This window comes from Rhamphochromis sp. 'chilingali' (assembly GCF_963969265.1).
Source record: "Rhamphochromis sp. 'chilingali' genome assembly, chromosome: 21".
NCBI classification, from domain to species: domain Eukaryota; kingdom Metazoa; phylum Chordata; class Actinopteri; order Cichliformes; family Cichlidae; genus Rhamphochromis; species Rhamphochromis sp. 'chilingali'.
Window position 1 is genome coordinate 23,695,221 of NC_137949.1, and position 71,311 is coordinate 23,766,531.

The window sequence follows — 71,311 nt, forward strand, 5'->3', positions numbered from 1 at the left end:
GTATACACAAAATTACCACAGAAACTTAATTCAGTGTTTATTTTACTGCATATATTTATATATACATAGACATATGTATTTAAGTTACAACATTAATTTATCAAAGCAAACAGGATCATATATAACATTGTACAGTTTTGAAAAACAGCCTCATTGTCAATGTTTGAGTAGCTCTTTATCCCCCCCCCTCCCCCCCTAGTTAGTCCCATGAAAAAACATAACAAAGTTAAAATTCTGTGCCCTTCATCTGCCCCGAAGTCATCATCTTCTTCTTGTTCTTCCTGGCTTTGTAGGAGAAGAGGAGCCAGGTGACAGCTGAACCAATCAGAAGGCCAACAACCGCCAGCACAGCAGCGAGCCATGCTTGCACAGTGTTAGGACACTTTGGATTGCCCGAGGCTTGTGGTGTGATGTCAGTTATGGGTGGTGTGGCTGTGACTGCAGGAGCCACACTGTTTATCTTTGTGAAGATGTAAGGATGTTCCTGGAACATATAAATAGGATGTCAAAGTTCAATTCCATAAACCTGTAAGAAAGCTGCAATAAGAAGTGCTTCTGCAGCTGATTCCTTACCTCAGTGGGACACTTGATTCTGTCTCTGCCATTTGAAAAGGCGTTATACGTCTGTTTTTCCCCAACTGGTTCCATCTAGAGACAAAACCACAAATGCATGTCTGTTCAGCATAAATTGCAGGGAGATGTTGTAATTATAAAGGCAAACAGTTATCCCTTTACTACCCACATTAAAAGACTCACCATGTTATTCCACACAGCTACAGCCATGTCAGCATGTCCCCGTTCACTGAAGTGGAAACAGTCCTGGGAGAAGTATGTGACATCAGGTTGGCCTTCCTGCACGAGGGAAAACACACAATCATCCCTGTTTGTGGGTAAAATGCATCCTGAGCACTGACAGACGTGTTACTGTCCGCAAACTAAATGTTTACATATAAATACATGTAGAGCGTAGTGGAGGGTGATGCGCACACGGAAGACTTACAGCATTGAAAGGTAAGATGGTGCTTTTAAAAAAAGGCTGGAGAACCACAGCAAAATCCTCTTTGTCGTCATAGCGACCTCCATCCAACAATTTTTCGGTTTCAGTCTGGGAGTAACAGATGGCTGATGTTATTAAGGTAATGTAACAATCCTGATTCATCAACACTTGTTCAGAATCAAACATTTTACTATCAAGGCTCCAGCCTGCTAACCTGGTATTCCCGATTGATTCGTTTTGCTTCTGCCAGCTCTGGTGAATTCTCTCCCGGGTCCAAGAAGCATCGGCAGACAAACCTGGGGATACACAGGGAAAAATCACTGATTTGTTATTCATTCTGGTATGAGGCAGTTGTGTCATACAATACAAATTATATCTGATATTCTAGTTTTTCTCAATAGACAGTGCAATGAAGAGGAGGGGATCTACAGGAAAGGGCCTCAGGTCGGAGAACCTCGGCTGTTGTATTTAGCCTTACAGCATATAGTCGCTTGCTCAATCTATCACCTAGACCTGATGTCTTATGACAGATTCCCTAGATATAGACGAGAAGTGATTTAGACTGCCTTGTAATCAATGGTCTTATTCATGAAAAGTTGCTTAGATTGATGAACATACTGTTGCACCACACTGCACCCTAGGGTGTCCTTATTGATCTTGCGAAGACCTTCAATTTCCAGGATCCCCAGCACGTTCACAATCGTCCTGGGAACCTACAATTAAAAAAAAAATCATAGAAGAGTGGAGCTAAAAAACTGGATGAACCCAAATATTTTTTTGGTTCAGAATCTCTTAAAGGTATCTTCACTTATGAGCTTACTATATAATATTATTCTTTTTACGTCAATAAAAATAGTCTCACCTCATTGTACAGCATGTCCAAGCTTGTCATCATATGATAGCTGTAGTTCTTAGGTGAGTGCATGGCCTGTAGTTTGGAGAGATGCAATCAATAAGGCTATTTATTAACACATGAACTTAGTTCAGTTCAGCCACGACTTTTTGCCCCACCCACCACACCCCATTAGTGTTTTCTTTTCTTTTTGTTGTAGCCAGCAGCATAATTAAGGCAGATATGAGGGGAATGTGGCCAAGTTTGAATCCACCAAGAGAGAGCCATGCAACATGTAAGAGCGCACTAGCAACAACTAACCCTAAGCTGTCACTACAGTCTCAGAGCTCATCTTAAATTGATGCTGCACTTTGATATTCTGCTTCAAAGCACAAACATTAAAAGAGAGACTACCCTGACAGTGGAGCTTGAGGGGTGTAATGGGAGAGGGGGTGTGGGGTGGGTTTAAAATGAGAAAGGAAAAAGCGGGAGCGAGCAAGACAGAGACAAGAAGAAGAGAGTCTCGGTTGACTTCTGTGTTGTTTATGCCTCTTAGAGAACAAGGCCTGTCACTGTGTTCTGTGTGCTTGTTCAACGCAGACATAGGCCGGGGTAGATGAGGGAGGGGGTGATCTGTGTTGCAGGGCTAAAGCGACAGAATGTGCTTATTGAAAACAAACCATGTCTGCTCTCATCCCTGTCTGACACAATAAAACAATAAACGGGGGGGTGCTCACAAGGCTTAATTATTCTGCTCCAGTGCTTAGTTCCATTTGGGGAGTGATGATATCTCGAGAGGGCGTTTAACACCACTGGATGTTTAAGCACTACACTTGCAGAGGGAAATAATTTTTTCCCTTAGAAATGCCCTTCAAACCACATTTCCTGTGACGACTTAAAGCAACTCACCCGATCGTTGCAGTATTGACACAGGTCATTCCCTCCGATGAAGAGGGTCACAAGCTTCCAGGCGTTCTCAAAATCCACGGCCTAGTTTGATTGGTGGTGACAGATTCAGAGAGACAGGTTTAATTACATGTGTTTTCCCGCAGAAAACGTGGCAAGGCTTGAGACAAGGCTACATTAAAAATCACTTGGTAATGCATGTTAAACTCACTGGGTCCTCTTTCATGGCATCAATAAGGCTTCTGACCTGTGCAGGGATTTGTCTGCATGGAATTGCACATAATTAGCCCATGCAATGCTTCCAAGATAGCATAGTAATAAAGCCGTTTATATATCTGATAACACGTCAACGTCAGAACTCACGATATTTTAGCGCCCGATACGGCCACATTGAAACCAGCCTCCTTTTTTCCTGTCCCCTTTGACATTCCTTGGACATCAGGATTAAACTTCTTAAGGATATCTAAAGTATGTATTATAAAAAAGTTAGGGTACAGAGTTTACTCAGTTAAAGACAAAATACAATTTTTTGTCAGATTATTTCTGCCATCTAGTGGTGCTTATGTGCACTACAGTTCAACACAGGAGGTTTCTGACTTACTGGGTAATGTTGTGACAGTCTCAAGAGTATCATCACCTCCAATGCTAATAAAAAAAAATAGGCAAACAAAGAATGTGTGTTTAGAATGCAACGTTTATACTTTATAATGTGCAAAGTATTGTTTTGGTCTCTCACCTCCACGACACTCCTCTGTACTCAGTACTTAGCTCCACCAGACTTTGTGATTTAGCACCAAAGGCGGCCTACATTTGGGAAAAGGTGATTTTACAGCTGAATCATTAACAGAATTCCCCCGTTTCAACCACTCTCTCATTAAGTTGATATTACTCTATCTGTTTATACATTAACTGATTTATAGGTACCTAGAAAAGGTGTGATGTGTAACACTGTTATTACCATTATAAATTATTACAGATTAATCTACTCGCTATTGGTCCCAGAGACCAAAAAATGTGCCAGTGAGTATTTTTCAGCTCTTAAGTACTTGAAAACAAAGAAAATCCGTCCTTTAGACAGTAACTCTGTTACTTTGTCTATTAGTGACGTGATTTATGAAATATTACAGTATTAATGGGTTTTTCTGGCATTCAGTTTTTATTGTAGAAGCAAGTACGTTTGATTTATTTAGAAACTTTGAAATAAATTAGATTTGCAAGAACTGAGAACAAACAGAGAAGAAAAAACAAGACGCATAAACCACAGGCAGATAACTGCATAGCTGCCAAATAGTTGACTATGGCTGTGAGAGGCAAATGAAGGATTTGGATGAAAAACAGTGAGCGGAAAATTTTGGGAGTTATTTAGAGGATTTATTCAGTTATGACAAAATTTCAGTCACGCTCTTGAGCTTACCGTTAAAGAGTCTCCCAGAGCAGCCACTACCTTGATGTCTGCTGGTCGCACCTTGTGAGCTATTAAAAAAGTCAACATGAGTATATTTGACATGTAATCACTGTATTTCAGAACTGAATTATAACACAGGATGAGCACCTGAAGTGGGCACAGAGTTGGACGGTGCCGTGTTTGAACAGGAGAAGTCACTCCCCCAGTTCTGTAATATGATAAAGATATATTTCATAATTAAGACTCAATCATTTTCCATTGTGCATAATGTAAATAATAAATGTTTGCCACAAGTGTTTGGGGGGTATGAAACACCTAAATTATAACCTACCTGGACTGGAGCAGGAGTGGGTGGTGGGCCTGGAAAGGTGTAGCCGCTATTAACAGCCGTCCTAATGAATGGGACTGTCTGTATTTGGAAAGAAAAATGGAAATTAAAAAAAAAAAAAAAGCTAATGAAAGCATAAAAGTAATAACATAATAATGCAGAATGTTGAGATTTAGATTCATTTTTACCTCAGAGGGACAAATCAAATCAACACCAGCTGTGAAGTTTTGTGTAGAAGTCTTGCTGCCCAGTGGCTCAAGCTAAAAGAGCATGAAAGTCGGTTACTTAGTATCAGAGAAGTTAAATAACAAAACAAAACAAAAAAACCCGCATGGAGAAAATTTTGATGTCATAATGGCCGTAGAAACTCCTACCATATTGTTCCACAGACCACGGGCCATGAGTGTGTGAGCTTTCTGGCTGAGATGAAAACAGTCAGGGGCAAAGTAAGAGCGATCGGGCCGGCCGTCCTTTTATAAAGAAGCCAAAGAAAGGAAGACTTTTTTTTTTCAAGTTAAACAAATTCCTAAATGAAAACAAAAATATTGTAAAAGTGTGGTGTTTCACATTTGTAAGACATTACCTGTAACTTGGGAAGAGAAAGCCCTCTAAGGAAGGGCTGCAGTATCACAGTGAAGTTACCATGCGTGTCATACCGCCCAGAGTCAACGAGCTGTTGCATGCCAACCTGAGAGGACAGACAGTCATAAGATGACCTCACAAGAATAAAAAGCAAATAAAGTTTTTGACTTTGCAGTGACAGTTATATTCAGTGGACAATGACATCATAATATCGCCCTCTTTAGCCTTTAAAAAGTCCACTTATTTGTTGTAGCAAGCTTTTAAACCTCAAGATAAATTCATTATGACCTCATGAAATTGTTTAAAATACAGAGGTGTCTTTAATTTTTAGTCATAATTATTCAGTTACTATACAATGCAGCTATTAAACCAAAGAAACAAAGAATCTGTTATTATAATTGAAATCTACTTTCATTCCTTAATAGACTGACTGTAGAGTCAGTCTATTTATGCCTTTGAAAATGCTGCTGTCAGGTTTAGTAAGCTTGAGAAATGTGTAATGCACATAAGAAAGCACAGAGAATTGTAATTATTTAGTTTATTTATTTTCTTTCTGTATTCATCTCTTATTTTATCACTTTACTCCAGAGCCATTATTGTAAGCAGTGGAGGAGTAAATTTTGTTTTTTTTCTTCAATTTTTTAAAATTGTACAATGACAAATAAAGGAACCCTGAACCTTGACATGTGGAAATTATGGAAAATCCTTCTTTTTAACTTCTTTCTCTTTCACACCTGGTAGCCTGTGTTGTAGGTCTCAAGCATCTCGAGTTCAGCTGATCCGTCTTTAGGACTCAGGGCACAGGAGCAAAACATACTGGAACATAAATGCACAGAGTGTCAATTAGTGCTTTACGATTTTTGGTCAAACTGTTTGTCCAACACAAGAAAATATTGCTTACTTTGCAAGCCAAGTTGGACACCCCAAAGTCGAATCACTGTGCAGATCACGTAGCTGTTTGACGCTAAACAGCTCTACCAGATTAACAACGGCACGAGGCACCTGGAAAGATTTCGACATTGAAAACATTCAGGGATACTGAATGGCTGTGGCAGCAAGGTGCAAGAAGATGAGAACATACTTCACGGTGGAGTATGTCTAGACCTTCACTGATCCGACGGACCACGTTCCTGGGTGAGTAATAGATCTGTAGGGGGGAAACAAAATCTCTATTACAAAAGATCCCAAGCATAAATGTGAAAAACAAATATCTGGTAAATTATTGAATTAGTTATTCCACTGAAACGTACAATTAAACTATTTTGATTATAATTTGAATGCCGAATAATTTCTTCTAGCTTCACTAATGCAGGAGTTGGCTATGATTACTTGTCTTTAATGATTATTTTGGACTGTTAATCAAGTAAAGCAAGCAACTTTTGAGGCTTTTGTCTCTGAAAGATTGTTATGATAATGAGGATAATTTTAAGTTGTCATTAAAATAATAAAATATTTTGGATGAACAACATGAAAAATATCTCTAAATTTGATTTCGACCAAAAATTGACATTTGAAATTTAAACTATATTTCTAACAGCTTTTTTTCTTCTAATTCAGCAGTTTATGGCAGTTCAATGGTATGAAACCGCCTGATTATGATGGCAAAGTAAGTAAGTACAATATATAAAACAACAAAGACAACATGTGGAGCGCTTACAGTGTCCTTGCAGTAGTCGCATATGTCATTTCCACCAATGAACATGGTGATAACTTTCCAGTCATTGTTGAAATCGATACGCTGGAGGACATAAGAGGTAAAGTTCTGTGTTTAATTTGTTCATTATTAACTTAAAGCTGTGACAAAATACACATGACACTGTGTCTGAATGTACACCCACCGGCCACTCTATTAGGTACACCTGTTCAACTTCTTGTTAAGACAAATATGTAATCTGCCAATCACATGGCAACAAATCAACATGTGGCCAAGGTGATCTAACTGAGTGTCAGAATGAGAAAGAAAGGTGATTTAAGTGGCTTTGAATGTGGTATAGTTGTTGGTGCCAGTTGGGCTGGTATGAGTATTTCAGAAGCTGCTGATCTACAGAGATTTTTACACACATCCACTACTAGTGTTAACAGAGAATGGTCCAATGAAGAGAAAATATGCCATGTTGATGCCAGAGATCAGAGGATAATGGCCGGACTGCTTTGAGATGATAGAAAAAGGAACTATAGCCACTTGTTACAACCAAGGTCTGCAGAAGAGCATCTCTGAATATACAACAAATCAAACCATGAAGCAAAAAGGGCTACAGCAGCATCAAAAGATCTCACAAAGTGCCACTCTTGTCAGCTAAGAACAGGAAACGAATGCTAATGCTTTATGAAAACATGGATCCATTCTGCCTGGTATCGACAGTCTTGGCATTTTCTTGGGTCGGCTTGTGCTCCAATCCAATAAACCATCTTTGTGATGTGGTCGAGCAAGAGATCATGGATCATGGATGTAAACCAGACAACTCATGATGCTGTCACTATGGAGCAAAATCTCTGAGGAGTGTTTCCAGCATCTTGTTGAATTCATGCCACACAGAAATAAGGCAGCTCTGTTGGGAAAAAGAGGTCCAACCTGTACTAGGAAGGTGTACCTAATAAAGTCCCCAGTATGCATATTTCTCCTGCAGTTATTGCTGACTTACCGAATCGCTTTTCATTTTGTCCACTAGGATGCGCGCCTGTCCTGCCATGTCACTAGAAATAGCAACAAATGTTATCTTTAAAACTTGCTGATTATGTTTTTTTCGTATAGCATGCTGCAAATCCTGCTAAGGTTGAAAGTAAGTACAAATGTGACTTACTCGCTCTTTGCTCCTGGAACAGCCTGATTGAGAAAGGCTTTAGCATCGTTCTGTCCACTGATTCCTGTAGAGAATCCAGTCAGGGAGGGGGAAAACTCCCTCAGGATGTCTGAAAAAATGATTAGAAGTTAAAAAAAAAACAACCCTCAAATAATGATTTAATTGTTATACTCTTATATTGTAATTTAGTCATTGTGACAGCATTTAGATTTCTTAAGTATACAAAAGTGCCCTTTCATTTTAGCAACCAAACTCATTTTGTTGATTCAGGTCATTAGATTGCATAAAAGATAGGCCTGTTCAAGCCTATATTCTTTAGTGATGGTGATGAGAACCACAATTTAGTTTAATAAGTGAAATACAACTACCATTTTTTCAACTTCAAAAACATGAGTGCAAAATAGAGACATACTGGCCAGAGTTGTCACAGTGGCTATGTTTTGGTCACCACCAACGCTGAAAGTTGCAGAAATTTAGTTAGTTTTATAAAGTAACTCTTCCAAAATGTAAACAAATTTGTATTTTAACTTGTCTTACCTCCATGACAATCCTCTGTACTGATTAAGCAGTAACAACAAGTTATCTGATTTTGCACCTACGCCATTGGCCGCCTGCAGGAAACATCAGATGCAAGACAATAAAAAGCCGGGCTAATAAAACCCAAAGGAATGAATTGGTTGGTCCTGCAAGGTACTATACCATAGGTGTTAAACATATGGCTCCTGGGCCACAACTAGCCTGCCTTGCATCCTATTCTACCCCAAATGTATAAAGATTGCAGAGAAGTCATTAATAACTGCAATTTTTCAAGAAAATCCAACGTGATTACAAAAAATTGTAAAAGTATGACAGTAAAAAAGTTAAAAACATAAAATCATAAAATACTTTTATGATTGTTTACTTCTAAAATATTTTTTAATGAAGGTTTTATGCCTTTTTAGATCTAGTGGGTCTGTAAATTAAGTGCAAATGAGAGATAGAGTTAATTATTTTTCTTAAGAATCAGACTGCTCACCCTTTCCTACCTTTGAAATTATTTGTTTATTAAATTTTAATGTTTTTGAAAATTATTAGTATTATCATTATTATCATTACCAGTAGTAGTAGCAGTAGTATTATTGATTTTACTGTTTGGACTCCCATTAGATGAAATTGGGCTGTAGGAGAAGGGAAACACTCACTGTTAGAGAGTCACCAAGCGCTGCCACCACCTTGATGTCTCCAGGTTTGAGCTCATTAACTGTACAGTGGAAAGAACAATGTGACTGAGCATGACTGGACTGAGAAACATATCCCTCAGTGTAGTAGTGGAATTTAAAAATCATTTCTCACCCGATGTGGGTATGGTGTTAGACGGGTTACGGTCTGTGCAAGGTATCTCGGTACCCATCTCCTAAAAAAATATACTCAGGTCAGTTTATCTACAGATTTAAATTATCTTCTTTACTTTATTTCTTTCTTTTCTTTCTTCTTCTTCTTTTTTTTTTTACATATCTGACTCTTACTTGAACTGCTGCTTTGTTGTAAAATTCCCCCACTGTTTCAGGAGGGGAATTAATCTGTGTACGCAGGAAAGGACGCTCCTGGGATGAGAACAGAAAATTCACAGTTTTAACAGTTTAACATTGAATTTTATAACTTAAAAAGTCTACTCTATGAGATGAAAGCATAACACATTAACACTTCAAAGGCATTTTTCAATATACTGCAGTGACTCACCTGGTTAGGGCAAGGAAAAGTTATGGCATTTCTGTCTGTAATCTTGGGCTCACTTGTCAGTGGCTGAAGCTGGAGAAGAAAAGGTCAATGAGTGGTTAAGATTTGGGGTTATATGTGCAGCTATTTTGCATCCAGCAGCCTACAAAGTACAATCCACTCATCTGTGCATTCAGAGTGAACAACATTGAGAGTAATCATCGTGTAGATAATCCCGTGAAGTAAATCATTAAATCTTTTGTCAGGCATATTAACACTTTAATCTGTGTTTAATCTGACACTTGTTATTTCTGGCCTTTAAATTGAAGGGATGGTTTTAATGTCAGAATAAAATGAATTTCTAGAAGTCTGCTGCTCTTTCACACTGCCTATTTTCATTTTATACATTTTCCTTTTTGCATCTAAGTGTGGTTTAAGAACTTACCAGGTTTGTCCAGAGTTGAATAGTCAACTGGTCAAGGCTAGACTGTGTGGAAGCACATTACATATGCAAGGTACACATTAGTCAGCAATATTTGATGAGTTGTTAATAAAGGAAAGATTATGCAACGTAGCTGATAGGAACAATGTTACTTACAGAGTCTGATTGGGGCTCAAGGATAGTGGGGGCTGAATGCAACATAACAGTGAAGTCTGCACCGTTGTTATTCCACTTTGGATTTTTGAAGACATGGCTCAGAGTATCCTGAAAACAAATCCCAAATAAAATAGTCAGTTAGGCAGGAAAATATGTCAGAGAGAAAAAAAAAAGGATGCACAGAAAATGCATTTATTTACAAGTAGTTTACCTGCAGTGCTTTCAGGAGAGTTGCTTTATATAGGCGTTTGGCATTACACTCACACGTGCTACAAAATTAAAAACAATCCTATAACTGTACATGCATAACACAGAACAGACTTGAAACATGTTTTACATGAGTTTTTAACACGTTGCTTTTGGTAGATTTTTATGGGAAACACTCACTTATCTTGCTGATGATATCCACTCCAGGTGACCACATGAACTAAAGTACGATGCAGCTGTAAGCATACACCCAGAGTGTTATTTTTGATTGCCAATCCATATGTTCATGGAAAAACTGAATCCAAAAAAAGGACCATACCCGTTTCTGCAGTATCTGCAGAGCTGCTTCCACTTCTTGCACTGCAGCCTCAATATCTTCTTCAACCTGAAGAACAAAGAAATGGCAACATTTTGTATTTTTTCCTTTTCGTCACATGCGGCACCAAAAATAGAGCCTCAGCAGAAATTAAACAAGAGATCTTACATGTGACGAACAGGCACATATGAAATCTGCGGGCACAAACAGCAGCACAAGCTTCCAGTCTTCCACCTGAAAGGACATGCAGTATAATGTATGAGTGTCTAAGTTATTTCTTTTTCATGCACACTTTGTTAGATTTGATTTTCTTGGATAACACAGTGCGCCTCAGTTGGGCGAATGCTTGCAGTTTATGAACTTAACCTGTCATTGTTCACATCTACCCAGAGAAAACGTAACAGTTTCCATCAATCTCACGTTGACTTTCTGTTTCTGTTTGATGCTTTTGTTCATTCCTCTCGTTGTGCTTCATAGGATTTTATATATGACTGATTTTCACTCATGCGTTAAAATGTCTTAAATTAAAGTGGCCTCATTTATCAATACGTTTTTTATGCCTGTGAAGCTCTTTGAACCTCTGTATGTGATATTGGTTATAAAAATGAAACTTAAAATTAATTAATAACTGTGGCATTTCACCACCAGAGACATTCCTGAATAACCATGACTGGGGGATTTAAATTAGTTAGTGATTATGGGAGTACCCAAGCACACCATGTCTCCTTGTTGAGATATCAAGCTGAGATTGATGTTTTAGTGAAAGTATCCTGTCATCTGTTTCATTTGTATTTATGTATATGCCATTGTTTTAATAGTGGATAAGCTCATTCACTGTAAAGGTCACAGAAACATTCAGATGTTTAAAATGCATAAATTAATATGACAGGGGTTAATTCTACCTGATGTGAAAGGGAGAGTGAAAGATCCTCGGCTTCTTCCAGTAAACTCCTGCAAACACAGAAACTCTCATGTAAAGAACCCTGCATCTGTCTTCTTAAACAGTATTTATCTGTAAAATGGGCATAATGTGTTTTACCTGGACTGTGATGAGCTCTGAGCTGATTGTTGAGCAATCACCGTGGGGTTAAACATGGACAGCAACTCTATTCAAACCACAAAGACATTACAGTGAAGACTGTGGTAGGCGTTAACACACAATAATAATGTACAGACAATGTACATTATGACATAGATGATAACTGACGATAAAAAGAAAGCTTGCTTTCTTTTATGTTCATGTGAAATCAGGGTCACTAACCAATGTTTATGGCCCCTATCTTATCCTTACAGATAAAGGAAACTATTATGTTTATTAACCCTGACCTTGAACTGAACTATTAACTGTAAAAGTACATAAAACATAATCACAAAGGCCTTAATGATTTGATAAGCATTTTTAAAAAAAGCTTTAATCCACTTGAAGTTGGCAGTGAAAGGTGAAATGATAAAGCAGGTTTATAGTGGTTAACTAAAACAAGATTAATGGTCAAGTTCTAGGCCTGATAACATAATTGTCAGGTTCGACGGTGCCCCGACCGGCGACCTGTGTGTGTGTGTGTGTGTGTGTGTGTGTGTTTGTTCTCCCGCTCTGTTTTTGTCTCCGTTGTAGTTGTTACGCGGTTGCGTAGCAACGGGAGATGTCCGACCCGGAAGTTCCGCCACTCTGAGTGGTCCCACCTGCAACTGATTCCTCGCCAGCTGCTGCCAATCATCCACCATTGTGACAGAACTATTTAATGGTGTGGCTGAGTGACAGACAGCGCTGGAGTATTCCACCAAGCCGGGTAGTGACTCGAATTCAGCGAGTGTTAGACAAACGTTTGATAGCGGAGGGAGGCTAACCGCATCTGTTTGCCTTTTTTCCAGGCTACGAGTGAGACGGAGATACGAGAGGAGAGACGTCACTGTTTACGAAAGTCGTATGGACACACGAGGGGAGCACGGAAGGGACTTAGCACTATGGATTACTTTGGATTTGCTTCACTGTAAATAAAGACACTGTTCAATCTTAACGAGCGATCCGCGTCTGGGTTCTCTTACTCATCACTCCCGTAACAATAATAGGAGATTTAAATGATATAATAATAATTAGTTGGGAAATTATTAACTTTGAAACCATGAAACCGAAGTTCAGTCATAAAGTAACAAAGTATTTTGGGAAAACAGTTTTGTGATTACAAATACTACATGTAAAAGTAATTTCAAAGGTTAACAGTTGATAACCAATGTGATTATTTATATTAGATTGCATTGTACATTTTTCATTTTATACATTCATCTCTTGATATTTGAAAATAGTACAACTGGCTGTAAATGAGACTTACCAGCTAGTCTACTGATAATTCTGGAGGCTTCATCCCTAAAAATGAAGACATACACATTGTATAAGACGGTGGTTGTGTTCAGTTAGGTTTACTTTTAAAGCCACAGTACGTGCTGACCCATTCAGTGTTCATTCTTCAGTATTACTTAGATTTGTGCTTTTTTTGTTTTGCAATATACCTGTTTGAATCTGGTATTCCCAAGGTATAAACAGTGGTGATATCAGTAGGTGTCAGAGCATGAACTGGTGTTGGAAAAGCAAGGAAATGAAATGTCAGCAATCTCATAATGCAACACTAGAAAATATATTTAAAAGCAGACCTATTATAGAAGGATGAAAGTAGTGACTAAGCGCCTTCAGGCAACTGTTGTTGTGATTTGATGCTATAGAAATAAAATTGAATTTTAACTCAGTGCCGTCACTGATTATGTCTGCAGGGAGCATTACCTGAAGAAGATGGAGACAAGTGCGGTGGTAATGGTGAGCAAAGTATGGACATGTACATTTCCGTCTGAATCACATAAAAAAGTCTGTACATTAGTACATTACAAGAGCAATATACAGATGATAGTATAAAATATGAATGTGCAGACAAAAAGGTGTGATAACTGGCAAAAAGTACCTCTTCTGTTTTTACTTTTGTCTGGTCGCCACCTTCAACACCATCTAGATGGGACGTAAGTCAAAATTAACACGTTTAAATTTCTAAAATACTGAAATGAAACCAAACCCATGAAATTAATCAGTAGAAGTTAGGCGGTTTATAAAAGTTGAAAATCTTAAATTAAAAAGAGTTAATTAGGTTAAAAAATATTAGCAGGTAACAATAAAAAAGTTGCATTTTTCTTATTTTAATTTTGTAAAACTCTTTGAGATTTTTAGTGAATAATCAACTAAATTAATGTTTGCGCACTCCAAATCTAAGCCAGGTGGAGAGATGACTGATTGGCAAAAAAACTCATTATATTTATTTGAGTTCTACTTTATTTAAAACAGAAAGATAAAGTATTAGCTTTGCTGGGATAGCTAATACACTCTCTCTGAGTGCCCTCATAGATGCTTCTCAGATTTTAAAATTGCAACTTAACAAGACTTCTGTGTAATTTACTACATTTGCATTTTCAACCCAAACATTTTATACTCAGTGTATAAAGTGTACATCAGCAAACACGAGATAATTCTAGTATAAAACACAGCTTAAACACAAGGCACTCTGTAAAGGAAACAATGCTGTCAAACTGGTCAAATTAGGTAAATCATGCATGAGCCAGCAGTGACCGCTCAGTCAAAAGATCATTCTGATTTCAGCTCATGCTGTGCCTTCTTGCCCTTAAAATTCGCTACATAAGTGAGCACATTAAAGTAGTCCAACCTGTTCAGTACTTACCTGAATATGTCATGCATAATCCAACAAGGATAGCCACAATCAGGAGCGCAGCTCGAGCCATGATGTGGTCAGAGTGTTTTCCACGCTGGGGAATTTGTGCAGTTCTTCCTTATTTACCTTTGAGACTCAGAGAACGAAACTCTCACTCGCTGTAAAAGTGCAGCATATCAATAAAGAGTGTGGAAAAGACCGGGATTCCAGAGAGAGCAAAGTTTTAAAAGGCAAAGAAGGGAGCCAGAGAGGAAACCCTGTCAAACAGAAAAGAAAAGAGTCCTCCCTGCTATGTTTGTCCTTTACACATCTGCTCTTATTCTCTTTTATAACCCCTTCTTATCAGTTTATCCAAATGACAATCGATCACATCCCTTTCTCTATCTCTACAGCTATAATTGTGCTGTGTCACCTATTGGGACACATAAATCAAAGGACCATGAAATGAGTATCAGTTTTTGGACTTCTAAGTCAGAGATTAAATACCTTTATATAACAATGACTGGCATATTAGTGAATCAACTGAATGAATAAAATCCATATGTCATGATTTTAGGTAATTTTTTGTGTGTAATTTGCTTATTTTAAACCAAATAACTATTCTGAAGTTAAAATTTTACCAGTTTCTGTTCCATTATGTCATGGAAGGGGTTTGTGGACACAATGACACATCGTGAGGATCACATTAGTGATTCACAGTAAAACTCACGTGGGTGTAAAGACACAACTAAGAAAATTATTTGCAGGTTTATAGTTTTCTAGCTTTCAGGGATGATTTCTGTGTATTTTAAATATGCTGCCCCACAATTTATAGTTGGACTAATGCTTCACTTTGTCGGAAGACGGTTCTTAACCAATAATGATGAATGGGAGTTCCTGGTGTTGTATGTGTTTCACCCAGGTTATATAATTTTATGCTAACAACCAGCAAGTTCGCTTTTGGAGATGTTTTGAGATATGATTAGATTGCTAAATACTTTATGAGTTGTGTCCTTTGAGATGGCTGTGCAGATAGACCTGACCCTTGGAATCAGTGCATGATAATCAATCAAGATATCTTGATGTTTTCGAGTTGTCAGGAGTTTTCCATCAAGCAAAACATTTTAGGTTTATAATGTTATGACATGTTGTATCAAAACAGGCATAAACAGCCAGGTTATAAATAAGGACAAACTGAATAACTAAGCAGAAAAAGATAAGAAACAGCTTCACTAGAGATCGGGACTTTTTTGATCTATGAAAAATGGAGCTAGTCCAGTTGACTGATATCTTACTTACACACACTACATATGTGTTACAACTGCTGATTTAAGGATGTTGCATTTTGGAGAGCCTGAAGGTGTATTGGGAAGGAGCTGAAAGAGCTAAGGTCTACAACTTCAACACAACTGCCTTCTTTTTTCATGTTCACCCAGTTCTCTCGCTGCTGCAGCTTCTCATATTCCATATCAGTGGAATATGGTAGCTATTGGATCTGCAGAAAAGTGTGACAAAGAAGGTGCTTAAGAAGTACAGCCTTGGAAAGACTCACAGCTTTGGCCAGCCGCTTGAAGAGATACACCAGAGAGATTGAAGGTGTTACAGAGTATAGCATGGTGGAAAAGGATGGAGAGAATCCCCCACTAAGCTTTTGGGTTGGCATTTCTTTAGATTTTGTTTTGTATTAATTGCATGCTTTGGTGTTTGTTTGTGTTTGATGTGAGGTGTGGGCCACACCCATGTGGGAGTGGAGATTCTACTCTAGTCCAGCTGCCAGCTATTTGGAGTTGAATACAGGGAGCAGCTGATTGGGGAGGATTGGAGCCCTTCTCTATAAAGGGGAGAGGAAACAGGAAGTAGGGGTTGTCGTTGTTTTTTTTAGTAGGACATTAGTGTAGCAGGGAAGCCTTGAAGATCCAGGATGAAGTGTGCACATTTTAATGGAAAAGATTTTTAACCTGGCCTGGTTTTGCTTTTAAAATAAACTGAGGATGTTGGAGGGAGGACTCATTCTTATTGGGATGTGAGTGGATGTGCTGGAAGGCAGGAAAACAAACACTGGACTGGAGACTCTCTGTGCCCCTGACAAGGAAACTGGACCAGTTTTGGGGAAGTTCCAGCTCCCAGGATGTGATGTGGAGACCCAGCCTCGAACGAAGTCAGGCCTGAAAAGGCTAACAACCCTGACCGTGGTGGCTTTGGGCCTTGGATTCCTGGCCAGAGTTGTGTCTTCAGCCAGTAGTTTTACCCGGAGAAAGAACAAATAAATCTTGTGTAACCCATTACAGTGTGCGTGTGGTGGTTCGTTACTGGTCAATATTAGAGCTACTACTTTCTTGTACGGAGGCCATTTTGGGCCTTACGTAACAAAGGCATGAGAATAAACCAGCTGTTCTCCACAGAATACTAAAAGAGCATATGGGAGAAGGACACAACCCAATACTCAGTGGATGGTGGATCTGAGAGCAGACCACAGCAACCACCCTGAACAGGGTCCAGTAGCCATCACAGTGGCAGACATCCAAGAAAGGGTCTCCAGTATGAAGAGTTGGACAGCACCAGGCGCCGACGTGGTTCACGCCTACTGGCTGAAGAAGCTGACTGCACTCCATGAGCGTATGGGAGCACAAATGAACCAGCTGCTAATTGACGAGTAAATACGTAAGCGGGGCACAGAAAGGAATTGTCAAGAAAACCAGAGGCGCGAAACCTAGCAGTCAGCCAAGACTGCAAGACTAGGCTGACCAACCTGTGCACTGCCTGGATTGATTACAAGAAGGCCTATGACTCAATGCCCCACACCTGGATCCTGGAATGCCTACACCTATACAAGATCAACAGGACCCTAAGAGGCTTCATCAGGAACTGATGCACAATCCAGCACATAACAGCAGGGTGCAAGATGCAAGCAGGCAGGGCATACATTGAACGCCATTACCAAGTGGCCGGCATAGTGTACAGAAACATCTGTGCCGAATATAGCTTGGAAGTCCCGAGGTCAAAATGGGAGACGCCCCCAAGGGTGGTGGAGAATGGCCGAGCTAAGATCCTGTGGGACTTCCAGATACAGACGGACAAAATGGTGGTGGCTAACCAACCGGACATAGTGTGTCACGGTTCTGGGTCCGTTGGACCCAGTATTTTGAGTTTATTGTGTTTTGATTTAAGTTTGCATCAGGGATTGTGTTCTTGTTCTCTTGTCGTGTTATGGTGATGATTATGATGTCTATTATTAGAGTTCCATGTTTCTGTTTATCTGGGTTTAAGATGTGGGTTTAGTTTCATATGTCATTTCCTGTCTGTCTCTCGATGTCGAGCCTGCGTGTGATGTTTTATTGTGAAGGTCTGCGTCTCATGTGAGTGTTCAGTTTTACCTCTGTCTCATCTTACTGATTGTTCCCAGCTGTGTCCACCACCTGTGTGTAATTCCCGTGTTTCTCTGTGTGTATTTAAGTCGTGTCCTCCGTCATTGTAGTTGCTGGTCCGTCTGTGTAACCACCGTGTCTCACTCGTGTGTTCACCCTGCTGTCTACCATCGTCTGCCTCTGCTCGCCCTGCTTCATGTTCTGGTTTCTGCGCTATAGTTTAGTTGTTTCCCAGTATAGTTTAGTTCGAGCTCCATTTGCTGTTTGTCCTTATTTTGTGCTCAATAAACCACCCTCACTTCTCCACTACTGCCTGCGTTTGGATCCTCCTTCATTTCCTCCACATGGCTCATCCCACTCACCGTGACATAGTGGTGGTAGACAAATAGAAGAAGACAGCCATATTGATAGATGTAGCGATTCTGAGTGATAGAGACATCAGGAAGAAGGAGCACAAGAAGCCTGAGAAGTACCAAGTGCTCAGAGAAGAGCTCAAGAAGATGTGGAGGGTGAAGGTAACAGTGGTCCCCATGGTAATAGGAGCACTAGGTGTGGCGACTCCCAAGCTAGGCGAGCGCAGTCCTAGGTACAGCTAAGATACAGTGCATGACCCTCAACCTTCCAGGCCTCTGGTAGAGGAACCGAGCTTGAAGGATAGACTGCTGGGGGGCTGGGGCGACCGTGGCTCAGGGGGTTGGGAAGCGTATCTGTAACCGGAAGGTCGCCGGTTCGATCCCTGGGCTCTCTGTCCTGGTCGTTGTGTCCTTGGGCAAGACACTTCACCTACCGCCTACTGGTGGTGGCCAGAGGGGCCGATGGCGCGATATGGCAGCCTCGCTTCTGTCAGTCTGCCCCAGGGCAGCTGTGGCTATAACCGTAGCTTGCCTCCACCAGTGTGTGAATGTGAGAGTGAATGAATAGTGGCATTGTAAAGCGCTTTGGGTGCCTTGAAAAGCGCTATATAAATCCAATCCATTATTATTATATTATTACTGCCCGCAGATCAGAGTTACTGTAGTTTAGCTTTTCTTTATTTATTTGGTATATTAAAATTTTTGTTATATCCAGATATTATGTTTGTTTTTTTAAAAAAAATAAGCTTCAGTATTATTTTTTAACGATTTTAATGAGAACGGAGCATATTTTTCAGAAGTTGAGAATAGATGTTATATGCTGACACCTGGTGGAAAACCCGTATGTCGCTGCTGCAGAGGGAGCTACGTCACAAACCGGATGTTGATACTAGTTTGGAGCTCAGCTCAGAGGACAGGAACAGCTGAAAAAGAAAAACAAAGCCACGACGACGACGACAACGGTATAAAGAGCAGATGTGCGACTGAAATTTACTTTAAAAAGTCGGTGACACCATCGCTGGGCACGACATTTTGTGTCACCAGACCGAATTTGAAAAGGTAGGCAGCCGTCATTTGGAGTTTAGTAGAATTATCTGTTTTGTGGTCGCTTGTTGACTCTGTTAGCTGAATGGCTAACCTGGCGTTAGCTTCCATTCACACGCTGGCTCGGTGCATTTTTACGAAACCAGTCGGTTAGGTTATCTAAAATCCCAATGAAAATCCTCTGAAGTATTCTCTTTAGGTAGCTGGGAAAATCTCTGCTTCGTTTGTTTTCCATTATTCATAATTGCATCGACACCATGCAAAGCCCAGCTGCCATCTACAGCCAGTATTACTCATAACAAGGCATCCAGGAACAAGAAGTACTTCTGTGGTTGTAACGACTAAAGTGTTGAAACAGGGAGAAACTGTGCCAAGGCGACTGGAGTGCTCTTTGTTAAGATTATTTACACCTTAGTTTCCACATGTTCCACTGACAAACAAACAAAAGAAACCAAATTTTATACAAAATAATGGGAATTGATGAGCATTTTTCAGAGGGCTGGGATGATGTGCCACTGATCCCGGTTCTTACAAAGCCTGACCTGAGATGAGAATAGAAAAGACGAATGAAAAATTAATGAAATGAAAATGTTTTTATCCTATTTATAGGAATTTTTTAAAACATAGACGGATGTATTAAGCTTCTGTAAGCAGTTATATAAAGGACAGTATTTTTGATAATAAATTAGACAAATGGGCAAAGGCAGCTGTTTGTAATCAAAGTAACAATAAGCAAGTTGAAAAAGCCATTTGATTCTATTTTTTGTGGCTTTTTGTCTCTTTGCTCCTTCTTTTTGTTTATCTCGATTATTATTATTATTAAGGATTATATTTGTGTTTTAAGGGAACTGAGAAAACAGTACTTTTTCTCAGTATCAGTAGAAACATTCATGTTTTTACTGATACTCTTTCAGTGGCTGTGCTATCAATTTTACCAAAGTATTGTATTATGTGTACAATTCAAAACATAGTTAAGAATCCTAAGCTAGTGCATTCATCTTCCCCAGTCCATATAGAGAGAACGCATAATAGATTTTTGTGATAATAACAGAAACTGTTTTTTTGTTTGTTTGTTTGTTTGTTTTTCCATAATCATGCTTAAATTATGCTTATGCCTTAATATCTCTGAGAACAACCCTCTTTTTTATTTGGTACAATTATTTTGGATATTTCAAGTTTCTTTCTTTCTTAACTTGTAAAACAGCTATGATAAGTGAGTGACTGAGCTCAGATAGTTTTCCACATATTCCTAAACAAACAAATCTTTAAAAAACCCAAGTTTTAATGTATTTATTTTTATTTGATGAACAGAGATTGAATGACTCCTTTATATATGTGTATTCAACTTGTATTGTTAATGATTGATTAAAAAACAATTCTGTGTTGTGGAACATGCCAGAAAAAAGTTAGAGACTGATATGCATTATTACTTTGGCCAGCTAAAGGGTATTATTTTATAAGGGGTCACTTTCTTCATACTGTTTACAATCAGTCCAGAATACAGTCTTAGAATACATAGCGTACTATTTAATTTTCTCATGTTTTAGCCTTAATTTAGTCAATCCCGGTAAACAGACAATGGGGCGCATCTTCTTGGACCACATCGGCGGAACACGTCTCTTCTCTTGTGCCAACTGTGACACAATCCTGACTAATAGGTCTGAGCTAATCTCCACACGATTCACAGGAGCCACAGGCAGAGCTTTCCTCTTCAATAAGGTACAGTGAAATTAGCCATGAACACACCATCTGTGACATGTTTCTCTAAACCAAATGAAATACAGGCATTCATTAGTTATACTTTAACTTAAACTCCTCCCTATAGGTGGTGAACCTCCAGTACAGTGAGGTGCAGGACAGAGTGATGCTCACCGGCAGACACATGGTGAGGGACGTCAGCTGCAAGAATTGCAACAGCAAGCTGGGTTGGATCTATGAGTTTGCTACTGAGGACAGTCAGCGGTACAAGGAGGGCCGGGTCATCCTGGAGAGGGCATTGGTTAGGGAGAGTGAGGGCTTTGAAGAGCATGTCCCCTCAGATAACTCCTGAGTCCTTGAAGTGGTATTAGGTTGAGTGGGAAGGCTCAGTCCTGTGCCCTCCTTTCCTTCTCCTTTGCCCCCTTTGCCTCTGTGCTGCACACCACCACCTGCAGACTTAGTGGTCAGTGAAGTTCTGGCTTCACCCTCCCACTCCCCTTCTCTCTCTGGCCAATGATCTTAGATCTTTGCTGACTAAAAGATTGGTGTGCTTGATCTATTCTTGCTGAATAGACTTCCCCAAAATACCTTTTGATTGATGTATCACAGGGCAGTCAATTGAAACAGCTGGAAATGCTCTTAGAGAGTTCGCTAAAGCATTTAAGCACTGTCTCACACACAGTTGTCATCACTGATCCACAAGGCATGTGCCACACTTTCATGGTAATTAAAATACATTCATGATAATACGCAGATCAGTCACATTTTAAAGAATATTTGCTAGCTGTTTTATTTGTTTGTGTAACAGGAGCTAGTGGAGCTTAGTATGATCATTATCCAGGCATGGGCAAAGCGACCAGCCAGTGCTCCATACCGCTGTTAAATGAGCCGAACATACTGGTTTAGTGGTATTTGTGTTTCCGTATTGTGAATGTTGACCCAATGTATCTGTTACTGGTTGCACTGAATGCATTCAATATCATGATAGTTGATTATGTGTCAGTTACCTTTTCTTCGCTTGCAGTGTAGTGGATGTAATTGTGTTCTCATCCCACTGATACAGTGAGGACTGCACAGATTGATGTCATATTTAAGTATTCATTGTTGTGCCTGAACAGTAGTTTTCTTTAGATTAGGCTCATTATTTTAAACACATGACGTATTTCAAATGAACAGAGTAGACAACCTGTTTACTTCAGTTCCACCTGTGTTTAGCTTACCATGGATTCTGTGCCTCTGCGTGTGAAGAGCAGCATGCCACTTTAGTGACTTGTCAGGAGCATGTTCCTTTCAGCCGTTCGCCTTCAGTGTGACACAGTGCGTCTGAAAAATGATGGAGACATTCTCTGACTGCGTGGCAGCTTAAAGGAAAGGATTTTTAGAGAATAGGTCAAATTTGAAAGTCGCTCAGTGATTGTGTGGGACAAGTGTACAGGTTTTGAAGGAATAACTAAAAACACAATGCAGTGGGCATTCATCAAACAGCATTTTCTTGAATCTAAAAATATGTTCAGTACTGTATTTGACCATCGTACATGTATTTAAACCGTTAAACATATCAATGCAAATGCTGCTGAGCTACTTTCAGGTTTGTGACACATCCTCTTTATAATCCTAGGCTTGGGGCATGTTTGGTCATAAGATGAATCGCTTCTTAGAACACAAAGCCAGGCAAGCTTTGAGTATTTATCTTCAAAGTCAAGCCCTTGCTGTTGGAGTAGGCCAGAGCCTGCATTTTATATTGTCAAACTGTAAAATAAAATAATTTACTTGACATTTGAGGTTAATTTGGGACTGGGTTGGAGCACAGCCACCCAGCCCTGATGTTACCTTGTTTATGCTTTGGGCGTTACCAGAATGGTCCAGCCTTCACTAATGACACTTAATGTTTTGCTTGTTTTTTGCAAGGTCATGCTTGACGGTGCAAGTTTTAATTTCCAGAAGACAAAAAAAAATATCCAGGACACTGAAACCACTCATGTTCCAAAGTCAGTGCAGTGTACAGCTAGTGGCCACAATTGAATATCATCATTTTGTTGTTCACGTTTAGCATTTTATTGATAGCAATTGTTTTTACTTTATATTATCTGATTATTGTTTTATTGATCGATTATGTTTATGTTATGACATATTTTCTTGTTTGGGGGATTAATATGATACTTGTTTTCCTCTATGGCTATGGCTAGATTTTCTCTGATGTGATTTCTAAATAAAGATGTAGTACCTGGGTTTAAACCTTATGACAGTATTCACTGAATATTTTAATGTATTAATGCTCTTAATAGAAGGCAGGTGTGGTTGTAGTTGCTATCAATTGGCAAAACCTTCTTACGTTAACATTTCTGAAAATGAAAGACACATTGGGACATGAAAATACCAGGATTTGGTAGGTGCCATCATGATCAAAACCTAAGCATTTCTCCGCTAGGTGGCAGCAGAATACAGAGAACCAGGTTAAAGATGTTTTCCTTGGTAGGGTGATGCTGAATCCCTTGCCTGCCTCTGACGTAAACCTGCTTGGCAAGATCTGTAGAGCTTCACTGCAGTCTGGCAAGACATATTAGAGATGTTATTCCCTGAAGCAGATAAAAACAAATAAGAGAACTCAAAAATGATATATATTTGATTAGATGTCTGACACTTGAAAATATTTACTTAACCGTTAGAGAAAATGTCATTTAAAAAGGAAATCAAGAATGGACCACATCAAAACAAGTCCCATTTTAATCCCAGCTATTCACCACTCAGTATGAATCACCCACGATGTAAAATTTGACTGCATTTGCTTTATAAATAGGAAGTGACGACTAACTTCTGATCCACCCACTAATATTGCATCTCCGCTGTAGAGTTATTTATAGCTCAGCTCCTGTAGGAGGGCTTCTTTGTTGGTGTGTCTGTAATGGTCTGTGTCACTGTGGTGGAATCAACAACAGGTCTGCTTTTCTGCAGTCACTCCTGCAGGCACAATGCACTAAACCCAGCTCAAACAAATATTAAGTTAGCTGAACACAATATACTTTTCTGATCACGGCTATTTTCGTACCCATCGTAGTTGCTTGTTCTCCATTTTTTGATGGATGTGCGAGGCTTTATGGTTTCCACAGCTATTTACACCCATTTAAAAGCTGGATAGAACCAGAGGCAAAAGTGAGACTCCTAGCTCCAGAGAAGTCACAGTGCTACTTTATATTTGGGATACTGAGTTTCCTGAAAACTTTGACCCCAGATGCCTCCTACATATCCATCAAAGTACTGTTCTAATAAAAGAGTCCGACTTTTGGAAGCTAATCTAATTGAGAGAAAAAAGGTAGATGATAGCCTATGCGAATCATCCATCTTCCTTCCACCCACTGTCAAACCCATCAGGGCAATTTTGAAGTTATATTCAGATACAGACGAAGATACATTCAGATGAAGAGGTGGAAAAGCGAGGGGTGAGGGGGTGGGGCAAGAGAAAAAGTGGGTGGATAAATGCATCTGTAATTGTCCAATGATTCATCATCTGCGGACAGCTAATTTAGTATGTCCTCACTTTTTGTCTTTAATTCGACTGGATGTGTCTGCCCGCTCTCCCGTGCCCACAGGAGAGCAGATATGTATAATATAGAAATAAACTTTTCTTTCCAGCTCTCTCTTCACACACACAAAAGGAGTGACATCATTCTGTCACTGGGAGAAAATGGCATGCTTTCCACTGACATCACTCCACATACTGTTGCCAGGAGACAAGGGAGTCAACATTAGTTACTATGGCGACTGCACTTCACCTTCAAAGCTCCTGACCTTTTTGGTTGTCTATGGTAGACTAGAATGTGTGTGACATGTATATTTGTGACATGTATATGAGTGTTTGTGTATGCGCACAAAACACACAAGGCAGGACGGTCTTCCATCCTTAGTGTTGTGCAACATGAGCATTCAAGGTCTTGTTGAGTCATCCACTGCAATACAGTAGTTGTTACAGGACATGCAAGATTAAAGGACTGCAGTGGAAAAAAAATGCAATGAATGAAACTGCCGATCACATGACACTGGGGCACCAAAAGCGCCGTTACTACTTAAGTTGGGAGTCAACATTTCCTAAACTTAAAAAAACAAAAGATGACGGGAGACATCAGTGAGTCGATACAGCATATTTATTTAGATATATATCTCTTCATTTAAAAGACTGACTCATAACAGTGTCCACTGCGTTTACCTGAGGACAGTGATTTTTAAAGAGGTCCAGCATCGACAAGTAAATGTAAAAATGAGCAACACAAAACGGCACAGGTGAAAGAGACAGATTTCCAGCTGGTTTGGGAGTTTTAAGTGGTTTGAAAAAACAAAACATTTATATAGTACCATATTTGGTAAACAAACATGCTGATGATCAAGTTGTTAACAAAACTATATCACAGTGACTAGAAACAGCCCCTTTTGACATAAACTCGAGGAGCTTCGGATTTGCATAAACCAAACAAAACAAAAAAAGACCCCATTGTCGACTCTGTTGTGTGCCAGACAATTAGTACTTCAAAAGTGGATTGAAGTCGTCAGCTAGATCACACATTTCACAGTGTTACAGAAACTGCTGTAGACCTCCAAACACAAAAAGCTTCTTTACTCACTCAAGTAAAAATGTAATTGAGTTTGAACAGAGAGCAAAGGCAAAGAGAACAAGAGGTGAAACATGCAGCTGAAGAACTGCTTCAATCTTCTTTCAATTTCACTCCTTTTTTGGCACAACTGGAGTCGCTTTGTCAGCTGTCATTTGCTAATTGAGTTTAGCCGGCGCATCAATGCCAGTCCTCTGGAGAGGGATACCAGCAGTGGTGGGCATTACAGGGCTTTTTTGGATTAGGTTGAGTTCAGGGCCAGTTTTCCACTCCAAGTCTGGTTCTCTGTGCCACCCTGCACATTGAGGGGTAACGTTGTCCCAACAGGACATTCTTCCACCCCAGCACCACACACATCCCGTCTCTACAAGGTGTCTCTTCATCCCCAGAAAGGGCACAAAGCCCATCTGCTTCTACAGTAAGCCAGACTTATCAGTCAGATCTTTAATTTTGATAATAATACAAGTGCTGCCTCAATATAGCTACAGGCAACCCTGCCACTGACATGTAGATCTACCGCTTCCTCACATGACAGACTACTTGCTTTTGATTGCTTTTTGTTTTTAAAGTTGACATTTGCTTTTCTCACTGCTGGGTTTACATGGAAAAGCTGCATTGTCATATTGACTTGAGCAATTGAGACATATACAGTGAAACCACCATATAGGCTAAAAGGGTAATTATACCCACTAAACGTAAACAGTTTTACTCATATGTGCCTTAATAACTCTCTGGGAATTACATCTGTCCTTTTTTTCCCCTTGCTGAACACTTCTAACAGAAGCTGATTGATTTAAACAATCCAGCTTATACTGCTAATGTGAATATTAGCAGAAGTCAAATCATCATACATACACGTTCTGTACTATGGCTCTGCTCCATTCATGATTTAAAAAAATTATTACAGCATACAATAAAATACATTTCAAAAATATGAATATCTAACAAGTATGACAAATACCAACAGCAGTATTTTCTGACACAGGTCCATACCGAGGTCCCAAACAACAAACCATGATAAACACCTACTACATGAAACGGATAAAAATGGACAGACGGCAAGCTAAATAACAGTGATTACACAAGAAAAGTCACAGAAAGGGCAAGTGATACATCATTTATGATGAATTCCCTAAACCCAACACAGTTTAATATGGTTAACATTCCTTCCCCCCCCCCCAGAAAGCTCTTTCCACTGAAGCCATGCATACCATCGTGGGTGCACTTATTTTTGTCTTTCTAAGGCATGGAGCACTAGGTCCCACCATGGGATCCTTTAGCTCACTGGACTGAACAAGTGTAGACAAATGAGTCCTCAGTCTTTGCTGAGTACAGGTGGTAACACGTCATTGTTCATTCGCAACTGTATTTCCTCACTTCATTTTTCCATCTAGCAATTTATTGTTCTCACTGACGTCAGCAGACATCGACTTCCAGTATCGATGGCAGGCCATCTCCAGCATCTCAAGCCCTCCAAAGCGCTTGTGCTGAGCTATGTACACTCCAACCATGATCAGGAAGTAAAGCCTGAAAGGAGCCCAGAGCCACAGGCCAGTGAAACACAGAGCAATGAAGCTGCTCCAATACAGCAGCGAGGCCGCTTTGATCAGAGTAACTCGCAGCTCTGACTTACAGGGTGGTACTCGTGCAATGCCATCCCTGTCAAAGGCGCGGGGCTGCCCTGAGTAAAAGTCCCGTAACCGGACCTCCTTTTCAGCCCAGCGCTCCCGACACCAAGATTCTAAGTCAGAGGAAGAGGTGGGAAGTGCAGACACTGGATAGCGCCGGACATGGAAATGGATCTCACGTGGGAAATGGCCGGATATGAGGTGGCGTTCTGTCTGTGGGATGTTCTTAGGGTAGGCGACTGTAATGTCATGGACGGCATCCAAATTATCACCTAGGAAAAAAGTAAAAAACAAGTACAATTTAAAATGATGAATGGGAGAATAACACGACTTACTATTTTAAAAAGATGAAAGCAAATTCATTTAGAAGTGTGAAAAACTCTACTTCCGATCCAGAACCACAAACAGTAAATCTTTTAGACATGAAGACAAGCCACTGCAGGGAGAATTATTATCTCTCTTACAAAACCACACTAGTTCACTGGCCCCGTTACTCAGACACCTCCAATTATCCAGTAACTCGCCGTTTTAAAACTACCGTCATCACTGATCTACAGTGCCCTTGTATACAACAGGGGGAACAAAATAGATTACCAAAAGCACAGGATGACACCCGCAAGCGCCTGCTCTCACAGTAAAAATAGAGCTTAGAGGGGCATAGTGGATATGGACAGGGAGAACATGATCAGCATGAGTATGTCAGTCAGTGGCATAAAGAAAGGGAGATGAAAATTGGCTTAGTCTGACGATATCACAGTGTTTCACAACACCTGCTTGGAGAGTCTGTGTCACTGCTGAGCATGCAGGGTTGGTGGGGGGGGGGGGTGAGACAGCAGGACCAGAGATGGTATTTATTTAAGACCTTTGGAAGACTGCCAGGTTGAGCTCACACAGAAATATGATAATATCGGGTAGCTGTAATGACTGGCATTGGGATGAAAGCATATGTCTGAGACTCTGAAGAATAACAGGTATAATCCCTCCTTGTATGAACAGCGTCAGTGGAATAAGTACAGTCATCGTAGCAGCGTGTCATTTTCAGTTGGTTTTAGAGATAAAATATTTCCGTCCTCATGACAGGCTTTGTGTCCTGGTTATTTTCATGTGAACGCATTACACTGTCTGGCTGCCAACTATCCTTAACGTGTCTATTACAAGTAAATCGGTCACGTGTTTAATGTAGATGATTTCAGAAGCTGTTAATGTCCTTCAAAGCTGACCTTTTCGTAGTCGGTCCACAATGAAGGTGAATCCTGTGGTGCGGGGATGAAGAACATACTCAAACTTCGGCAGGCTGTTCTGTGCAGCAAACGCGTCGCTCTTTGCCCTTGTATTTTCTGCAGAAGACACACACCATAAAACTTGAGTAAAAACTCTGTAAAAACATATCATGTTACTCATTCTCTCCAGGATAAATGTTTTTACTGGGATGCAATCAAGACTCTAAGTTTGTATTATATGACTGCTTTAAGAAGAGTGCATAAACCTTTATGTAGGCACAAAAAATAAGGTAAATAAACCAAGAATTGTTTTAAGATGCTAGGAGTATTAGCTGTCTGTATTCATTTTGACTTTGTACTTTAAAACTATTAAACTTAGAGTACCTTTACGATGAAATTTATACTGTCAAACCAAAATACCATGGACAAGATTAACTGTTGCATATTAGATAGCCTTAATAATAACAACAGCCGAACTCATGGGGATACATAATCAAAAAATTCCAGTGTACTATTATAAAAATAGAAGTAACAATAACAACATGGGTTACGGGATATGATTAGATTCATTAATACACCCACTAAAGATAAACATTTATCCATTTATAAAAATCCATGGGGGGGCATAAACACAGGAAAGGTGACTATTTATTAGCCAAACATTCCTTGGGAACTTGTTGCTGGAACATGTAAACTATATCATGACTCATAAGTTATATTATGCAACAAGAAGCAAATTCAGACAGAGTACTCAGACAACAGACAGCTCTGTTGATCACACCTGTTCTCTTAAACAAAGCTGTTTGTCATTCCTACACAGTCTCTTATTCAATTCAGTTTTAAAAGCTTTATTAAAAAGTTTGCTCTGACCTTGATCCTTTAGTCTGTATGCCTCTAGGATAAGCAGTGTGGGACTAATGAACTTCCACGTAAGAAGTCAACATACCGTGTATATATCCCCTTGTTTCTTGCGTCAAATCAAGCCTTGAAGTCTAAGAGGCTTACTTGCAAACACACTCGCAAGGGTGCAAACATAACACCAACTGTAAAGTAATACTTAGACCCTACTGGCTAATTATGATGTAACTACATTCAGCTCAACATGACATCATGATATGTAAATGGGAGTTAAGCTTCTCCCAGTAATGCTACTCAGGACTTTGACTGGCTCAAATGGGATCTGAAGGGCCTTTAGGCACAAGTGTCACTCTTGCTTAGACCGAGAGATCAGAGCATTCTTGCAGAAATGGCAGTGACAAGAGATTTAGATATGTCTTATCACTCTGAAATTGTGTTTGCATAACAGTGTCGAGCGCAAAGGCATGCAACAGGTGGAGCGCTACGCTGAGCTCTGGAAGCCGACTGGTGGGTAACACATTTTCAGAGTAATAACTGAAATATGGACAGACTGCCCCATGAATGAATTAAACACTGCAAGGTTTACACTTCACCGGTAAGGTCGGTGCCTTCTGGGAAGAGCAGCAACTGTAAGGGCTCTCTGATGTCACAAAAGTAGTCCAGCATGTTCTCCAAATGCTTCTTGTCCTCCTCCCAACGACGCTGAATGAAGACAAAGCAGGCAACCTGCATTGCCCAACCTGCAAAGCAAATATTAAGTTGTCACATGTCTGCTTATCAAGGTAAACTGGCTAACATCTTAAAGTAGGAGCTGAACTTGTATAACACATTAGTGCTCTAACTTTACATCATAATGTTCCTCTTTTATATTTACATTCAGCCAAGTCAGTCTTAATGGTTTTATCTCCTCTTTCAGCATATATTACCTTATAGTTTGTGTAAGTGTACACGAGTGTCTTTGTGTGTAGGAAAGGGCAAGGCACCCACTGTATACCCACCAAAGCCAGGAACAGCCTTAAGCGCAGCCTTGAGGCAGATCTTTTCCAGACGAAGGTAGCTGTACCTGAGCAGACAACACCAAAGGAACATCCAGTCCAGGCGGGTACGGTGGTTCATGATGATCACGCTCCGCTCTCCGGGAATGAAACCATCACCTGTTATTACCACCTTCACTCCAAATACTAGCTCCAGCAAGGACTAGAAAAGAGAGACAAGGATGGAGGGAGCATAAAAGAACCGAAAGGGAAGCGAGGGTGACAGATAGGAAGGTGGTCAAGGATGATGACAGGAAAATCATAGAAAGGGAGGAGGCGGAACTAGGAAGAGGTAAAAGAGCCAAAAGAATGAGAAGATAATAAGATACTGGTACTGGTTGGATATTATTGCCATTGTTCATGGTCATATAACCAATCACAGGTGATTTTACATGGCACCACCTTGTGTTTCATCTGATAACGAGCAGGTATACGATCATCAATTGTTGCAGTCATGATACACAAGACCTTTGCCTTGTTCTCAGGCATAATTGGAATAAATGAAGTATAGTTTTGACAAATTAAGAGAAAAGGCATATTTTCATCAGCCTATGCACAGGTAACTTAAGACCATCTGTCGCACACAAGTAGGTTAAAAAAAGGGTAAGCTGGTGTACGCACCACAGGTAGGGTGAGCCAGGTAGCCACAATTCGATCACTGAGCCAGCGGTACCAAGCAGGAGACAACAACATGAGGGGTAAAACTGGCCCCAGCATGAAGACGCTCCCGAAGAAACTACCCAAAAACAGGGTCACCACAAAGTACAGGCCCCGCACTGACACAGCCATCTGCAAGAGATGAACAAGACAAGATTAGCTGAGTACAAGTCCATACAGAATAAACATAACTGTTTTAAAGAAACACTGTTTTATTAAGTGGGTGGATGATGACAGTCACTGTATTCCAGACTTGGATCTCTGCTATGGAAAGAAGCTAAGAAGAAGAACATTGATAATATGAAACAAATGTGGTTTTTAGCGGTCTTGCCAAAAGCAAAGATTGCAGTTCTGTTGCTCTTTTAATATATTTACCCACAAACAGTGGAAAATCCAGGGCAGACATTCCTAGGGTGGAATGTAAATGGGGGAACCTTTTGGTCTGTGGGTGACAGATTGTGGGTGCACAGTCACTAAATCACGTTTTGTTGTGGTTTTGGAATTATTCACTGAATGTACTGCTGGAGAAACTTTCTGTTATTCTTAATAAAATGGCTTTGTTGAATGAAGATCTTAAACTATCACTCAAGTATAATCAGGAACAGAACAGAAGAATTAAAATATTGTAACAGGAACTTGGATGCAATCAATATGGCAATATATGGAGTGTTAAGACACTGAAAGCAAAAAAGCCTGGAAAATGATACTCTTACATTGAAAGTCTCAACTGATTAGGAATGCTAGGTATGTTTTTACTGCATTGGGTGTGTGCTTAGGATCACTGTCATGCTTAATAATGAAGCTATTGCTAGTCAGATGCTTTCCAGATGGTACTGTATGATGGATGATGGAAAACCTGACAGTCCTTTTCAGTGTTCATAATCCCATCAGTTTTGTCAACATACCCAAATCATGACAAAGCCTCCACCATGTTTAACAGATTGCTGTAGCTGCTTGCTGTTGTACCTCTCTCCTTAACCTCCAAACTGATGACTATTTGAACGAAGGTGCTATAAGATTGATTGCCACCGATTTTTCCAGTGATTGCTAGTGATCTTTGGTTCAGTCCACTGAGACCATTTCTGATGGGGCAAACAGTGGATGGACTGGTTCATATATTGTACTTTTCTGCTCTTTTCTACTCTAGCATTCAAAACGCTTTATACAACATGCCTTATTCAATTCACACAAGCACTTTTTTTCTACAGCTATGTGCCTTTCTATCTAACATTCCTACTCCGATGGGGCAATTTAGGGTTCCGCATCTTGCCCAAGCGTACTTAAGCCCCTTTCACATAGAAAGCAACATGTGCTGCGCTGACCGCTAGCTGGAGAAAATGGCCCAAAAATTGTGTTACACTCCACTTTTACTTGTTTCTTCATCCCTTGCATTAGGGACCTTTTTTATGCTTGAATTATTTTATAAGTTAGTGTTAACTGGTCTACCAAGGAATAGAATGGAATGAAATGAGTGAAAAAGTAGCCAGTGTATAAAGTAAAGAACCTAAAGACTACTTTTAAAGGTTAGAAGTAATGAGTACAAATACTTACTTACTTAGAATTTTCTGTAATTGAGTAGTTATTTTTCTGACAACTTTTTACTTTTACTCCCTACATTTTTAAACAAATATCTTTACTTTCTACTCCTTACATTTTCAAAACAGGCTCCTGGTTTAACATTTAAGGGGAGTTATTATTTCACGTCACTGCAGGTCTTCAAACAGCAAACTGATTTGAGCCTAAACAACACATGAAAGCCAGTCCTATTTGTATATTAATCACCAGGCAACATTGCATAAAAAGGGATCAAAGAGGCAAAACGGTGTGCCATAGTTAGGGGTTAAAGTGGGCCTGGAACAAGTGCAGATGTCCATAATTTGCAGTTGTGGTACTTCAGTATTTAGCTAGCTCTAAGAAAGAGGAGTGAGTATAAAGGGAATACCTTTTTTTACGTGGCAGGTAAAAAAAAATGCAAAATTTCTATCACCTCAACAAACATCAGCAAACCCACAAATTGTTTCTGTGCAGTTTGTCACAATATGCCTTCTACCTTAAAAGCTACAGCTGCTATATTTCACAGGGGAGAGAATGAGAACTAAAACCACTCAAGATAGAGAAAGACGGGACCGGAGAGGAAGAAGAGAGAATTCTATTTAAAGGTAATAACTGCTCATGATAGTTGATCAACTGGAACTTGAAAGCTTACATGCAAGTCCTGATTTTTTTATGTCAGATGTTATCTGTATATGTGAAGCAATGACTTTTCATATTGTGAAGCGTTCTGCAAAACAAACTGAGGTATGCCAAGTTTGTGTTATTCAAAAGCGGCATGAAAATACTCTGCAGCTTAGTGCAGCATAAACAATTTAGATTTGCCGTACTGTGATGGATTTAAAGCAAAGAACGTTGGGTTACTTAACGTAATCCCTGGTTCTTTGATAACAGAGTGAGGTGTTTCACTATGGGAATCGCCTCGGCGTGACCAACTACGGAAGCTCCAATGACACCACGTCTGTCTATGACAGACCTGTCGAGCCGTGCTCAGGGCTCCGCCCCCTCGTACTAACACAGCCGACCAGCTCCTCCTAACTCATTCCAAGCAGATTTCTTTCCGTGCCTAAGCAAGGAGGGAAGTGTTGGTGAAACACCTCACTCTGTTATCAAAGAACCAGGGATTACGTTAAGTAACCCAACGTTCTTTTTCTAACTTCGCTCGGTGTATCACTATGGGAGATATGGCCCACTCCCGGATTGCGCCAGCTCCCGAAGCTACTCTCCAGTGCTACTCCAGGATCTCAGGTCGAACCTGAGGCACCAGAATCCAGCACCGTCTGAGCCAGGGATGACTGTGCAACATCCAGCCGATAAAACCGGACAAACGTGTGCGGCGTAGCCCAGCTTGCTGCCGCACAAATATCCTGGACTGATACATCTCTGAACAACGCCCAGGATGTGGCCACACCCCTAGTGGAGTGTGCTCGGAGTCCCGGGGGGGCCTGCAAGCCCTTACAGCTATAAGCCAGAGCTAAGGCCTCTACAATCCAATGAGCTAGTCTCTGGCGTGATACGGGCCTGCCCTTGTGAGGGGAGGCCCAGGAAACAAACAGCTGATCCGACTTCCTGAATCCAGCTGTTCTGTCAACATAAGTCCCCAAGGCCCGGACAGGGCACAAAGTGTTCAGCCTCTGCTCCCTCTCGGAAGAGAATGGAGGGGGGTGAAAAGCTAGGAGCTCTACTGTAGGGCACCTGTATGATGTTTCCAACACTTTAGGGACAAAGGCTGGGTTAGGCCTCAGGAGTGCTTTAGTGAGTCCCGGGGCCAACTGTAGACAAGAGGGGTGAATAGACAGAGCCTGTAATTCACTAACTCGCTTGGCTGTGGTTAGAGCCAACAGCAGAGTGGTTTTAAGAGAGAGAAACTTCAACCCCACTGCCCCAATAGGCTCAAAGGGGTGGTGGGAGAGGGCGTCTAAAACGACTGACAGATCCCATAAAGGGACCAGTGGTCTAGAAACTGGGAGCGTTCGACGCGCTCCTCTCATGAAGTGACCTACAAGGGGGTGCTGCCCAGCAGGTTTATCACCAAACCCCACGTGGCAGGCTGAAATAGCTGCTAAATAGACCTTTATAGTGGAAAAAGCTTTCCTTTTGTCCAGCAAGTCTTGAAGAAAACACAACAGCTCCACCACTGAACACTGAAAAGGGATAATCTGCTTTTCATGGCACCACTCTTCAAAAACACGCCATTTACTGCTGTAAATGGAACGGGTGGAGGAGGCTCTGGCATTCTGAATGGTTTCAATAACCTTCGGAGGCATGCCTGCTGCCTTCAAATTCCACCTTTCACGGGCCAGGCCCAGAGAGCAACCTGGTCTGGATGGGGATGGTATATCTCCCCACGCGCCTGAGACAGAAGGTCCCTGCGGATGGGGAGTGGCCATGGCTCGTCCACCAGAAGCTGGATGATTTCTGCTATCCAGTGTTTGGATGGCCACCGTGGAGCTATTAAAATCAGAGACAGCCCCTGATCCCTCACTCTGATCAGTGTTGGGGAGATCAGGCTGAGGGGAGGGAAAGCATACAGCAGAGTTTTTGGCCAAGGATGGGCCAGCGCATCCACGCCCAGTGGCGCGTGTGCGTCTGACAGGGAGAAAAACAGGGGGCACTGTGTGTTTTCTCGCGAGGCGAAGAGATCTACGGCAGCCCGGCCGCATCTCTGCCAAATCTGCTCCACCACCTGTGGGTGAAGCCTCCATTCTCCGAACAGTGGATTTCCTCTGGACAGGAGGTCCGCCCCCCTGTTCAGAATTCCTGGCACGTGAGTTGCCCGAAGGGAGAGGAGCCGAGTGCTGCTCCACATAATTATTTCCCTGGCTAACCTGTGTAGCTGCCGGGAACGGGTGCCGCCCTGGCGGTTGATATAAGCAACTACAGTGGAGTTGTCTGTTTTCACTAAAACATGTTGACCCCGGAGATACGGCAGAAAATGCCGTAAGGCTAGGAGCACCGCGCGGAGCTCCAGCACATTTATGTGATTCAGAGTGAGTCTCTGTGACCAAACGCCATTCACTGCTCTGCCCATCATAGTTGCACCCCAACCTGACAGGGATGCATCTGTGGTCAGCGTCACCCTGGATGATACTGCCCCGAGCGGTACCCCCGCCGCGAGAGCTGTCGGGCTCCTCCAGGGCCGGAGAGCCGCAATACACGGCTGTGTTATTTTTACACCACGACTGAGATGTCGGCGAGGGCACAGCTGCAGAGAAGCAACCCACCGCTGAAAATCTCTCATCATAAGCAGCCCCAAGTGTACCACCGATATCACCGAGGCCATGAGGCCGAGGAGGCGGAGACAGAGTCGGAACCGCACGACTTTCCCCAGCTGAAAACGGGAAAGACAGTGAGTGAAGGATGCGATCCTCCGCTCTGAAAGTGCGATACGATAAGAGATGGAGTCTATTCTGAGCCCCAGATACTCTGTAAACTGTGCGGGTTCCAAGTGGCTCTTTTCCAGGTTGATAGTGAACCCAAGCTCCGTGAGGTGATTCACCACCACCTCGGAGTCTTTGATCGCCTGCTCGCGCGATCGTGAGCATATTAGATAATCGTCTATGTAAGAAAATATTCTGATGCCGCTGTTCCTTAACGGAGACAGCGCTGCCTCCACACATTTGCTGAACACCCTCGGAGCTAAGGATAGCCCGAATGGGATAGTTTGAAACTCGTACGCTACGCTCTGATAAGCGAACCTGAGATATTTCCTGTGTGGAGGATAAATGGCGATGTAAAAATATGCGTCTGATAGGTCGATTGTAACAAACCAATCGCCTGTGTGAATTGAGCGACAAAGCATCTTGTGTGTGAGCATTCTGAACCTGTACTTTCTCAAATGCTTGTTTAACACACGCAGATCCAGAATAGGACGGAGCGACGTTCCGTCCTTTTTCGGGATGAGGAAATAGCGGGAGTAAAAGCCCTGCTGAGCTTCTTCGCTCGGAACCGCTCCGATCGCCTGTTTGTGTAACAGGGAGGATATTTCCTCCTCCAGCACATTCGCTGAATCGCGACTGGCCACAGAAGCTAACACTCCGCCGAATCTCGGTGGTTTTGCCGCAAACTGTAGTCTGTAACCATGGGAAATGGTTGACAAGACCCAGGGATGAACTGCGCATGCGCGCCACCGCTCCAGCCGCTCTGCGAGCGGGCCTCTGAAGAAGCGGTAGCGTGACGTCACCCCTGTCTCCCGGAAGGAGTTGGGGCTCTCCCCCTCGGGAAGAGCGTGAGCTCCCCCCGCTGGGAACAAAGACAAATTGCAGTGATTTTCTTTTGTTTTTATTTTGAAACTGGGGGGACATTCTGCCCTTGGCAAACTGCCTGGCTGCAGAAATGCACGTTTTATTTCTTTTGTTACCCCCAAACCACAGTGAAGTGTCTGGTGACTCTGGGCAGTGCTTGGTGACACAGACAGAGTGTTTAGAAGTGTTTGGTGACACTGCGCCATTTGTCCACAAGTCTGTCCTCCCTGAACTGGAGGAGGAGACTGAGAGGGTGCTCCTGGTGAACTGGAAACTTCCGGAGACCCTGAACTTTGGAGTGATTTGGTTACCCCTTCTAACACCTTCCTTCTCTTTGGGGAAGAAAAGAGGGGTGACACAGAATGCTGCAGGTGTGCTAGGCTGACCGCTTCTTTTTACCCTCTCCGGGGTGTGACGGCTTGTTCTTTGCAGCAACTGCTGCAAAGGAATGCTTGCCCCAAGGTCTTCGGTTCTCTACCTTGGCCTGGTGGGCACCCTGCTGGCCTCCTGCTCCTCTCTGCATTCTGACCCCACTCTGTCTCCCTCTCGCAGCTGCTGCTGTTGCTGCAAAGCCAGCTCTTGGCACCTGCTGGGGCTGAGAGTTAGGTTTTCTGGGTAAGCAGAGATTGAATGCTTCACCCTCCTGCTTTCTGCGGGTGCTTGTTTCTCTCATTCTCTCCAGGGCTGGGCCAAAGAGACCCTTGGTTGGGTCATAGGCTGCATCCATGACCTCAGCCTTCTGAGCATCACCCAGGCCTGACAGGTTTAGCCACAAGGCTCTCTCACCCGAGACTGCAAGGCCCATAACGCGACCACACCCTTGGACTGCTCCCCTGGAGGAGCGAAGAATGAGATCATTAACCACGCAGATTTCATCCCAGAGGGCTGGGTTCGGGGAACCCGAGTCAAGCTGACGGCCCATGTCTTCCAGAATTTCTGCCTGATATGCTGATAGCAGTGTGACTGCATTAAGCGAGCACACTGACTGTGCAGCATATTTGTATGTCCTTTGATAAATAGATGCCATGAGGCGATCTATCTTGTTGGGCAAAGAAATGCTAGAAGAAGCTGAGATTGCCCTGCGGTTAGGGTGAAGGTGATACGCCACTGAAGGCTCCACTGCTGGGGGTTCAGTCAGCCCCAGTTCACCCATCCCCTGGATCTCAAGCTTAGAGCAGCCCTTGGTCGGAAGCTTGCTTTTAAAAGGGCTTGACCAATAGCGACTCATTTCTTTCATGCAGGCTGGGACTGCTGGCAGAAGCTGCTTTGATGACGGCAAGGCTGGTGGGAGCCTCTTGCCGTCATACAAGTCACGTTCTGCCCCTTCGGCATCCTGGGCGGCTGGCCATGGGATGCCTAGCTTGGCAGCAGCCCGTTTACAGACCTCGTACAAATTGCTGTCCACCAGGGGTGCAACTTCAGCCCCACTCGGTGGCCTGGACTGCTGGGGAGGAAAGGTAGAGTCATCCTCCTGTTCCTCATCCATGTCCTCCAGGTCGAGGAGGTCGGAGTCGGCATCGCCCTCCGCGTCCTCGCCACCCGGCTCGCCCACGTTTTGATCGAGGAGGTCCTCGAACGATGGGGGCATGAGCGGGGACTCTTCTTCCATCATGTCCGCCCAGCTTGTGGAGGCTCGCGGATGACGGATATCGCTCGTAGCAGTAGCAGCCGACAGGCAGGGGTCCTGACTGTTCGTTACTGCTACTCTCAGCCTCCTTTCCAGGACTTTCTCTGGCACCAAAGCACAGTGTAGGCATCCCTGAGGGTCCGCCAGTGAAGCCTGAGCATGCTTGGCACCCATACAGACGATGCACATTGGATGAGGGTCCCTGCCCGAGATGGTGGCACCGCATGATGCGGGGCACGGGCGGGATGCAGCCTCTTTAGCCTTCGGCTCCGACCTTTTGGCGGGAGTAGGAGCCGTAGACATGGTTAGCGGAAAGGGGTGAGACTAGGCTACACCAGGCTCGTCTCGACACGTTAGCCCGTAAGTAGCTAGGACTAGCAGCGGGTGTTAAATCCGATCTAGTCGCGGCGGGAGTCAGCTCGTCGTGACACGTTGGCTGCACTCCGCTAGCCAATATCGTTAGCAACTTAATGCTAACCGAACCCTACGTCGACCAACAAGCTAATGCTAGTGAGACGCTAATGTGGTTCGTGGCCTGCTAACAAGTTAATGCTAGCCGGACACTGAACGAACAGCTCGCCGTAACGCGTTAGCCCGAGTCACACAACGTCGGCTACCTCGCTAACTAAAACCAGGAACCGCTGGGACAGCTCGCCTGACGCGGTTGCTGTTCCACAGTGCAACTCTAAGTACAGTTCTTTCGAAGGACTTACTCAGCACGATCCAAACTGGAACCGGAAAAACTGCGTTCGGCGACGTACTCCTACACGGGACGCCTGAGAACTGTTAAGCAGCTAATCAAGTTAGCCTGGATGCGCTGAGGGAGCTCAAAGTAGTTTCTCACGGGAAGAAAGCGAGAATGAGTTAGGAGGAGCTGGTCGGCCGTGTTAGTACGAGGGGGCGGAGCCCTGAGCACGGCTCGACAGGTCTGTCATAGACAGACGTGGTGTCATTGGAGCTTCCGTAGTTGGTCACGCCGAGGCGATTCCCATAGTGAAACACCGAGCGAAGTTAGAAAAAGAACTGTGTGTGACTAGTGCACAGTGGCTGTGGTGCTCAAGGTGAGAATTCGGTTACATCAAGTGTAGCACAGTTGAATTTGAAGTTAAGCTGATGAATCTTAGATTCATTCACTCAATTCCACCTTCATACCAACCTTATACAGCCTAGTATAAAAATAACATGCACAATATAGTGTCATCACAGAGGATGCCAAGACAACTCATGAGACATGTGCTTATATCTTGTTGAATTCAGTTGTGCAAATCCACAAAGACGAGTAAACCTCAGAGCTGCAGTGGCCCAGATCACCTAATCACAGCCTGTACCATTAAGAGTTATTACTCATTTCCCCACATTGAGCCACTACAACCCCACGCGTTGAATCCCACTTTAACCCCCAACTGTACTCATTTTTCAGTTTAAAGGTAAAGTCATCCTCTGTTCTGTAAGCAACAGAAAACAGAGGAATTTCTTTATTTTCTCCAATTGTTTGTTCATATTCTACATAACTGATTCAAACTGAGTGCATTCAGTAGAATTAAAATTTAGACTGAAATAAAGTTTCATCTACCAATATTATTTTATTATTGTATTAATATAGCACAAGGTTCAGTTAACTTTGCACAAAGATAGATGGTAGAATATCCTCCCAGAGAGCTACTTTTTACTTTCTTGCTTTGAGTACATTTCAGAACTTATACCTTTTCACTCGTTGAATAAGTACTTCAGCTTTTACTAGAGTATATTTTAATACTAATATCTGTATTTCCACATAAGTACAGAATGTCTGTACTTTTGCCACATCTGACTACTTTAGAAATTACAAGGAGGACTGGTTACTTGGAAACAAACTATCAAGAAATGACAAGTGGCTGCAAATTTTCCACAATACTGTACATGTACTTCCAAACTGGAAGAATGGATTCAGTATGGTGAAAGACTGGGACACAGAGACTTACTCATTTGTGTAATTTCCAGGTAGTGGTTATTATTCATGAGATATACACATTTTTTAAAATGTGCTTTTATGAAGCGGTAGTTAAAAAAAGCAAGACTAAAAACTTCACAATGGAAATGACAAAAACAACTACACCATAAACTTCGGCTGTTATTGAACCTTTGAGCCACTGACTGCACTAAAAACATCACAAGGTGATAAACTCGTGGAAAAATTGGTTGAACCACACTTAAACTTTATTGTATTGTAAAGTTTTTCCTCTGCTTATCAGATTCAGGGTCTCAGGTGTAGGTGGGGTCAGGAGTGTGGGTAGAACCTATCCTAGTTACCATAAGACAAGAGGTGGGGTACACCATAGATAGCTCTCCAGTCTGCTGCATGGCTTCCAAAGAAAGACACACAATCATTCACCATTGTCTTTGGATTGTCAGGGGAAGTTGGAGTACCCGGTGAGAGCCCATGCAGGCACGAGGAGAACATTTGTAGGCCGCTAATGAACCTTTGACCCACTAACCCTGCTACCAAGAAGCATTAAAACATTACATGATAATGAACCAATGGAAAATTTGATAAACCACACTTACATTTTATTGTGTTAGGAAAATTATCCTTTGAAGTCATTATAAGCCCACGTACAAACTGTCATTGACATGGTTGCAAACAAAACTGAAACCTGATGCTGTATGTACTTTGTAATGGTGTCAAATCACAACAAAACGCTCAAGAACAATCGCATCACTCTAACACAAGGTAAAAGGGACTTAATTCAGCCCTTGTCTTTTCAGAGATATGAGAGGTAAACATTTCAACTTCCAATGGTAATTGAAAGTTGAATGTTAATTTGTGCTTCGCAAACTTTCACACAGGTGTTTTCACTTAGTTTTCCTGATTACACCCCTTCTTATGCTGCATTAATGGCACATCAGAAGTGGAAGGTTGGAAAATCTAATCAGGAATCTCATTGGATTTAACTGATTTATGTAATTTCTTGGCTGCCTCCTGGTTTGCTTTTTAGCCATGTTATGAATAACAACCCCCATCACTTAACTGAAGAAACAGATGAGCTAATAAGGCTTGTTTGTTTGATTTTTTTCCCTGGGGAGAGATAAGAGTGGATTCCCCGTGTCCACTGAATGCAGCATTAGTACCAAGACTGGAGACCTCCATGTATTTCTTAGTATGGTTCCACCAAAGCCTGGGAAAAGGCTGAATTAGCCTGAAAAATGTTAAACACCTGTTATTGCACAAGGCATTGACATAAAAATTCAATATTTATGAAAAAAAAATCACCTTTCGAAAAAAACGACAAAGTGTAGACCAATGTCTTTTGATCAATCAAATACAAAATAGTTGGTTAATTTAAGATGAACTAAACCTGTCTTACAAAAGTTTCTAGGGTGATCTAGTCACACAGCCAGTGTGATCACGATGAAAGCAAGCATTATACCAGTTTGCTGCTAAAAATAAATGTCATGGCCAAGCTGGTACTATCCCTTCTGATACTAAACACAAAACAAGAGTTCATTATTGATCTGTCAGGCAGTCATAGTGGAGGAGCAACACTGTGTCATGCCATTCCTTAAGTATATAGTTTACATATTGTTGTGACTTGTGAGGCTCATTCTCCTTATCTTGCAGACAGAGATGCAGAGATTACATTTACAAAACAGCTGGGCTGAAAAGAAATTCTACACAGTGATCTAAGGTCTCTGCATTTTTTTTTTTTTTTCCAGGAGATAAACAACAAGATATCAAGCCTCAAAACTGTGCTTTCTATTTTTTCAGAGTAGCTGGCACTAGCTGTCTGCCTATTGTTTTGTTGTAAATGCATCAAAAAATGTAAAAAAAAAAAAAAAAAAAAAAAAAAAAAAAAAACACAAAACAAAACACCAGCAAAGTAGAAGCGATACAATCTTGTACAGTCTAGGGCTGTGCGATATGACCAAAATCTCATATCCTAATATAAGAAATTCTATCGTCCTGATAACGATATAAATCACAAAAATGTAACATTTTCTGTAAATTCTGTGAATCTCGGGCAGCTCGTCTTGCGGGAAGTGTTTCCAGCTGCGCGTCATGTGGCTGGAGTCGAGTGTTTTAACCGATGCATGAAACGATACATTTTTAGATATAAGTTGTAACGGCCGCCGTTTTCTTTGTATTTATTACACAGCGTGCTGCGGGGAAAAGCCCGTTCTAACGTTTGAGTCTAAGGTTTATTTTTTAGCACCTGGCGGCTCTTTTTTAATTCTCATCTGTAAATAATCTGCTCTTTCACGTTATTCCGTTTATTTTGAAAAGTCTCAACAGGATCTTGAGCTTTATTGTGAAAGGTTTATGTGGAACATATACAAGCGGACACGGGATGCTGTTACCGTCGTTGTTGCTAACCACAACGCATAAAAACAGGCGCTTATCCGTCCATAGTGTGGTTATATTAAATATAAGAGAAAGAGAGAACTTTAAGAAATTAATATAGCCACTACAGTGACCATCAAAACGATGAAAAAATATTGCCGTAAACAGTTTATTTTGCGACACCACGAAACAAACGATAGCGTAAAATGAAATGATAGACGTTTTTATATCGTCATCCGATATATATATCGTTATATCGAACAGCCCTAACACAGTCCATGCGTATCTTAACAGTAGGGCTGTGCAATTAATAAAATGTTAATCTCAATCATGATGCTGGCTTCTCACAATTAAAGGAACATGATTGAGTGCCACTGAAAATGTATGCTCTGCCAATAGAAAGTAAAAGCAAATCAAGTGGTCGCTAGATTAACATGCCTCCATGAGCCAATCACAGCTGTTCCCTGCACTGTGCAGCTTCAGGTTTCCTGGACTAGACGGGCTTAGTAAAAGTGCGTTAAAAGAGAGATACATAACCAAATTCAAATGTGTGGCACGGCAGGAGGTAAAGAGCTTTTCCCTTGAATTGAATCGTCATTTGCTGTTCGGAAATATTGCAAATTTAGGTCAAGTGATGTTAACCAGGAACAAATTATATGCAAAGAGTGCTGTAGAGTTGTGTCTGCACCGCAAAACCACACAGGTAACTTATTCAGCCACCTGAAAACAAAGCACAAACTGCAGGCAGGTCAAGAAAATCACTGTTCAGCTCGGACTTCCATAAAAGTGAGCAATGATGCAGTGAAATCACCAACGCAGTCGCATTTGGGCAAAGATGCAAGGGTCAACCAAACACGGAGCATAACGATGGCTTCAGGGAAAGGTTTAACATACTGGTCAAAAGATGCTGGCCATCTTTTGATTGAAAGTGTCTTGTGTAGCTGTGGGAAGACCATATACACTCCATGGCAGGGTGCACACAATTATTTTTCTAAAGTGGAAATACCAGTGCCGTATGTAAAACACTACTGGGGAAATACAGAGGGATCTCACAGCTGTCAAGCACTTTGCTATTAGTTTTATTCAGATCAGGTACAATGAATGAAGGGAAAGACTATTTTATGCACTTCACTTGGTGCAATTTTTAAAAAGATACATTTTTTCTTCTAACACATGTGCTGAATTTGGGTATATAAGGAAAAGCTATTTTACTTTACTGAAAAAAAGCTTTTGTGCCAATAAATAAAAAAATAATTACATTTATAATATTTATTCTGTAGACGAAAACTATCAGACTGCAAAGAAGATAACATAAACAAGTCTGACTAATTTAACGAAAGGAGTTAGAAATGTTTTTGTATTGCTGATCAGACGGAGCCTGTCATTTTCCACCACACCCCGAGGTTTTGGTGGAAAGCAATACAGGGTACAGTCACCTAGATACTGTGAGGTTATCTTTACTGATATCTGCATGATTTCAGACTGAGTCACTAGACAGAAATCTAACCAGAAAACATTCCAAGGGATCGCTTGTGATCATCTCCACGCAAGCCTTGCTCATCTCAAACAAGCCTATTGAAGTTGGGCAAGTTGAGACATTACACACCTTCCTGTATTAGTAGTTTTTAACCTACTAAAACCGCACGTAAGCAAGTAACCTAAGTGTCAAATATTTTGATGTAATGCACCTTTGCATGCTTGGCAAACCTGATTTGATGCTCGATGAGAAAAAGCCATGCCAAATGATTTGTGTACATTACAGAGAAGGGCGTGGAAACCCTTATAATCTGTAAGACTTACTAGTTTTACAGTTAAGCCCTAAAGCTGGTCAATTACTATTAAGAAGATGAAAGGTTTAAACGGAGAGGCACAGCAAGTCCCTTGCTGACACTGGCAGCAATTTTCTCCTGCAGGTGTTTTCCTCTCTTACGTGAACTTCAGCTCTCACCTTACACCTCAATTACTGTTATGACTGTACAGGCTTCTGGTTCAGACTACCTTCCCTAACACTTTCATCATCCTGCCCTTGTTGACACCTTCTGCGGCATCATGACACAGCAGGTCTCATGGCACCAATCAAAGTGGCAGAAGTTGCATTTAAGCAATCCAAGAGTGTTTGTGCATGATTATGTTGGCATTTAGGGTTTAAGGGTTGCTGGTTTTAACAACGGAAAATGTGAAGCATGAGAGGGCTGAGGACAACAAGCTTGCTCAGCACAATTGCCACAATTAGGCTACGTCCCTTTCCACTCACACACACACACACACACACAAATAAAACACACACCCTTGGGTGGCTGCTGAAACAACTAGACAAGGCTATTCATACATGCAGTAAAAAGGCCTGACACACCTGGAGCCAGTGATGTGAGAACTGAGTGGAATTATGAAAATTAAATTGTTATATAAACATGTTTTTTTCCTGCTTGGCATATACACATGAGGCCTGGTAACACTATTTGTGCAAGACATCCAGGGAAACTTGTTTTCATACTCCAGGGCCAGCATTGCTTGTGAGTTTGATTTATTCCCGTCTACTTGGTTGGTTTAACATTTATTTAATCACCATAGTAATGATCCTGAAATAATTTCCCACACACACACACACACACACACACACACACACACACACACACACACACACACACACACACACACACACACACACACACACACACACACACACACACACACACACACACTTTGGACCAAAATATTCATTCTAAGGGCAGAAAAAGAAAGCAGCGAGGGAAGATAATAAACATAAAATCAATACACAGGATACATTTGTTGTATCAGAAATGTGACAAAAGCTCCTGGAAAAACACAATTGACTATAGAAGGCTTAATAGAGGAAGCTGGTGGCTGTTGTCAAAGAGGATGTGATGGAAAATCTGGTCTAAACTTTAGTGACAAAACCATTTTTTGTCAATCAACTTCCACATTCTTTGCAAGCATACTTCCTGCACGCAGGTGAGGAAGACATATTAAGTAGTCCTGCTCGCTTCTCTTATTTTGTGCCCACTTGGCTCCCGTCCTTCCCATCTTTCTTTGGCACCACATTTAAGAGGTGTGGCAAGCAGCTTGCAACATTATGCCACATTGTAAATTAATTAATTAATTGCACTATTTTGTACATGCAAAAAAAACCCAAAACAACAACTGAAAATAAATTAAAAATGCAAGGCTACAAAAGCGCTTTCCAAACAGGTAATCAAAGAAAACAGAGTTGCTTCCACACAAACTAAACTATTCAGGCTGAAGTATAAATCTGTTTAATCACAACTCTGGTCGAGCGGATTTGAGAGAAAGTTAGAAAGGCGAGGCTGAGATGGTTTGGGCTTGTGCAGAGAATGGATAGTGGATATATTGGACAAAGGACTTTGAATAAGGAGCTGCCTAAGTCTGGTCCCAAGAAAAATGTAGCCAAAATTAAGGAAGGTGTTTGTGTTGGTCCTGAAATTGGTGAAATGATGCTTGACAATGAGTTCAGAAGCCAAATGGATCAGCGGCATGGGAAGCCTTCGTGCAGGTTGTCCAGAATTTTCTTGGAAATCACAGAATTGTGCTCAGCTTATGGATAACATGCTAAAGGCATTTCAGCTAATGACTGCAGAACTTCACTTTAGATGCACTTCTTACGTTCTCATCTCGACTTTTCCCCCCACCAAATCAGCGATGAGCATGGAAGAAAGTCTTCATCAAGAATAAAATGATATCAGGGAAAATTCAATCCTAGCATAATGGGTGACTACTGTTGGTTCTTGCTAAGTCAAGCGCAAAAGCAAATGTATTAAACATTGTTTAACATGTTTAATTTTGAGCTAAATTGACAGGAATTTGCTTTAGCGTCTTTGTCTGGTGTTGTGTTCTGGTTTATTATCAGAATACACACATTAAAACTATTTTGTAGGGGAAATGCTTGAAATTCCAGATATTGTGTTGCTATATTGATATTCAAAAGTGATGTGTATCTCAAAAACCTGACGCAAGTTGGTTGTACTTCTGAAATCAGTGTAAAAAACAAGAACAAAAAAACAGATAAAAAGCAGGTGTGAGGTGCCCAATAGCAAACAAAAAAGAGTTTTTTGTAGAGCAGTGTTATCAATAACTATAACAATCTCATGTTAAGCAAGTCTTTATTTTAGATAAGGGGAAAGCTCAATCGCCTCAGATAAAATCTATATGCTGGTTTGTTTTGAAATTATAGAAATTTATTAACCACTAAGGCTGCCTGAAAAGGAAACTGATATGCAGTTACTTTGGGTACCTGTGTTTCCAAACTACGATATCTTTTAACTAATATCATACAAGGGCAACTGACAGCAACTTACGCCACCTTTAAAGCAACAATAAAAGTAGCTAATGGACCATCGATCGTACCATACTTTTTCCACTATACCAGGGTGGGGCGAGTAAGGAAGGAGGACTTTAGCCAGAAAGAAAGCCTCGATTAGCCTAGATTTAAGTTTAAGCTAAGAATTGTGCCATATTTTATCTGTAAATAATAATGTTGCTACGTAAATATTGACCTAGCAGCAGCCTTTAATGCAATAAACCACGAGGAGATACTGCAGTCAAATGGATTGGCTAATGGAGACGCTAATGTTTACATTCTGACAGTGTGTGCTCTATTACGGTGAACACATTATGAGGAAGGGGTAACCATACAAGCACCACTTTGCCTTTCCACAAACTGCCTTTAAAATCACTTGGCTACAGAACAGCTCATCTCCCAACGTACACGCTAACTGCTACATTTATTAAACGAGAAGCTACCTTAAGGTAAACTACTAGACTTTCAATGGTGATGGCTAATGCATCGAGTTTTGTGAAACACATACAATTTAAACATACCCACCTTTCGTGCTTATCCTTCACAATCAACGATCGGTGCGGGTGTGCTAGTCACGTTAGCTCCGGTAAGTCCAAACGCTGGGTTGCGACATACTAGCAGCTAGCTAACTAGCAAACATTAGCAAGAGGAGCTCCGCCAGAACACGAGAGCTGGCGCCGGTAGAACACCGGCTGAAACTGCCTCGCACCCGCTTTGTTTCGTGAAGTATTTGCTGCTCTAATTACGGAGCCGAGGCAGCTTCGCTTTATACGAAAGCATTTACTTACTATTAAAACAGAAACTTGCAGCATCAGCCATAACGTTTAGCTAGCTGAAGCCGACCTCTCAACTTGCTACCTCTCACCTGTCTTTACAGACAGGAGTCGACGGGGGGTGCTGTTTGCACAGGATAGCTTCATTAAGGAAAATGACGGTCTCAAAACCGCAGACCTGTGCCATGTGGAGCAGGTTTTGCCAAGGAGAGCCCTCATAGAGAACGCAGCGTAGATTTCGCAAGCTGATAGTGACTTTCACTGACACATTTCTTATATTTTTAGCAGCAGTCGAACTAGTTTGCACCTTTGAAGTCGTAGGTTGTGCAAAAAGAAAGTAGTTGACAATAGAGAAAAATCCAGCAAAGAAGTACTTAAGTACTTTTTGTGCACAGTATGGTTTTATGCATTTTACGCTTATTCATCATATATAATTTCAGCAGTATTATGGTTTAATTAATAAAAAGGTCTGAAATGCTTTTTATTGCTGCTTGCCCAGGGTGAGCTGCTTCAACTATTTTATAGAAAAGCATGCAATGCATATTTAAACATTTTGCTCATTATCTATTGTACAAGTCCTCATCATAACGCATTGAGAGGTCAGTGCATCATTAACAAAGCAGCAGTCACAGGCGACAAAGGGTAAGAACAGATCATTTGAAAAGTAAACAGTTATGCAGAAATAACCAACGGAAAACATAAAAAAAAAACCTGTGTTTTGATTTCACTAATCAAAACACAATTCCTTTAAACATTAAAACTGGTTAGCATTAAACAGGGAAAGTACAGAGTACACTCAGAAGTTTAATCATTTCAGGCTCTTGGTTGAAGCTGGATCAGGCTTTCTTTCAAGATATGCAGCCTTTGCAGTGGCCTAAATTTCTTTAAATTCAAACAATGTTCAGATATGAACAGATATGTTTCCATAGATAACTGCCTTTGTGCACATTAAATCTCTCTCTCTTCAGAGCTTAAAATCTTTTTACTTATGTTAAATTGTTCTTCAGTAGGATTCTTGTTAGTCATATATCAGACGTCATTCAGGTACTGATGATATACATCTCAAGTCCTCCAACGCAGCCTTTTAAAGTAGTGTAAATCTTTGCATATGTCATTTGTTTCTTTTACCCACAGTTATGGGCTGTTCTACTAATACAAATTACCTCAGCATTGAGGGATGCGTGTGCACAGAGCGGTCGATGCGTCTTAGTGTGTCAGAGCATGCACACGGCAGCCTACTCTGTGTGCACGCATGGGGAGTGAGGTGGAGATGGACTGACAGACAGCGTAAAAGAGAGAGTGCACCTAGTTAAACTCAAGACTTTTCCATGACTTGCTCCCTGTGGCATGCACTCTATCTGAGAGACTAATTGAACTGCATGGCTTTATCAGTATAAACTTTTCAAGGGTCAGCTCCATCACTTTTTTCAGACTGGTGGCAGCTCACCTTCGAATAAAAAGCAGCAGCTCCACAAGATTGATGACGGTTGTTTAAGAAAATTTAGCAAAAGAATTTTGCTCATTTTCTCCCAAACATATTCCCTAAGAGAATTCCCCTTATCTGAGAGCTCAAGTATTTTTAATCCACGGAAAAGTTAAAACACAAACACTTGTTTGCTGATAAAAAGACAACTTGGGAGGTAAGTGTAGTTAGTGTAATTCACCTTTGTTTTCTTTTTTACAGCGAAAGTTATGACCAAACTGACTGATAGCGCTCGACATGAGCAACAACACTGATTTAAGTTAAACATGCCTTTCCGCTTACATAAGTCCATGTGGGAGAGAGAGTGACTTTTTAGGCATAGTACGCTGTGTTTTGGTTTATTTTGAATAGAATCTATTGATAGCCCTTTAATGAGGTTTTACTGGAAAGAAAAAAAAAACCCATTTGGTTTGTTTTTTTATATAACATTCTTGCCTCTGATGACCTATTGCGCTTTTTTGGTTTTTCAAAGAGGGTTAGATCTAAATCCTCTTCCCTTTCACTTCTCTTCCTCTACAAACTTACATGTCTCAGCTCTACATCTGTAACAAGGCACACACAACGCTGTCACTCCATTTTTATTTTCTGTCTGTTTAACTCCATGTCCCCGTCTCTCTGTCCTCACTTTTTCCACTCTGATCTCTACGGAATAGCAGCAGCCTGTGGCTTAGCACATTAACGCACAAAACTCCGACACAAAGTGGACGCCAGCGGTCTTGTATTGATCAAAGCTTTAAAAGCTTTAAACTGAGATGCACCTTGCATCACTGTTAAACAGAGAGCTCAGTCCTGGGGTGCTCTGACTCATCAGTCCTCTGGGCTTTTAGCTGTGCATCCAACTGTTGCATTATGTCTTGTCTGATGAGTTTCAGAGAGCGGATTTGCAGAGTTGCGCATGTTTGAGTCCGGTTATCTTTGCAGGGATGCAGGATTTGTTTCAAATAGCAATTTGTGGTGTTTTGTTCTCGATTGGTTTATCACATGTATCAATGCTGTAGTGTAATTTGGAAAGTACATTGGTTACATTTTATTGGGCAATAATGGCGCTGAACAAAATCACAGGTGTCACTTTTACTATGGTTGCCTTTTACCTTATCTCACTGAGCCTTATTTAGATTGGCCACCAAGAGAGACGAAAGTTCTTTGACCTATGATTTAGCAATGTCAAGGCGCAGGTGTCATTATGCTCTCCCTCCTCATCATCCTTCATTTTACCCCCCTGACTCCTTAACCTTTTAGTCCCCCCTTCTTGTTTGCATCCCTCTCCATGTATCTTATTCTAACTCTTCCCTCGCAAACAGTGCCAGATATGTGTCTACGCTTGGTAGGTCGACTCCAGACAGGTTATAAATAACTATCTGAGTTTTTGCTTCATGTCCTGAGAGCTCTACTTTCTTCTCACACTTGAGGAACCATGGGAAAAGAATCTTTCCCTTACGCACATGGTGCTCATAATAACAGACACAGTTGTACATAAAACCTTCAAGCCCCTGCACCCCTTTGCAAGCTTCGCACAAACACAGAGGCACAGTTATGCATGAACACAAAGAATAAAACTCAGTGGCTTACAGAGTAAGGTTGTAGCACTAAAATAGCAAGGGAACTGTTTATAATGAAACAAAACCTGAAGTGTGGGAATGCAGAGAGCATTTCTACTGTTGTGTAAGTATGGGAATGTTGTTGGAACAACAGAATAGATTAAAAGTATGGGATAGCGAAAGAACAAGAAAACAATCAAAGTGGAGCAAAAAGGGAAAAATCTAAAGTTGCATCAAGGGTAAGCGTTTTGTTTAATGATATGTTTTAGGAAATAAAAAGGGGTTCTTGTGAGTTTATGCGCAGAGGAGTGATAGTGAAACAGTGTTAATGTGGACTATAGCTGGGAGTCGAGGCGAATTCAGGGGTTGGCAGGTCAGACTCTGCTGACACACCGGGATCAGCGATGGGATTGTTTCCATTGGAAAGAATTCCAAGAATGAGCTAGAAGAGCTATCAGTGACTTCACTCGGAGGACTCTGACAGCAGTTTTAATACACAGCCAGGCGCACACGCTCTCACACACTTTTAAAGATACTGCATCTCATGCCAACAATGGTGTGCGAGACACACTCCCCCCCCCCCCATGTCACAGGGTTCTCAGTGACTCTGACCAAGCAGTCATCTTACAAAATGAATGCTGTCACCTCTGACCACAAACGCTACAGTTAGCAAAAAAGATTTACAGTGTGAAGAAACTTTGACTGAATATAAGATGAATCTAGTTAAATTCATACAGGCCACAGTTAAATTTAATAGAAAAGTATGCTTAGAAATGATGCACATTTTGGGAAACATTTACTTTAATTTACCTAAAAACAACATAACTGAGTAAGTTGGAGCTGAGTTTTCACTGTTTTTTCAGATAGCAAAATGTTGGTGTGCTGTAGAAGTCCTTAGTGATAGGTTTAATTCACAGTGGCTTTGCAACACAACAAAAAAATCTGATGCAAATGGTGTTAAGTCCTGTCTTTTCACTTTCTTACTTTTCAGCATTATTAAAAAAAACAACACGAATGAGGAAACAGCTTGAACTTGTTTCAAGGAACATTTTAGGGTGTTACGGATAAACATTTCTGCAGTCAGATCTTAACTTGTCCTGATGAGGGTATTATAACTTTATTGTTCTGCCATTTGCTTGTCTCAGTTTGGTTTTCAGAGTTAGGTTTGAAGGGGGAAAAACAAATACAGTTTGCAGGGTTGCAAAAAGTCTAACTTCAAAGGTTCTTTACTGAGTTAATCAGCTCCAAAGTGACTGACGAAAAAGAGCTGAAAATAAGAACTGCTTAAAATGTCAAAGTTCCATGGAAAGATGCTGGAGGGCCCGCTTTCATATCTCCCTTAACCTCGGAAACACAGGACCTTTCTTTATTAAACCTGACGTATATTGCTTTCTTCAGCAATATTTGACGGACGCGGTGGAGTTCAGAGGTCTCTGGCTGACGTCATATGATTGCGTAGCTGGATGCAAGTTCAGTCAGCTTCCCCAAGGGCTGTAGTTATCCTTTTCTAACTTCTTGTAATTTCTTCTTTCCATGATCTCATGACTTTTTCCACTGAGATCAAGAAACAGCTATTAAGAATGTCACAAAGGACATTCATTTTCTAGTCTATTCAAAACCAGACGTGGCGGCTTCCTGGGCCAGACACACACATTCTGCAGCCGACCACCATTATCAGCTGGGGGGTATTAATAACTCTTTATGTTCCATTTTTTTCCAGGAAGAAGGAAGCGGGACAGAATGACCTTTCATTGTTCCATTTCCAGGAAGTGACCCTAAGGCCCCAAGAGTACCACCTTGGCCAGTATATGAGGCCCTTGGCCCCCAAAGGGCCTACTGCAGCAACTCTTATGAACTATTCCCAGTACCAGGCAATCCAAGCTGACCTCGAGGGTCACAAATAGAGCACATGGCAGCAAATCACCTGAGAAGTTTCCATTGTAACAGTGATCAGAAAGCTTTTTGCTTAGTCCCTTAACTCCCCCCCAGTTCCCGGTTACAGCTTTTCCACTCAACCACATTTTATTAGTCTCGTTTCATTCTGGAGAGTGTTTATGAGTAGTGCTTGAGGAGCTGCTTCCTCGGGGTAAGACAGCATTCTATCCTTAATTTTGCAGAAAATGGTGAAGTCTTTCAAAAAAAACTGGCAGGGAAACCCATCGTTCTTTATACTGCTGGATAGCACCACCTTATTTTAAACGTACCATTTAAAAAATAAATACATTTTTAAAGAACTTAAAATGAAGTCGGTTCAGTGTTCAGGAATGAGGTTTTGCTTATACTAGGTGTAACACTGTGTGCAAGCTGTAGACAGGAAGTAACATGCGGCCTGCTCTCGCTTCTATATATACACACACACATATATTTGATACATGCATCTGTTTTCGTAGAGAGAGAGAAAGAGATTCTGTATGCGAAAGATGCGAAGCAGGAAGTAATACCGCTTTTCTCTAACCATTGCAGGTGAAGTGAATAGAGAGGGGGGGGGGGGGGGGGGGGGGGGTAGGGTAGGGGTTAAGATAGAGAATGTAAGTAAACACTGAAGTAAAGTCTCTTGGAAGATACTTCAAATGTGCTGGAGGACTACCCCTCTAAAAACAGCCATTAACTTGTACTGTAAACATGGAAGTCAGACTCACACAGCTGGATAGCAAATTCAAATGTTTATTTACAGCCTTTGTAATAGTCACTGAGAAGAGTGGTCTAAATACAAAAATAATAGGGGGAAAAAAACAAAAAACAAAACAAAACACAAGAGAAAGATGGCGGCTTATCTCCCTGAGCTTTACAAAAACAATGTGGGACCTGCAGGTGACAGGAGAGAGAGATGTTCTGTACACAGCCCTAATGCCACAAAATGAGAAAATACAAAGACAATATCTCAGACATGCTTCTACAACAGTTAGAAACTGACCCCACATACACCAAGTCATGATGACTGAGTGGAGAAGAACACAGAAACACTGTAGGCAAATAAACTGACATTACTACCAGAGAACCAGTAACAATATTAACAGCGTTTGGCAAACATCAGGAGTTCCAAGAGCGACGTGAACAAAGATTACTTCTGCAAACTGTGGCCCACGGTGCGAATTCTCTACAACCTGTACTTCATGGTGTTGCTTCAAAAGTATGGCTGTTTAAAAAAACAAAAAAACAAAACAAAAAAAAAAAAACAAAAGAGGAAGACTGGGAAAGACAATCAAATGTGTACAGCTCAGAGTGAATCTCAGACTTTGTCTTTCTAAAAAGTTAGAAAGAAATCAAGAAAAAAAAAAAAAAAAGACGATCAGTGCACTACAAGGCCTCGGGAGTCGGCTCACTAGGAACAAGTATTTACATATCCTTATTCAGCTTTTCTCTTTGAACAGCAGCCTGTCGGTGACACTTTTTGTTCTCAGTCAGATCATTTTGCTGCATCATCAAAATACTGTCCATCATAAGGCTTTCAGGAGGCCAGTGTCATGAGGGGGATCATAGCATAACTTGACTTTGGTACATAACTGGGGAAAATGAAGACGTCCCACATATATTTATCATGCATACCATTTTTCACCTCTGATTTTCATAACACTTCTTCCCCCCCCCCCCCCCATTTATTTTTTTAATTTCTTTAAATGCGAGTGGCTGACAGTGAAGGACACCCCCCCCCCCAAAAAAAACCCCTCCCAAAACTAAAACATTCCCAACAACATTTTGCACAAAACCCATTCAACAGACAAGTCACAAAGTTTCAGCTTCTCCAGAACAGACAAGTCTACAGCAGTGGCAATTACAATAATAATAATAATAACATAGCAAACCAGATTCTGAACACAAACATTGACAGTGTACTGTACAATAATTCCCACGGGTACCACAATAGTTCTGCATACAAGTAGGAAGCCTCTGGGGTCATGACGCCAGCCATTTTGAAGTTGGGTACAGAGCAGTAATAACATCCTGCAGTGCGAGACCTGTCCATGGAGCACTGAGCTGCCGCTGTCCAACAGGACATCTGGTCTGGGCCGAGACACACACGGTGGTAAGAAGTAGGTGAAGGTTAGAGGTGTGCATTGTCTGATCTCTTCCAAGTCTGTTTTTGATTGATTTGCAGTCCAGGAGGATACGTTACGATGTCATAAAAGTGTGTTTATGTGTGCATATTGCTTCTCGCGTGGAGGGATTTGTTTTTCTTTTTTGGTGTCATGGGAAACGAGACGGCATCTGTCAGTTGAGTGAACTGGAGTGCTGATGTGAAGTATAACCAGTGTATGAAACGGGACAGTCCATCAGAAAGAAGAAAGAGTGTATGGGTGCTATAACACAGCCTCTAGTGCTGCGAGTTCTGTGCTGGCTGTCCATTTTGAATGCTGCTATTCTGTTCCTCTTCTTCCTCTTCGTCCTCCTCCTCCTCCTCACTGACCAAAAACTCCTCTGGAGGCCAGCGAAGCTCCCCGCTCTCAACTTCTCCTTCTGTCGGCTCAACCACAATGGATGGGAGGCGATCTTTGAGCTTACAGCAACGGTCAAAATCCGAGGGGTCTGGGAATATCTGTAGAGAAAATACACAAATGGTTATTCATCTGTCATTAGCTGAATGGGGATACTAGTTGGGCTCTGAAATGTAGTGGAGCGTCAGCTATCCCCCCCCAAAAAAGTTATTTGTAAGCAAGACTTTTGGATTCCTACAACTTAACTTGAATCTTGTGCAAGTGTTGCAGGCACCACTATAGGGCTGCAACGAAGGAGGAAGTGATGCGAAGACTAAACATCTGCGATAGGAACGGGTTGATTAAAATCCCAGTGGCATACCTGTGCTTACCCAACCCACATTCCTTCAGTTATACCAGCTTTCTGCATAGATGCTGCACAAGGGTCTGTATGGGTAAATGAGGCATCTCTAGCAGGACTTAGGATAAATGCTGCCTCATGTTTAATCTCAATGTCTTGGAAGGAATTGTGCCAAGCAGCTCATAGCCGCTTATGAGCGTCACCCGCAACTCTGAGGATTATACAATAGCATAATCATAACATTTTAAACCAAGAGTTAAAAAAAGTAAAATTTCACTGCGACATGATTTGTGCATAATTAGGAAACCTATCCCTGTAACAGTCAGCTTTTGAATATTGAACACTTCTGTGGATGTAAAGTCAAAAATCTCCTCGGAAAGAACACGAAATCTGTTGCGTTATCTGCAAATCCATGTATGCTGATAAATGTGGAGTGTCACACTAAAATATTTGGATCTGAACTGAAGGGCATGAGAGACAGACTGACAACAGAGATTACACGCATTCCCTGTCCTGGCAAGATTTGACATCAACCTCAGACTTTCTCTGTTCTCAGAAACAGGAGGAATGGCCCAGGGGAAAAAAGCCTGCCACTCCTGGTCCAAGAACAGCATTTTTTCCCCCCCTCTTTTTTGCTGTTGTTTGGATAAAGTGGATGAATATTTTTAGACCTGCATATTTCATTCCTAGACATTTGGGGGTGGGGTAAAGGGGGGCGATGTCGCTGTCTGGGCATAGAGCCGAGTGGAAAGAAAGCATTAGATGGGGCAGGAGAGAAAGTGAGACAAGAGATGGACACAGCTGGATCTCCTCTAAGTCTCCATGAATTCCATAGGAGACAGATGAGAAGGGAGGAAAAAGAGCTAAGAAAGCAAACGAGGAAAATCTCCCAGGTTATAAAAGGTTGTACGTGTCCATTAGTCATTTTTGTTTTACATTCTTCAAACCCAGGTGCATAACAAACTGTGCCAAGTAAATGCCATGTAATTATGTGTGCACGCAGATCCGTATTTATGTGTAATGCTTGAGTCGATCTGCATTTCTGGCCAGCATCGCTAATCCTCACTGTGCGTCAGCACCAAGGGGAGTTGGGCAGTGAGTGACCTTGCCTTCGGACCCCTAGCTAAAACATGTAATCACTTTCACTTCCAATGACAGGAAGTGAAGACACATCACCCAGGCACAATGTAGGCTATTTTAAGCTCTTCTAGCGTGGTTAGTTGTGAATCATGACATTGCCTTGTGATAATTCAGAAAGTCAACATCTACTCAGTTTTCACCATCTAGTATCATAGCTCATATTTATTTTAGTAGCTTTTGTAATAGCATCTGGGATTTCATGGCCATGGTTACTAGAGTCAAAGTCCTAGGAACTCATAATAGAGGAAGCTACTGATGGAGCATCACCAGTTCATACAGGGCTTCTCTAAGGAGATCCTGGGACATTGGGCAGGATAAGGATAGAAAGAGTGAGGGAGTGACACACTGGCACCCTCCTTTTCTCTTGGCCCCTCTCAGACAGACTCACAGCTGTGGTGTGAATTGAGTGGAGAGGAAGTGGGCCTTTTCCTCTAGGTCAGTCTACATCCTCTCTGAGTCATAGTCTTCACACACAGCTCTATACGGTTTATAAATGCACCAAACACACAGTTTGACACTATAATGAAGTTTTAAATGATCAAAATGAACTTAACAGGAGATGACCTCTTTGATAAGTATTCCATCTTCATGTTAATTTCCCTCCCGTAGAGTATTGACAGAAAGCCTTTTAATTTTTAGACAGTAAAATAATGAAGCAGCTGCATATTCAAATAATTTCATTTCTAAGATGACCCTGCTCAGCTGACAGCAAAACAAAGCCTTTGGCTACAACTTGTCAAGACCACCTGATAGCCGCTTTTAAAAACACTAATCTGTTGAGGGTTTATTTTTGTGACGTACCTCGGATAATTTGAATGTGCAGACCTCGGACAAGTCAGTCGGATAGACAGACTTTTAGGCTGTAACAACTATAATCTGCAATGTCCTTTCCATTACATATTAGAATTTTAAAGAAAGAAACAGCACAAGGGCTGTGCAATTTAGCTATAATGCTTTCTTATCATCGTAATCTCAGTATCTAGGTGGGCATTCTTGCTTTATCTTAAAACACAGATTTTTATCTGTAATAATTCTAATATTTGCTTCGCTCGTAATGATGGAAGAAAGAAAATAATCACTATATCATTAGATGATACTCAGATTCAAGATAATAAATGGATAAAAGCAGATATGAAATGACAATGCTGCATAAAAATGCACAGGCTGGGAATTTGGAAGGAAGTGCTGTTTATCTGTCATGCATGCACGTGTGTCCTACCTGGAAGGAGAGTCTGTCCTTGCTGGGGCTGAGCCTCATGTCCTCCATGGGGGTGCTGTTGATCATCACCTCAGTCATATCTCGGCTGGGCACAAACACTGGACTGTAGGGTTGAAAGAAGAAGACAAGCAATGTGATTAGACACAGTGACGATCATAGCACAGTTGCCCGGCATCTGCAGAGAAAATAAAAACACTAAGAAGATTTATATAGTGTTGAATTATCCAAATGTTTCTAATCAATAATAATGTAATCCCCGTGTATTTTGTATGGCATACTACTGCGCAGACTGTATACAGTGAAGATAAACGGATAAAAGTTCAAAGGCTATAATAACTAACACAAGCATGCCAATGAGAGAGAGAGAAACACTTATCAAACCATCTATTTGCAGCCCAGGTCTGAAAGTTATGGTTGATCTATTTCCCTGCTGATGTTTGACAGTTTTGTTTATACTCTGCACATCTCCACCACAACACAACACGCATCCAGTCCGTCTGCTTTGCTAATGCACTGCAAAGCTGCAGAGCTCATGATGCGGCTTGCATAAGGTGGCCATTTCTCAATACAGAGTGATGTGCTCTTGCGCTAGCAACCAGAGAACAGTCATTGTGAGAGTGTGCTGGGGGCGTGCTGTGGTATTTGACTGGGGAGGAACTTGATGCACTCAGTTCCATCAAAGCTTGGCCAAACTTTCCATTTTAGATGAAAGTAGCAAGAGGTTGTTTATCCAAGCTCAGTGCATTCACTATCCAGCATTGTCGCAGTAACGCTTAAAGCAGGTCCCAAGACTCGCATAGATGCTGTCTTGAGACAAGATGCTGAGCGGCCTTCTCACGCTCTCTATTTAAAGCCTGGTGCCTAGTGGTCAGTGGCCACAGGCTTGTGGTTTGTGTGGTCACTGGCTAAAAAGGACAAAGAAAATAGAGCATGCCAAGAAGCTCACTCACATTATCCAGTTTGATGGGCTTGCTTATTTATTTATTTTTTGGGACAAGATGTGTGGGCTTCACTTAACCTACTTTAAATCAGAAATTCAGACGGAGGGTTTATTTTTAGATGCATCAGAAGCATGAAAATTATATTTTTTTAAAAGGTAGGCTTTGGTGAAAATGGTATTATGGTATAACTTTTCTTTTTTAAGGATCTGCTGAATTCTCTGACAGAGACATATTTTATTAAAGAAATAAATATATATTGATAAGGGGAAAAAAACTGAAGTCTCTCTACAAACAAATCTGTCAAACCCTCACTTTCACTTCATCTGCCATTACATGGAATATATTATGTGGAATTTCTGCGTAAAGTACTGTTCTGCCTTATTATCTCCATGCATGACTCATTCAAAGCACAGCGTCCTGACAATCCCCTCTGCATTGCTTCAACCTCGATGTTTGAATGGAAGATTTTTATTGTTGACCTTTGTTTTTGTTTGAGAAATTGTCAAGATGACACCAACCCACAAGAACTTTATTACATTTTGTACTGAGAACACCTAACATTAAAAAGTTAAGAGAGCCACAGGCTAGAACAGCACTCAGATCATTCACTGACCCCTGGTACAACCCAGGATTTCTAGGTCTCCGCTTTGTGTATCTGAACCTTTAATCAGTACCGTCAACTTTTGAATGTAACACATGTACCTATACACATACTGCAGTTTCTATGTAGCCTAAATTAAGATGGGATTATTAACAAGGGGGACTGAATCATGAGATATAAGACCGAGATCTTTAACCCCTGGGGCATAGAAATAATCAATTTTTCCATCCCTAAATATACACAACCTCTTGTTGTTTCAGGAAGAAAGACTGCCATCATAGCAGGGTGTACAATGGCTCTGAAAATGTTAAAATTAAAAAGCTTCCGTCTGAATCACTGTTAAGTAACCTTTTCTGCGCTAGTGAGACGACTGGCCAGAAACAATAGCCGGATATCCAGAAATAAACCGAGGAGGCTTGAGGGATATGCAAGGTTTAGGATGGGAAAAAAAAAGTCAGCTCAGGTTATTCTTTAACTAATATCATCGCTGAGTGGGGTTCAGAGGAGCGTGAGGCAGACATGCAAAAACAGCAGAGGTGGAGACAGAAGGATGACAGTGAAGACCTGAGCAGGAGGAGAAGAGGGGAAAGGGAGGGAGAGAAAGAAAAGAAAGATAAACACTTAGGACTTGCCAGTCATATTTCTGTTCGGGGATCTATAAACATCCTGCTCAGCTAAGAATAACAGAACATCAGCCTAATAAAACACAAAGGGGCACAATGAGGAGGAAGTAGGGGTGCACGAGTAACAAGTCAACCTGGGAGGAAACAAACATGCACAAATAGTCCTGGAATTACTGCTTCAGGTGTCAGGGAGGGATCGACGACATGCCCCTCTCAAAGAGGACGCAGGAGGTATCCAAGCAACCAAGTGGTATAGATTAGATGCATTCAGCATGACCGCAACTCGCACGCTTACATGTGACCTTAACAGAGTTAAGGAACAGACCGCCTATTTCTGTAAGCAAGAAACACATTAAAGATACATGATCTCAATGATTAATCGGTGAGGCTGGTGGTGCAGATGGCACTTAATCTCTTACCTCTTGACCCAGTCAGCCTAATGCATACCTGGTCCTGCCAGCTTCCTAATGCCTCAGCGAGCCAGGCCACAGATAGATAGCCAGTACCATCACGAGGCCACTACGGTCCAATATGTTCTTGACCATATGTCCAAAGTTTAGAGCAATTCAGTTAATTAGTTGATTGCTGGGTTCAAGCATAGCTCTTTAAAGCGCTTGCTGTACCAAATCTGCTCTACTTATTCCTAACAACGCTGACCTTACGCTGGAGCCTTTTCACATACAAACGACATGAACTTCTTTGGGTTTCTACAGGAAAGCCTTTCCAACTGCTGTCAAAAATCTTCCTTTTCAAAACGTGAACAAAAACTGAGTCTGCTTGTTAAACAAATGTGACTGTTGTTTTATTCACCTGTCCCTGAACTACAAAGAGGCTAGCTCCATGCTAGTTCCTTGCTTCTCTGTAGTGACGCTGACTGGAGCCCAAATGGTCTTTGCAACAATCTCACGCCACAAGAGGAATGTGCAACTTGCATTATTAACATTGTTTCCCCTCTGAACACCCCTGCTAGTCCTTACTACTACTACGACGATCATAAATCTAATGCAATGTGGCAAACACAGAGCAAAGCTGATGAGGTTCAGTGCCAAGTGCTGTGCTTTCCACCACCCAAGTCACCCAGCTCTGCAGGTATGCGGGGCTCAATGAGTAGGACCCTCAGAAGTGAGCAGGAACAAATGAGTTGAATCCAGATTCCTGTGGGCTGACCATCACTGAAAACACATCATATATCAGTGTCCTCTGCGATGTATGTGGAAAATTATCTCTTTACACTGTTGCCAAGTGCTTACTCATATTGAATAGTTTGAGAAACTCAACCAATGGAAGACATTTTTCTCTTTATATGTGATGTAGTATTTTATACAAGATGATGGCATTTTGGGAGAGAAATGTCTTCTTGTTGGCACAGAGAAAGGCAAAGACTTCAGTGCAGCATAACAATCTTGTTTCGCACTCTGAAACAGTTACACCACTCTGATAAAACCAAAGAAGTGAAGGTTTCTGACAGAAGCGCAAGCCTACTGTAAGTAAGCTCAGGCGAGAAAGCAACGTGTGGTTAAAACAAAGAGGTCGATTTTGAACTTCCTGGTAGAGACAAACAGAGGCCTACTGAGGTTTTAACAGTGCTCGCAAAACCATTTTTTTCAAAGCAGCTTGCATATCCTCTGTAAAGAAAGGAAAATATTTGACAGAAGAGAATTAAAAATGCCCGAACAAACAAAGACACATTCCTTATTCCTCCATCAAAGAGTGAATTATGGAGTCATGGTAGGCTACTGATTGCCGGCTATGGAAAATGTAACACTGATAACAGATATTAGTAATAGATAGGGCGCACTTCTCTTTTTGCACGTTCAGTATTTAAGACCAAAAACTGAAAGCAAAGGTCCTATTACATTCACATACAGCAAAGTAAGCCTATTTGTTCCGAGCTTCCAAAAATGGCATGAAAGTGAGAAGAGATCAACTTACATTTACTGTCAAATGGACTGAAATAAGCTGAAAATGATGACAGCACAGTGAGACTAATGCACCTTTCTAAACTGGCGCATGGAGCAGTACCTAAACCTACCGAATATCCTGGTAACCATTTGATTTTTTTCTTTTAAGACCGAGACCTACAATATTCTCGTTTTCCAATCTGAGTGCTGTGACATTTCCAATTTCAGGGGCAACACCCCACAGAAAATCTCAAAGGAAACATGAGTGGGTGTAGCAACAAAAATAGGGTGGCTGATTTTAAGGGAAATCACCAATCTAAACGAAACAACTAAATCCTTCATTGTTCTTGTCTGTCAGGTGCAATGCCGAGAAATCCAGCGCCTGACATATAATTAGTTACGATTTTTAAAATGCATAAACAAAAGCACACACATAAACAGGTACGAACGGAAAACAGAGTACTCACCAGTATATCTGCGGTGAAAATACAGACATGAATTCACACCTGCTGTCACTTCTGCTGGGGGATCTAATTGCTGCCGCTGACTTCTCTTTACTTTTATTTATTTATGTATGTATTTATTTTTTTTTCTCTTTGTCTACCACAAAAGCAAAACGGGATGCTCACGCAAAGCGAAAGTCACTGTTCAGCGAAGTCTCGAAAGCCTGCCCTTCAAATTGGTGCGTCTGATCAGATCCACAGCTGTGGCGGAGCATTTATGCGAGAGGCGTGTACTCGAGCAGCCAGAGACACACCTCTCCTCAGCACGAGCCAAAAATCCTCAATGGCAGCTCATTAACGACAAGAGCCAATCAGAGCACAGGCTGACTGGAGCTCATCCAGCCTCCAGCCCTGATGACGGCAAACGCGGCTGAACCCGCTCATTGGGGACGGGCGAAGAGATGCTGCGCGATGATTTGCAGTCTCTAAGGCAACTAAATGACAGCCTTACCTCCCCTTGAATGACAAAAGCACTCCAATTCGCCCGCTAGTTTATTCGTGACATTTATCCAAATGAGGAGGAAAGAAAGGCTCATTCATAAATATATTCCAAGGGCAAGTCAATGTCTGTAGACTTCGGCAACAACGCAGGATGGTATTTATTTATTTATTTTGCAAGCCTTTACTGTGTTATATCATAGAATGCAAGCACAAGATGACCACAGATTATTATCAAATTATTGTCAGCGGATTTTGTTTTCCATGACCTCACCATGCTTATTCTGTGTTTTTGGTCAATATCACATAGTCGACCTTCATACCTCACAGAATGCCTATTTGCGTTTTCCGAGCACGCCATGTACTGTACATTTATTTCAGAAAGAGCAGGTGCACTCTTCAGGGGCTGGTGATATAATGCAGGTAGGACTCCACTGCCCCCTTGTGACCAACTAAAAACAAGTTTGATTTGTTGCCCCACTCATTCAAAACACTTTGAAATAAACGCCTTTATGATACAGCAATTAGTATCTACAATATTTCTTATACGGTTCTCCTATTTAAAAACATCTTCAGTATGCCATTGACACAACATCTTGTTTCAGGCAAATTCATGTCAAACAGGCATGGCTTAGTTACTAAAAAAGAATTTGGATTGCAAAGTCTATATGCTATATTTGGCACTTGCCAGCTCTTTGAGACTTAGGTAAAAGGTAATGCCTCAGCAACAGATAGAAAGCTGAGCATTACAATATAGCTCCTCTGGGTATGAACTCCTGTGGTGCAAGCACAAAGCTGTTCAACAATGTGTCCGTGTAGTTTTAAGCCCCTGCACTGTGGGCACTGTGTGGGTGTTGGAAGGGCTGCATATCTCACCGCAGTTATATTTTATTTAAAGCCCCTGCATAGTAAAGGACTTTAACATTCACACCCTTGAATAGGCTGGAGCTAAAGTTAGCAGCATTTGCCACTGATGTCATTGCAGCATATTGTTACAAATATAAACAGGTATTTTCACTTGGTTCTTTGCCATCCTTTATATTTATATACCATTAGCAGCTACCTTAGGTATGAGTGACTCAGCCAGTTACATCATCACATCACTGTCACATGATGTCATGGGCAGCACTGAGTTTGGCATCCCCTAACAAGACATCAAGAAACAACATATGCAAGATTTAAGATTCACTGACACCAAATGCCCACATGATGTCACCAGTGTCAAAGAAGTTTCCGAGAAGGGACTGAACAAGATGGGTGGCAGCCAACAGGAAAATGCTGCTAGCCAGGTTAAACTCATATTTAGTAATTGCATGAACTAATTTAAACTAAAGTGATTTGTTTTACAGCCCTCTCAATAACTGCATGAAACTATAACTGTAAGATGTTACCGCATTCACAAGTAAAACTGGATGCTGTGCTGTAAAACAAACATAATCAGTTTATAGTTACTTTTTTAGGATAACACATTTAATTTGAGTTTATAAAATAGAAATATAAAAAATATTATTTATGTTAATTGTCCTCAAAGTTTAGCACTCAATACCTCTTTCCCCCCCCTTTATTACAGCCCTTATGCCTTTTTTCTGTAAAAAAAAATTGATTTCTAAATATAGAAATAAAAAACCTGACCTATCAAAGTAACTGTGACAAAAAAGGTTAAGGAAAATATTTACGATGCTGCAAATGAATAGGTTAGAAATGATGTGTCTGTGAAGTGAGCTTTGCACTGTTTGTCAGCATAAAGCACAGTGTTTGAATACATGATTTATTTTGCAACCACACTGCATGAAACAAAAAGACCCGCTTCTATTTGTGCATCAATGCCTCTCCTAGCCCTGATACTGGTTAATTATAATTGATGACTAGTTAATTGTAAATGATTTTAGGATTAATTACATTAACTTATCTCACAACCATGAAAAGTTAAATCTGATAATGTGAACAGTCCAAATACACAGTAGAATGGATAGTGTGTCTAAAGCAATCCTTTCCCTCACTGAAAAAGCACAGAATCAAGAGAATGGCGACCCCCACTGTTCAATTTGCAGATGTGCTCACCAGCTGCTTTTTTTTCATGGCTTCACAAAAACAGTTGTACATCTGGCCAGGCATGGATGTCTCGGTGGAGCAGAGGGGAGGCCGAGGACCAACTGCACAATGTGTAAATGAACGAGGCCCTGAAGGGGACGGCAGTCAACAAGCACCCGTTGTGTTCCTGGCTGCTTTTCAAAGTAGGCTTAGGTTTCTTCTTGGACTATGATCATACCAAGTAATGCTGCATCTGTCATGGTCTTCTTTTATTTATTTTCGTTCTCTTTTTCATCATCATGGTTCTCTGCCTTTGCTGACATTGAGCACAGCTTTGAACAGAAACCTACTGGAGAAGCACAGTAAAGACATATTTCTCAGTCTCAAGAATGCGCAGCAGTTCTGTGTGTTACAGCCAGGAAACATGTTTTTGCAGAATAAATCTCTCCTCCATACATCAGCCTGACAGTTTCCATTTTCACATTGCTTTTTATCCCCTTTCTTTTTAAAAAAATATGTGTTTACATCCATTAGTGTAAGCATGTGCATTCCTGTATGTTGTACCCTGTTTGGGAATATGAGTGCTTGTAATTTTTTCTTATTCATTCATGTGTGTTTGTGCATGTGTGTTGCTTAGGGACATCTGATCACCGGGCTTGCCGCACGCCACACCGCTTGCAGGTGGTCTGTCTGCACTTAGGGGCCGAGAACATTTAATATTTCATAGGAGCAGAGTACACCCCTGGACGCCGTCATTGAGTCCACATGTCCTGCAAAAAGAAAGCTGGTCTGTGAACACTCGGCTGAAATATGCGGCCTGCCGGCCCCCTCTCCACCATGCTGCTCGCTCACTTGCTGGGCCTCACAATTAAAAGCTAGCCACAGCTACAGATGTTGGCAGCTGTCTTTAACCCTTGATGTGCCACTCTGTTATTACAATCTGCTATTTTATCCTGTGTGAAATGTAGATAAAGGTCAGGTAACTTACCAGAACGTGTGTTGGTTTACAGAGAAAGAAAAGCAGAAGCCAAGAAAAAGCCAGACAAAGAAAAAAAAGGAGAGAGAGAGAGAAGAGAAAACAGCAAGAGTTTCCCAAAGCATTTCATTTTGAGAGGTTCCAGACTGAGTGTGCGAGCATGCAAGCTAAACCCTCAGCTCCAACAGTTTTAGTGCCCCCTCCAACCTCTATTCACCATATAAACAGGAAACCAAAACCAAAAGTGTTTATAACCACCTTGCAAAATCCAGTGTTAGGAATTTCAAGCTCAGGTCAGAATTTCTTTCACCATTTGTCACATTCCAGCGAGGCCAAACCTTGCTCTGTATTTGCCGTCATGTACGCAGTGGAATTGGACTTCGGCCAAAGAGAACAGAAGGAACTTCACCGGCACCATTATTCAGCAAGGTCAAACCCGATTTAGGTTTGAAACCAAAGCCAAAACAGGGCATCTTGAAACTGTTAGGAAACTATTCCAGATCTTAAACAGACCAGGGGGACTGTGTACATCTCCCTAATTGCACATGTCAATTTATGTACAAGCACTTGGTTTAGTCAAGCTCCATTACCCCCCCACCCTCCATCCCATCCCACCTCACTTCTCTTTTTCATCTTATTCACAAACTGAGCTCGGTGGATGTATATGAAAATTATAACACATGATTATGTGTGTCGCTCACACCATTAAGACGTGTATTCTTTAGTGGGGTAAACGGTGAGGTAAAGAAACACACACACACACACACACACACACACACACACACACACACACACACACACACACACACACACACACACACACACACACACACACGGGCGCTCAAAACAAGTCGCTGAGACAAACCATTTCAATTCACAGCTTGACAGCTTGTTAATGTTGTGTGACTTGTCTGGGAACAAAAGATGCATTGCAGAAACTCAAGATTGCATGTAATTAATCCAATCCCAGCAATAACTCTCTCAGATGTTTACTGTATTCCGCTATCAGTGCTTAGGGAGACAAATGAAGACCTCACACATCCATGGGAGTCTGCTGCTTCCAGATAGAGCGGATAGCAGGGCAGGTGAAAGAGCTGTTGCTCGCTTCTTAAGCCGCCGAGCACTATATAATGTTTTAACACACTTATTATAACCCTTTAGGGATCTAACTACCATAATGCTGTCATCACCTGGTCTCAGAGCTGTGGCGCGTTTGTGTGACACAATCGTCCGTGAGAGAGAACCATGGGAGACCGACCAAAGCAAACACAAAGCAGAGATTATGTAGGCTTTCCCCCATGAGATTTGGTCTTTAATAGATCTTTAATTCACATTGATTGCTGACATAAATATTTATATATATATATTTTACCCAGTTTCATCTTTACATGGCAGGGCTGGAGCGCATATTATTTCAGACACCAGTCCTAAGCGATACTAAGTAAACACAGGGCCAGTATTGACTATACCAATATTGATACCAATACTTTTAAGCTTTAAATGCAGCTTTTGTCACCCCTGACGTCGTTGCCCACCTCTCAATTTTAAATACACTTAGTCATTGAGGGTTAGCAGGAGGGGCTATGCGCTTACCTGCTGCTCCTTGGCAGGTAGCTCCATGCCCTCCTGGGTTTTAATTGCACCTTAGAACACATATGCATCAACACTACAATGAGCGGGTGGAGGGAGGTTTGGAGTCTTCTCCCACCCCCATTCTCTGCGGCCTGCTGGAGCGGGAGGGCTAGTAGGAGGAGTTGGCCGTCCGACTGCGGTCTGGGGTGTGGGGCCTCCCTGCTGCTGCGGAGTCGGGGTGGTCTGCCTCTCCCCACCGCAGGGAAAAGGGTAACACCACCTGGGTCTGGGTGCAATTCCCCCCTCCAGGGGCAAGGGTACCTAGACCCGGATTGTAGAGTACGCTTGGGGAGTGTGATTATGTGTACAGCGTCTCTTTATGTCTGTCTCCACGTTGGTTGAGTGTGGAGTGAGTGCATATGAGAGCATGAGGGTGGGAATGGATGTTTGTGTCTGTGTGTGCCGGTATGTCTGTGTCTATATGTCAGGTTGGGTATCAGACGCCACCTCTCTGGGGACACCTCAGGCCCTCCAAGGTTTGGAGGCCTATCTCCACCCACCACCACTTCCCCTGCCGGTGGCGGACTCCCTCAGGTGTCGGTGTGTTGGTGGTTCTTTGTGTCTGGGGGTGGGCGTCCGGGTACACACCGGCTCACTCCTTGGCGGCCGCTTGTCGGGGCCTGGGGCCTGGGGCTCGCTCGGGCCCCCTTTGGAGGTGGGGTGCCCCCGGCCTCTCGGCCTAGGGCTCGGTCACTCAGGCGCAGCTGGGGGCCGGCGGAGCTCACGGGCGCGTCACTGCAACCCCCCCTGGCTTCTGCTCCGCGGCTGCTGAGTGAGCCCTCATCTGGGACTCTCCTCAGCTCTTACTGGAACAGTGGCGCGGCTGCCCCTCTGTTGGTCTTCCATGGTCTTTTGTGTTCTGGGGGCCTCTGGATGTCTGGAGTTTTGATCTCCTCCATACCCGCTTCACACCCTGGAGGACGGGGCTGAGGCCCCCCCACACTCCCTAGCAGATCATTACATGGAGAAACCTTTGGAATGCAAGCATGCTGATCCACACAGGTATGCACACATGGGTATTCACAGACGCGGACTAAAGCTTTCTTGGCTGCTGCCTCAAAGCACACTGTGCGCTGTCTATCTTGCGTGCTGCACAATATTGTTTATTACTTAGTAAATACTGATATCTATGACTAGCTAGTTTATTGTGATGGTGCTTTGTTTTCTCTATTATTATGTTGCTCTTTGTTGTTTGCTGTCTCCTCTGTTTGTTTGTTTGTTTGTTTGTTTTTTTTTCTCCATACAGGTGACCCAGGAGTTTTTTTTTTTTTTTTTTTTTTTTTGTCTCTCTTCCCCCCCCTTCTCACCGTCTCTTCTCCCCTTTGGTTTTCTTTTTTTCTCTCCCCCTCTCTCTCTCATTCATTCCCCCTGTCCTATTTATTAAAAAAAAAAAAAAAAAAAAAAAAAAAAAAAAAAAAAAATGACAAAGGATGAACTGAAGCTCTGCCATCACGTAATGTCGCATACTGCTGTTTCTGATGTCATTTAAGAAAAAAAAAAAAAAAAAAAAAAAAAAATGCAGCTTTTGTAGGGCAGAGCAGTGTCTCATGATTTATGAGATGAATCATAATCCAATTTGCAAATTCTGAACACAATAACCACTAAATCACTGTGATTTTTACTTTCTATAATAATAAGGAAGTTAACAAAAGAAGAAACACCTTTCAGTTTGTCATATATTTTGAAATTGTTTCATTTTTAGACCTTAAATGTAAATGTGCCTGGCTCTTTCTATAGACCACAAAAATGCATGCGACAGTAAGAACAAAAAGGTTCTGATATTTTTTAATAGTCCTTTAAGATATATTTTTAAGGTCAATTTGATATCAGTCTGATACCAATACCAGCGTCAGTATCAATGCTATCGATATTTAGATAGATCTGCTCAGCTCTAGCAATGGTTCATTATATGGTGCCCCTGCAGGTGGTGGATTACTAGTGGGAAAATTAAGGAGCTAAATAAAAATGGATTTTTATTAAATAAAGTTTACCGATGCGATCATGCAGACCTTTTCTCCAGAAAAGTTCAACTGGATTCTTTAAAAAAAAAATCCTAATAAATGTAAAGAGAAAAAAAAACTTTAAAATTGTGGCGTATGGCTCGTGAAATTGTTCCTGCTTCTGAGGTGGAGCTTGCCAGGAAAAGTTCAAGAACTGCTGCATTTGGGGAAAGGAAAAAAAATCTGTCAATTAAAAAGAAATCTTTTCACAACAACTTCACAGTGTCTGTACCCTGGCTATTTTGGATTTTCGAGTAAATAGCCATGTTTGCAAAGCAATCTTCTGGTGGACACTTTTAAATCTAGATGTAGGATGAAAGTGAGGCAAGGCTCCGGCACGGTGACCTCAAAAACAAAAAACAACAAGGCTGTAAAAGTCAAATCATCTTTCTCTGCATCTGGATCTGTAGGACAATAAGACAAAAAAAAAAACTAAACTAAATTTTAAAACTGTAAAAGTTATATGCTTATTATGCAGGAGAGAACAACCATCCAGAAGCATAGCGTTGTTACAGTCCTATCTGTGATTCAGCTTTGGTGTGTTCTTGATTTGTGGCACTACATGATTAATCCTGGTTGGTGTGGAGGACGGTGACTTTCATTGCCCTGTTGCGAGCCATAATGACTTCAAACACTAGGGTAGCCTATTCAAACAGGATTAGCTGTTTTCCCCACTTCACACAGGCAAAATTACCCTACCCCACCAAATATTTCAATAGTGGGTACATTGGGTTGTTAAAATACCTTTAAAAGGTCACCCAAAGCCATCATCAAGGTTTGTTGTCTCACAAGTTCTGAGTTACACTGAGAGGCGGTCAGGATGTCTTCTGGGCTTTGCAAAGAGGGGAGTCACTCTCCCGGTTCACAGGAAAGATGGCCAAACATGTTTGCTCATGCCATGGGACACAGTGTTTTCAGGGGAACAGCAGGAGCAGCACAGGGTGGGGAGGAGTGAAAGAAAGAGCGAAGGAGTCTGGTGGCCACATGTCGCTGGTGCTGCTCAGTGCTTGGATATTGCAGTCTTTCGTGTTAAACATCGACACATAGGCTGAAAATAAACCAAATACAGAGTTAGAGTTGTGGACTGACGTACACAGGCCTCAGCTAGGATTTCTTCACAGTTCAGGGCTGAAAACCAACCCTGATCTTCAAAGTTTCACCTCAAAACACTCTGAATGACTTAAATGCTTCAATATTTCTATTCATCTCCAGATTTCACTATAATACCAATGACTTAGTTTAGGTGATGTTGCAGCCTGATGTTTATGAATTTGGATATAAATATTTACATGACCATAATTCTGCTTCAGATCTAAACATCTAAACTCTCTTAAAGTGCTGCAAAACACAGTTATTGATTCCACTATAGCTGAAAAATTATATGCTGGTACAATGCCAGCCCTGTTGCCATATTAAGAGCAGACATGCCTATATTAGTGTCAGCGACACAGAGAGGTACGTCTCATTACCACACAGTAAAACCGGTAAAAGAAGACTTTAATTGCTTGGTTGCTGTCCTTTGAAAAGCCAAGTTTTCCTTGAAAAAAAAAAAGCTTCCAAAAGCAGACAAACAGAGGTTAAAGCAGGAGGAGAGAGCCACATCAAACGAGGGGAGTACATGAATCTGTCAACAATGAAGGGCTATTACTGTAGGAGCAGCACCCAGCCTTTGGGAATATGCTGTCAGCTTTGTCATTAAAGGACTGACCTGCACAGGAGAATCCTCAGGCTAGCTCGCACACTGCTGCTGATTTGCTGTTACTTAGCAAAATTTTGTGATCACAATCATGCAAAGAAGGTTTCAAAATCGCACTCTTTTTTCCAGGTCTAGAAGAATGTGTGTGCGTGGTAAAGG

At 41.6% G+C, this 71,311-nt stretch overlaps 4 protein-coding genes across 6 annotated transcripts; 1 reads left to right on the forward strand and 3 right to left on the reverse strand.

The window, feature by feature from the left end:
• Positions 1–226: 226 nt before the first annotated feature.
• Positions 227–14,482, reverse strand: LOC308389799 (phospholipase B1, membrane-associated-like; the record flags this gene model as incomplete). Its single annotated transcript, XM_080871326.1, has 43 exons — positions 14,381–14,482; positions 13,616–13,659; positions 13,441–13,504; positions 13,173–13,236; positions 12,995–13,029; positions 11,707–11,773; positions 11,570–11,618; positions 10,836–10,901; positions 10,671–10,736; positions 10,532–10,587; positions 10,356–10,413; positions 10,145–10,252; positions 9,992–10,033; positions 9,571–9,639; positions 9,357–9,434; positions 9,184–9,244; positions 9,033–9,091; positions 8,389–8,462; positions 8,264–8,307; positions 7,852–7,960; positions 7,693–7,744; positions 6,708–6,788; positions 6,132–6,197; positions 5,952–6,052; positions 5,785–5,866; positions 5,052–5,156; positions 4,843–4,938; positions 4,657–4,728; positions 4,472–4,549; positions 4,288–4,348; positions 4,150–4,208; positions 3,472–3,539; positions 3,337–3,380; positions 3,099–3,198; positions 2,947–2,998; positions 2,739–2,819; positions 1,860–1,925; positions 1,616–1,710; positions 1,212–1,293; positions 1,001–1,105; positions 757–852; positions 574–648; positions 227–484 (listed from the first exon to the last, which is right to left on the reverse strand). The coding sequence occupies exons 1-43, from the start codon at positions 14,439–14,441 to the stop codon at positions 227–229; spliced, it is 3,249 nt and encodes a 1,082-aa protein (XP_080727452.1). The 5' UTR covers positions 14,442–14,482.
• A 4,457-nt stretch (positions 14,483–18,939) lies between these two features.
• Positions 18,940–23,050, forward strand: LOC308389720 (protein yippee-like 5). Of its 2 annotated transcripts, none has more exons than XM_080871229.1 (3): positions 18,940–19,127; positions 20,660–20,831; positions 20,938–23,050. In XM_080871229.1, the coding sequence occupies exons 1-3, from the start codon at positions 18,949–18,951 to the stop codon at positions 21,160–21,162; spliced, it is 576 nt and encodes a 191-aa protein (XP_080727355.1). In that variant the 5' UTR covers positions 18,940–18,948; the 3' UTR covers positions 21,163–23,050. The 2 variants fall into 2 exon arrangements, with proteins under 2 accessions (XP_080727355.1, XP_080727356.1); XM_080871230.1 differs by having other exon boundaries at positions 18,966–19,127; positions 20,688–20,831.
• A 3,487-nt stretch (positions 23,051–26,537) lies between these two features.
• lclat1 (lysocardiolipin acyltransferase 1) lies at positions 26,538–47,764 on the reverse strand. 2 transcript variants are annotated; one of them, XM_080871080.1, is made up of 6 exons: positions 47,410–47,764; positions 30,773–30,940; positions 30,116–30,314; positions 29,711–29,857; positions 28,260–28,376; positions 26,538–27,311 (listed from the first exon to the last, which is right to left on the reverse strand). In XM_080871080.1, the coding sequence occupies exons 2-6, from the start codon at positions 30,938–30,940 to the stop codon at positions 26,785–26,787; spliced, it is 1,158 nt and encodes a 385-aa protein (XP_080727206.1). In that variant the 5' UTR covers positions 47,410–47,764; the 3' UTR covers positions 26,538–26,784. The 2 variants fall into 2 exon arrangements, with proteins under 2 accessions (XP_080727206.1, XP_080727207.1); XM_080871081.1 differs by lacking the exon at positions 47,410–47,764 and adding an exon at positions 38,944–39,092.
• A 6,583-nt stretch (positions 47,765–54,347) lies between these two features.
• Positions 54,348–62,550, reverse strand: lbh (LBH regulator of WNT signaling pathway). The gene is made up of 3 exons (XM_080870795.1): positions 62,344–62,550; positions 57,811–57,913; positions 54,348–55,212 (listed from the first exon to the last, which is right to left on the reverse strand). Exons 1-3 carry the CDS (start codon positions 62,370–62,372, stop codon positions 54,991–54,993), a joined length of 354 nt encoding a protein of 117 aa, XP_080726921.1. The 5' UTR covers positions 62,373–62,550; the 3' UTR covers positions 54,348–54,990.
• Positions 62,551–71,311: the final 8,761 nt, after the last annotated feature.

Coding starts and splice junctions, on each gene's coding strand:
- LOC308389720 (XM_080871229.1), top strand. CDS start 18,949: ATGTTGATACTAGTTTGGAGCTCAGCTCAGAGGACAGGAACAGCTGAA. Junction 19,128..20,659: donor ACCAGACCGAATTTGAAAAG/GTAGGCAGCCGT, acceptor CTCATGTTTTAG/CCTTAATTTAGTCAATCCCG. Junction 20,832..20,937: donor GAGCTTTCCTCTTCAATAAG/GTACAGTGAAAT, acceptor TCCTCCCTATAG/GTGGTGAACCTCCAGTACAG.
- lclat1 (XM_080871080.1), bottom strand. CDS start 30,940: ATGGCTGTGTCAGTGCGGGGCCTGTACTTTGTGGTGACCCTGTTTTTG. Junction 30,315..30,772: donor CCTGGCTCACCCTACCTGTG/GTGCGTACACCA, acceptor TCTCTTTTCTAG/TCCTTGCTGGAGCTAGTATT. Junction 29,858..30,115: donor TAAGGCTGTTCCTGGCTTTG/GTGGGTATACAG, acceptor TTTGCTTTGCAG/GTTGGGCAATGCAGGTTGCC.
- lbh (XM_080870795.1), bottom strand. CDS start 62,372: ATGTCTGTATTTTCACCGCAGATATACTG. Junction 57,914..62,343: donor TTTTCACCGCAGATATACTG/GTGAGTACTCTG, acceptor TCAACCCTACAG/TCCAGTGTTTGTGCCCAGCC. Junction 55,213..57,810: donor AGGACAGACTCTCCTTCCAG/GTAGGACACACG, acceptor TTTTCTCTACAG/ATATTCCCAGACCCCTCGGA.